The sequence below is a fragment of the Ranitomeya variabilis genome, chromosome 7 (genome assembly GCF_051348905.1).
Source record: "Ranitomeya variabilis isolate aRanVar5 chromosome 7, aRanVar5.hap1, whole genome shotgun sequence".
Taxonomy (NCBI): domain Eukaryota; kingdom Metazoa; phylum Chordata; class Amphibia; order Anura; family Dendrobatidae; genus Ranitomeya; species Ranitomeya variabilis.
Window position 1 is genome coordinate 114,088,774 of NC_135238.1, and position 72,089 is coordinate 114,160,862.

The window sequence follows — 72,089 nt, forward strand, 5'->3', positions numbered from 1 at the left end:
CCAAGACTTTGTAAATGACATCTTCCGGGATATGCTTTCCACTTTGGTTGTAGTTTATCTGGATGATATTCTCATCTACTCTCCAGATATAGACTCCCACCGGAGAGATGTTTGCAAGGTCTTCAACCTCCTACGGGCTAACTCCCTCTATGCCAAGTTGGAGAAGTGTGTGTTTGAGTAGGAGTCCTTGCCTTTCCATGGCTATATCATATCTGCCCAGGGATTGGCTATGGACCCTGCCAAGCTACAGGCTGTGATGGACTGGCAGGAATCCCATTCTCTCAAAGTGGTGCAGCGCTTTATGGGGTTCATTAATTACTATTGCCAGTTCATTCCCCACTTCTCAACATTGGTAGCTCCCTTGGTTGCCCTCACCAAGAAGGGGGCAAATCCCAAGTTGTGGTCGGAGGAGGTCTCCAAGGCCTTTCTCTCGATTTAGTCACACTTCGCTAGCGCTCCCATCCTACATCGCCCCGATGTAGAAAAGCCATTTATTATGGAGGTGGATGCCTCATCCGTTGGTGCTGGAGCATTCCTCTTCCAAAAGGATGCTCAAGGTCGGAAGCATCCTTGCTTCTTCTTCTCTAAGACCTTTTCACCAGCGGAGAGGAATTATTCCATCAGGGACAGGGAGTTGCTAGCTATGAAGTTGGCTTTCTCAGAGTGGAGACATCTTCTGGAGAGAGCTCGCTTTCCCTTCGAGGTGTTCACAGACCACAAGAACTTGGTGTATTTACAGACAGCCCAGCGGCTAAATTCTCATCAGGCTAGATGGTCACTAGGGTTGAGCGAAACGGATCGGACAAATTCAAAAATCGCCGACTTTCGGCAAAGTCGGGTTTCATGAAGCCCAACCCGATCCCAGTGTGGGATCGGCCACGCGGTGGGCAAACTTCGCGCCAAAGTCGCGTTTCGTATGACACTTTCACTGCCATTTTTCAGCCAATGAAGGAGGAAGCAGAGTGTGGGCAGCGTGATGACATAGGTCTCGGTCCCCACCATCTTAGAGAAGGGCATGACAGTGATTGGCTAGCTTTCTGCGGCGTCACAGGGGCTATAAAGGGGGATACACGCCGACCGCCATCTTACTTCTGCCGATCTCAGCATAGGGAGAGGTTGCTGCAGCTTCGTCAGAAGCAGGGATATAGTTGGGGAGGGAAGATTAACCCCCAAACCGCTTGTGCTGTAGCGATTTCCACTGTCCAATACCACCTTTGTTTTGCAGGGACAGTGGAGGCTATATCTTTGTGCATCAGCTCTGTAGCTTGTTAGGCTGCCTTATAAGGCTGCCTGATAGCTGCATTGCTGTTTGCACCACTGCTATGCAAACCAACTGCTTTTTTAAAAGCAAAAATCCTGTTGCTTCTTTCTGCAGTTATCTTGTTTATTTGTCCACACTTTTGTGTGCAGCAGTCCTTTTTGTTGCTGCCATACTTGTCCTGAGATCATTGTAGGGAGATAGAAATAGTCCTTGGATTTTTTCAGATATCTTCCAGCCACTTGCTGCCACTTCCATTGTGTTGTGTTACACACTGTGCCTGAGTTGTGGTGCTGTCTCCCCCCCAAAAAAAGGGAGATTCAAATTCTCACACACTGGATATACGTCAGTTCTGTTAGTTTGTCGTATATCAGCCAGCCACGTTCTGCCACTTACATTGTGTTGTAAAATACACTGGGCCTGAGTTTGGGTTCTGTGTCCAAAAAAAAAAGTGAGATTGAAATTCTCACAAAGTGGATATACCTCAGTCCTCTTAGTTAGTGGTTCATCAGCCAGCCACTTGCTGCCACTCACATTGTGATGTAAAATACACTGGGCCTGAGTTTGGGTTCTGTGTCCAAAAAAAAAGTGAGATTGAAATTCTCACAAAGTGGATATACCTCAGTCCTCTTAGTTAGTGGTGTATCAGCCAGCCACTTGCTGCCACTCACATTGCGTTGTAAAATACACTGGGCCTGAGTTGTGGTGCAGTCTCCCCAGAAGAAAAGGGATATTCAAATTGTCACACACTGGATATACGTCAGTTCTGTTAGTTTGCCGTGTATCAGCCAGCCACTTTCTGCCACTTACACTGTGTTGTTTTATACACTGGGCCTGAGTTTTGCTGCAGTCATCCCCCCAAAAAAGGGAGATTTAAATATTCAACAAGTTTAGATACACCTTCTACCTTATTTTACAGTACCATATAACGGTTGTTATTTTGGTTACATTTTCCCAAAAATGAGGAAGTCTGGTGGAAGAGGACGTGGGCGGTCGTTGCCAGCTGGTAATGGTGGTGGTAGTGGTGGAGCATCTGGTGGTAGTGGGAAAAGCAAAATAGCAGCTAAGGATTGAGTTGTTGAGCCAGCGTCATCTTCTGGCTACACAAGGCCTCGAAGGCTCCCTTATCTGGGAGTAGAAAACCGTTGTTAAAGCCGGAGCAACAGGAACAAGTTTTGGCTTTCCTTGTGGACTCAGCCTCTTGGTCTTTCGCCTCCTCTGCAGAAAGTTCCAAATTTAAAAGCAGCGAGTCGTCAGTGGATGCTCCCGGTCAAGAACAAGTCGCTTCCTTGTGTCCTTCACCCAAACCAAAAGTGAAGAATGCGTCAGGCGAAACTACAGGTTACTCCATGGAGCTCTTTACACATACCGTGCCTGGGTTAGAAAGGGAAATTGTTAACAATTACAAGATGAATCGGACATGGAGTGCACTGATGCACAGCCACAGCATGATTATTATGCTGTTCCATTGACTCAGATCACTACATTGCCCTCGCAGTGTACTGAGGAAGAATCTGACCCTGATGAGACTATGGTGCCCTTCTATCTCACCAGATATTCATAATGCCCAGCTCTGGTGTTAAAAGCCGTCTTCCATTCAACCACTTCACGGATGCGAATCAGGTTGTAAGCACCCCGCAGATCTAATTTTGTTAATACCCTTGCTCCTCGTAGCCTATCAAAAAGCTCAGATATCAGGGGTAGTGGGTACTTATTCTTAACGGTGATGGCGTTAAGACCTATGTAGTCTATGCATGGACACAATTCTCCACTCTTCTTCTGTGCGAAGAAGAACCCAGCCCCAGCAGGTGACACTGACTTCCTAATAAATCCTCTTGCCAGATTCTCTTGGATATACTGTGACATTGCCTCCATCTCCAGGAGAGACAGCGGATAGAATCGACCCTGGGGAGGCTCAGCACCAGGCAAGAGGTCAATAGGACAGTCATAGGGGCGGTGAGGTGGAAGGTTCTCCTCAGCCCTTTTGGAGAACACATCCGCATAGGGCCAATATTGCTTGGGGAGAGAGGATAAATCTGTGTGTACCTCAGTTGTAACAACCTGAACGCTTTCCCTCTGACATCTACCCCCACATCTGCCCTTCTTCTTCTGCGTTTCCACTTCCACACCACGACTACTATGGGTGAGGTCCAGTCTTTTACTCTTGCTTGTGATGGGCTCCCAGTGGGACATTTAGTACTGAATTACTTTATGGAGTGCTTATTCCATTGAACCTGTGACCTCAGGTCGTATTACCATTGGTGTGGATTGTGGTATTGTTACCTGTATCCATTGTTCACATAGTAACCCTATATTGATTGTATATTTTTTTGTACTATTAGTCTATTTGATGATCTTAATATATATTTTGATATCGAATAAATGTTACACCATTTATCTACTAAACTTGACAGGTTTTTTTACTCCATTTTAGGGTTGAGCGAAACGGGTCGATCATTTTCAAAAGTCGCCGACTTTTGGCTAAGTCGGCGTCTCATGAAACCCGATCTGACCCCTGTGCTTGTCGGCCATGCGGTACGCGACTTTCGCGCCAAAGTCGCGTTTCAATGACGCGAAAAGCGCCATTTCTCAGCCAATGAAGGTGAACGCAGAGTGTGGGCAGCGTGATGACATAGATCCTGGTCCCCACCATCTTAGAGAAGGGCATTGCAGTGATTGGCTTGCTGTCTGCGGCGTCACAGGGGCTATAAAGGGGCGTTCCCGCCGACCGCCATCTTACTGCTGCTGATCTGAGCTTAGGGAGAGGTTGCTGCCGCTTCGTCAGAAGCAGGGAGAGCGTTAGGCAGGGTCCACTAACCACCAAACCGCTTGTGCTGTAGCGATTTCCACTGTCCAACACCACCTTCGGTGTGCAGGAACAGTGGAAGCTATTTTTTTTTTTTTCCTCAGCGCTGTAGCTCATTGGGCTGCCCTAGAAGGCTCCGTGATAGCTGTATTGCTGTGTGTACGCCACTGTGGAAACCAACTGCTTTTTTCAAAGCACATATCCTCTTGTTCCTTTCTGCACAGCTATCTTTTTTGTTTGTCCACACTTTTTATTTAATTTGTGCATCAGTCCACTCCTATTGCTGCCTGCCATACCTGGCTTAGATTACTGCAGGGAGATAGTAATTGTAGGACAGTCCCTGGTTTTTTTTTTTTTCTTTTTGTGGGAGATTAAGATTGGCATTTCTGCTACAGTGCCATCCCTGTGTGTGCCATCTCTCACTGAGTGGGCCATAGAAAGCCTATTTATTTTTTCCGTGATTTGTGTTCTAAATTCTACCTCAACACAAAAACACTACATCAATCAGTGGGAGAAAAATATTGGCCTCAGTCAGGGCTTGTGTGCCACTGCTGTGTGTGCTATCTCTTATTCAGTGGGCTATAGAAAGCCTATTTATTTATTTATTTTTTTTCTTATTATTTGGTTTCTAAAGTCTCCCTGAAAAAAAAATAAAAAAATAAAAAAACAGTGGGAGAGTAATATTGCCCTTTCAGCTTGTGTGCCAGTCTTGACTCCTGGGTGTGCCACCTCTCTCTCTAATTGTGGGCCATAGAAAGCCTTTTTTTTTTTTTTTTTTTAAATATTATTGGGTTTCTAAAGTCTCCCTTAAAAAACAAAAAATACATAAAAAAACAGTGGGAGAGTAATATTGCCCTTTCAGCTTGTGTGCCAGTCTTGACTCCTGGGTGTGCCACCTCTCTCTCTCATTCAGTAGGCCATAGAAAGGCTATTTATTTTTTTGGTTTTTTTAATATTATTTGGTTTCTAAAGTCTCCCTTAAAAAACCAAAAATACATAAAAAAACAGTGGGAGAGTAATATTGCCCTTTCAGCTTGTGTGCCAGTCTTGACTCCTGGGTGTGCCACCTCTCTCTCATTCAGTGGGCCATAGAAAGGCTATTTATTTTTTTGGTTTTTTTAATATTATTTGGTTTCTAAAGTCTCCCTGAAAAAAAAAAAAACATAAAAAAACAGTGGGAGAGTAATATTGCCCTTTCAGCTTGTGTGCCAGTCTTGACTCCTGGGTGTGCCACCTCTCTCCCTCTCATTCAGTGGGCCATAGAAAGACTATTTTTTATTTTTTTTTAAATATTATTGGGTTTCTAAAGTCTCCCTTAAAAAACAAAAAATACATAAAAAAACAGTGGGAGAGTAATATTGCCCTTTCAGCTTGTGTGCCAGTCTTGACTCCTGGGTGTGCCACCTCTCTCTCTCATTCAGTGGGCCATAGAAAGGCTATTTATTTTTTTGTTTTTTTTAATATTATTTGGTTTCTAAAGTCTCCCTGAAAATAAAAAAAAAAAAACTTAAAAAAACAGTGGGAGAGTAATATTGCCCTTTCAGCTTGTGCGCCAGTCTTGACTCCTGGGTGTGCCACCTCTCTCTCTCTAATTGTGGGCCATAGAAAGCCTTTTTTTTTTTGTTTTTTTTTAAATATTATTTGGTTTCTAAAGTCTCCCTGAGAAAAAAAAAAAAAAAAATTAGGTGGGAGATTAATATTGACATTAGTGCTTGAGTGACAGTCCTGCGTGTGTGTCATCTCTGTGATTTTGTGCCACAGAAAACAGAGTGTGTAACATTGTGCCTGATTTTCCTTGTGGTCTCACCAACCTGTTAAGGGATATTGAAATCATACTGAAGTTATAGCTCACCGTGTAAGTTGTTTGACAGCAACAAATAAAGTTACTTTGGTTAAGATTTTAAAACAATGAGGAAGTCTGGTGCAAGAGGTCGTCGTGAGCGTTCATTGTCAGCTGGTAATGATGGTAGTGGTAGTGGAGCATCAGGTGGTCGTGGGGATAAAAATATTCCACCTAAGTCTGGAGCTGTGGAGCCAGTTTCGTCGTCAGGCTACACAAGGCCTCGAACGCTCTCTTTTCTGGGAGTAGGAAAACCGCTTTTAAAGGCGGAGCAGCAACAGCAAGTTTTGGCTTACATTGCAGACTCAGCCTCTAGCTCTTTTGCCTCCTCTTCAGAAACTGGTAAATGTAAAAGTGTAAATGTGTCGCTTGTGGATGTTCACGGTCAGGGACAAGTCGCTTCCTTGTCCTCCTCAGCAAAAACTACAACAAGAGAGAAGGATGCAGCAGGCGACACAATGGGTCACTCCATGGAGCTCTTTACACATACCGTCCCTGGCTTAGAAAGTGAAACATTTAACAGGCCATGCCCATTACAAGTAGATTCTGACATGGAGTGCACTGATGCACAGCCACAGCCAGAGTACTATGCTGCTCCTTTGACTCAGACCACCACATTGCCCTCTCAGGGTACAGATCCACAATCAGACCCTGATGAGACTATGTTGCCCCGCCACGAACGCTATACCACCGACCGACACAGTGACACAGACGAAGTTGCACACGAGCTCGAAGAGGAGGTAATAGATGACCCAGTTATTGACCCCGATTGGCAGCCATTGGGGGAACAGGGTGCAGGCGGCAGTAGTTCAGAAGCGGAGGTGGAGGAGGGGCCGCAGCAGGCATCAACATCGCAACAGGTTCCATCTGCCGGGCCCGTATCTGGCCCAAAACGCGTGTCAAAGCCAAAACCTGTTGGAGGACAGCGTGGCCATCCGGTTAAAGCTCAGTCTGCAATCCCTGAAAAGGGATCCGAGTCTAGGAAGAGTGCAGTCTGGCATTTTTTTAAACAACATCCAACTGATCAGCGCAAAGTCATCTGTCAAAAATGTTCAACTAGCTTAAGCAGAGGTCAGAATCTGAAAAGTCTAAATACTAGTTGCATGCATAGACACTTAACCACCATGCATTTTCAAGCCTGGACTAACTACCAAACGTCCCTTAAGGTTGTAGCACCCTCGGCCAATGAAGCTAGTCAGCAACGCAACATCCCTTCCGTCACTGTAAGGCCACCATTTTCCGCACCACCGGCAGTATCTGTGCAGGTTTCTTTGCCAGCCAAAAGCAGTCAGGGTCAGGGAATCACCAGTTTTGTAGGAGGAAATATTGCATCTAGGGCACCGGCGGAAACAATACCGTCTCCAACCGTCTCTCAGTCTGCCATGTACACCGGCACACCCGAAAGTTCCACGATCTCCAGCTCTCCAGTCCAGCTCACCCTACATGAGACTCTGGTTAGAAAAAGGAAGTACTTATCCTCGCATCCGCGTACACAGGGTTTTAACGCCCACATAGCTAGACTAATCTCGTTAGAGATGATGCCCTACCGGTTAGTTGAAAGCGAAGCTTTCAAAGCCCTGATGGAGTACGCTGAACCACGATACGAGCTACCCAGTCGACACTTTTTTTCCAGAAAAGCCATCCCAGCCCTGCACCAGCATGTTAAACAGCGCATCGTCCATGCACTCAGGCAATCTGTGAGTACAAAGGTGCACCTGACTACAGATGCATGGACCAGTAGGCATGGCCAGGGACGTTATGTGTCCATCACGGCACACTGGGTGAATGTGGTGGATGCAGGGTCCACAGGCGACATCAATTTAGGGACAGTTGTGCCTAGCCCACGGTCTAGGAAACAGTTGGCTGTAGGCGTTCGCACCCCCTCCTCCTCCTCCTCCTCGTCCTCCTGCAGAAGCTACAGCTCTTCCACAGAACGCAGTCTGCCAACCACTCCATCGGCAGATGACACAGTTGCACACCAGTTGTCCCATTATGGGCCAGCTACTGCCAAGCGTCAGCAGGCTGTATTGGCTATGAAGTGTTTGGGCGACAACAGACACACCGCGGAAGTTCTGTCCGAGTTCTTGCAACAAGAAACGCAGTCGTGGCTGGGCACAGTAGATCTTGAGGCAGGCAAGGTAGTGAGTGATAACGGAAGGAATTTCATGGCTGCCATCTCCCTTTCCCAACTGAAACACATTCCTTGCCTGGCTCACACCTTAAACCTGGTGGTGCAGTGCTTATTGAAAACTTATCCTGGGTTCTCCGACCTGCTCCTCAAAGTGCGTGCACTTTGCTCACATATCCGACGTTCGCCTGTACACGCCAGCCGTATGCAGACCTATCAGCGGTCTTTGAACCTTCCCCAGCATCGCCTAATCATAGACGTTGCAACAAGGTGGAACTCAACACTGCACATGCTTCAGAGACTGTGCGAACAGAGGCGTGCTGTTATTTATTTGTGGGAGGATACACGGGCAGGCAGTAGGATGGCAGACATGGAGTTGTCAGGTGTGCAGTGGTCTAAGATACAAGACATGTGTCAAGTCCTTCAGTGTTTTGAGGAATGCACACGGCTGGTAAGTGCAGACAACGCCGTAATAAGCATGAGCATCCCCCTAATGCGTCTGCTGATGCAAAGTTTGACGCACATAAAGGAGCAGGCGTCTGCACCAGAGGAAGAGGAAAGCCTTGATGACAGTCAGCCATTGTCTGGTCAGGGCAGTGTACAGGACGAGGTAGCGGGCGAAGAGGAGGTGGAGGATGAGGAGGATGATGGGGATGAGTATATTTTTAATGCCGAACCTTTCCCGGGGGCACAGGAAATTGGTTGCGTGTCACGGCCGGGTTCTGGTTTTTTGAGGGACACAAGTGACGTAGATTTGCCTGCAACTGCCCCTCAACCAATCACAACCGGAGATTTGACAACTGGAACTTTGGCCCACATGGTGGATTATGCCTTACGTATCCTAAAAAGGGACACACGCATTACGAAAATGATGAACGATGACGATTACTGGTTGGCCTGCCTCCTTGATCCACGCTATAAAGGCAAATTGCAAAATATTATGCCACATGAGAACTTGGAACTAATATTAGCAACCAAACAATCAACTCTTGTTGACCGTTTGCTTCAGGCATTCCCAGCACACAGCGCACGTGATCGTTCTCACACGAGCTCCAGGGGGCAGCAGACTAGGAGTGTTAGGGGTGCACACATCAGAAGTGGCGTTGGACAGAGGGGTTTTCTGACCAGGTTGTGGAGTGATTTTGCTATGACCGCAGACAGGACAGGTACTGCTGCATCAATTGAAAGTGACAGGAGACAACATTTGTCCAGTATGGTTACTAACTATTTTTCATCCCTTATCGATGTTCTCCCTCAACCGTCATTCCCATTTGATTACTGGGCCTCCAAATTAGACACCTGGCCAGAATTGGCAGAATATGCATTGCAGGAGCTTGCTTGCCCGGCAGCAAGTGTCCTATCAGAAAGAGTATTCAGTGCTGCAGGGTCAATATTAACCGAAAAAAGGACTCGTCTGGCTACCCAAAATGTTGATGATCTAACATTCATTAAAATGAACCACAACTGGATTTCGAAATCTTTTGCCCCACCTTGCCCGGCCGACACCTAGCTTTCCTATGAAAAGCTCTTGCCTGTGAATTACTTTTCTAATGTCTAATTTGCTGCAGCTGATTGTACAGCATACGACATGTTTACACCTCCCTAAATGGCCAAACTCCCCACACGGGGCCGTGGTATCGCGACTTGGCGCAAGCACCCGTGAGACTGCTGTTTGTCTGAAGAGGTGGGTGTGCTCGCTTTTGGTTGACGGCATTGCTACTGGGTCCCTCATAGTACAATGTAGTGTCTCTGGCGGTGGTGGTGCGCACCCAACGTCAGACACACCGTTGTAACATGAGGGGCCCTGGGGCGGTCCCGCCGGCCTCAAGAGAGTTCCCCCCTACCCCAGCTCAAAATGTGCTCTACCACGTGCAAAATTATGTCGCACAGCTCCACCAATCTTTAGTCTATTCGCTGACATCATTCAATGTCTGGCACTGACAATACAAATTTGTAGACATCTATGATGCAACTTAAAGTAGTCTGTGTCTGTGTCCTATATTGGCACCATTAAATAGTTACTGCCAAATTACTATGTCAGAAACTCAGTAGATGAGCCCACCCCTGTACCTAAGTATGCCACCTTTTTTTTTGTTTTGGTTGTTTTGCGAGACATTAACATCTATTTATATTTTGGGAGTACTGGGACAGACACTCCTTGCACTACTCCTCCACTCACCACCAAGCTGCCTGTGTATCCATGTAACTGCTGTAAAACTGCCATGAGCCTATTGTTTGTTATTTTAGGCCTTTGATAGTCTGTCTGCGGTCCCTACTTTAAATACTCCTCCACTCACCACCAAGCTGCCTGCCCATGTATCCATGTAACCGCTGTAAAACTGCCATGAGCCTATTGTTTGTTATTTTAGGCCTTTGATAGCCTGTCTGCGGTCCCTACTTTAAATACTCCTCCACTCACCACCAAGCTGCCTGCCCGTGTATCCATGTAACTGCTGTAAAACTGCCATGAGCCTATTGTTTGTTATTTTAGGCCTTTGATAGCCTGTCTGCGGTCCCTACTTTAAATACTCCTCCACTCACCACCAAGCTGCCTGCCCGTGTATCCATGTAACCGCTGTAAAACTGCCATGAGCCTATTGTTTGTTATTTTAGGCCTTTGATAGCCTGTCTGCGGTCCCTACTTTAAATACTCCTCCACTCACCACCAAGCTGCCTGTGTATCCATGTAACCGCTGTAAAACTGCCATGAGCCTATTGTTTGTTATTTTAGGCCTTTGATAGCCTGTCTGCGGTCCCTACTTTAAATACTCCTCCACTCACCACCAAGCTGCCTGCCCGTGTATCCATGTAACCGCTGTAAAACTGCCATGAGCCTATTGTTTGTTATTTTAGGCCTTTGATAGTTTGTCTGCGGTCCCTACTTTAAATACTCCTCCACTCACCACCAAGCTGCCTGTGTATCCATGTAACCGCTGTAAAACTGCCATGAGCCTATTGTTTGTTATTTTAGGCCTTTGATAGCCTGCCTGCGGTCCCTACTTTAAATACTCCTCCACTCACCACCAAGCTGCCTGCCCGTGTATCCATGTAACCGCTGTAAAACTGCCATGAGCCTATTGTTTGTTATTTTAGGCCTTCGAAGCCTGTCTGCGGTCCCTCCTTCCACTAGGCCTCCACTGACCAGACCACTGCTGCCCGTGTACCCCTGGAACCAATTTTAAAGTGCCTACAGCCAGCCCATTTTATTGTGTTAGGCCTTCGAAGCCTGTCTGCGGTCCCTCCTTCCACTAGGCCTCCACTGACCAGACCACTGCTGCCCGTGTACCCCTGGAACCAATTTTAAAGTGCCTACAGCCAGCCCATTTTATTGTGTTAGGCCTTCGAAGCCTGTCTGCGGTCCCTCCTTCCAATAGGCCTACACTGACAAAGGTACACCTGACAACAGACACATGGACCTGTAGGCATGGCCACGGAAGGTTACGTGTCCTTTGTGGCTCAATGGGTTAATGTATTGGATGCATGGTCCACACAGGGGACAGCCTGCTAAGTCTGTATGCAGTCCCTAATTCAAGTTGTCCTCAACTGAATAAAGCTGAGCTTCTACCTTCCGGCTCTGATTAACTGCTGTTTTTAAACACATTGGTGGTTCCGGCCTACTAACGGTGTCTGCCCCTGCCTGGTGTTGCCCTCAACTGAATAAAGCTGAGCTTCTACCTTCCGGCTCTGATTAACTGCTGTTTTTAAACACATTGGTGGTTCCGGCCTACTAACGGTGTCTGCCCCTGCCTGGTGTTGCCCTCAACTGAATAAAGCTGAGCTTCAACCTTCTGGCTCTCATTAAGTGTTTTTTAAAAAACAAAATGGTGGTTAGGGCCTACTAACGGCTTCTGCCCCTCCCTGGTGTTGCCCTCAACTGAATAAAGCTGAGCTTCTACCTTCCGGCTCTGATTAACTGCTGTTTTTAAACACATTGGTGGTTCCGGCCTACTAACGGTGTCTGCCCCTGCCTGGTGTTGCCCTCAACTGAATAAAGCTGAGCTTCAACCTTCTGGCTCTCATTAAGTGTTTTTTAAAAAACAAAATGGTGGTTAGGGCCTACTAACGGCTTCTGCCCCTCCCTGGTGTTGCCCTCAACTCACTAAAGCTGAGCTTCTACCTTCCGGCTCTGATTAACTGCTGTTTTTAAACACATTGTTGGTTCCGGCCTACTAACGGTGTCTGCCCCTGCCTGGTGTTGCCCTCAACTGAATAAAGCTGAGCTTCAACCTTCTGGCTCTCATTAAGTGTTTTTTAAAAAACAAAATGGTGGTTAGGGCCTACTAACGGCTTCTTCCCCTCCCTGGTGTTGCCCTCAACTCACTAAAGCTGAGCTTCTACCTTCCGGCTCTGATTAACTGCTGTTTTTAAACACATTGGTGGTTCCGGCCTACTAACGGTGTCTGCCCCTGCCTGGTGTTGCCCTCAACTGAATAAAGCTGAGCTTCAACCTTCTGGCTCTCATGAAGTGTTTTTTAAAAAACAAAATGGTGTTTAGGGCCTACTAACGGTGTCTGCCCCTCCCTGGTGTTGCCCTCAACTGAATAAAGCTGAGCTTCAACCTTCTGGCTCTCATTAAGTGTTTTTTAAAAAACAAAATGGTGGTTAGGGCCTACTAACGGCTTCTGCCCCTCCCTGGTGTTGCCCTCAACTCACTAAAGCTGAGCTTCTACCTTCCGGCTCTGATTAACTGCTGTTTTTAAACACATTGGTGGTTCCGGCCTACTAACGGTGTCTGCCCCTGCCTGGTGTTGCCCTCAACTGAATAAAGCTGAGCTTCAACCTTCTGGCTCTCATTAAGTGTTTTTTAAAAAACAAAATGGTGGTTAGGGCCTACTAACGGCTTCTTCCCCTCCCTGGTATTGCCCTCAACTCACTAAAGCTGAGCTTCTACCTTCCGGCTCTGATTAACTGCTGTTTTTAAACACATTGGTGGTTCCGGCCTACTAACGGTGTCTGCCCCTGCCTGGTGTTGCCCTCAACTGAATAAAGCTGAGCTTCAACCTTCTGGCTCTCATTAAGTGTTTTTTAAAAAACAAAATGGTGGTTAGGGCCTACTAACGGCTTCTGCCCCTCCCTGGTGTTGCCCTCAACTCACTAAAGCTGAGCTTCTACCTTCCGGCTCTGATTAACTGCTGTTTTTAAACACATTGGTGGTTCCGGCCTACTAACGGTGTCTGCCCCTGCCTGGTGTTGCCCTCAACTGAATAAAGCTGAGCTTCAACCTTCTGGCTCTCATTAAGTGTTTTTTAAAAAACAAAATGGTGGTTAGGGCCTACTAACGGCTTCTGCCCCTCCCTGGTGTTGCCCTCAACTCACTAAAGCTGAGCTTCTACCTTCCGGCTCTGATTAACTGCTGTTTTTAAACACATTGGTGGTTCCGGCCTACTAACGGTGTCTGCTCCTGCCTGGTGTTGCCCTCAACTGAATAAAGCTGAGCTTCAACCTTCTGGCTCTCATTAAGTGTTTTTTAAAAAACAAAATGTTGGTTAGGGCCTACTAACGGCTTCTGCCCCTCCCTGGTGTTGCCCTCAACTGAATAAAGCTGAGCTTCTACCTTCCGGCTCTGATTAACTGCTGTTTTTAAACACATTGGTGGTTCCGGCCTACTAACGGTGTCTGCCCCTGCCTGGTGTTGCCCTCAACTGAATAAAGCTGAGCTTCAACCTTCTGGCTCTCATTAAGTGTTTTTTAAAAAACAAAATGGTGGTTAGGGCCTACTAACGGCTTCTGCCCCTCCCTGGTGTTGCCCTCAACTGAATAAAGCTGAGCTTCAACCTTCTGGCTCTCATGAAGTGTTTTTTAAAAAACAAAATGGTGTTTAGGGCCTACTAACGGTGTCTGCCCCTCCCTGGTGTTGCCCTCAACTGAATAAAGCTGAGCTTCAACCTTCTGGCTCTCATTAAGTGTGTTTTAAAAAACAAAATGGTGGTTAGGGCCTACTAACGGCTTCTGCCCCTCCCTGGTGTTGCCCTCAACTCACTAAAGCTGAGCTTCTACCTTCCGGCTCTGATTAACTGCTGTTTTTAAACACATTGGTGGTTCCGGCCTACTAACGGTGTCTGCCCCTGCCTGGTGTTGCCCTCAACTGAATAAAGCTGAGCTTCAACCTTCTGGCTCTCATTAAGTGTTTTTTAAAAAACAAAATGGTGGTTAGGGCCTACTAACGGCTTCTGCCCCTCCCTGGTGTTGCCCTCAACTGAATAAAGCTGAGCTTCTACCTTCCGGCTCTGATTAACTGCTGTTTTTAAACACATTGGTGGTTCCGGCCTACTAACGGTGTCTGCCCCTGCCTGGTGTTGCCCTCAACTGAATAAAGCTGAGCTTCAACCTTCTGGCTCTCATTAAGTGTTTTTTAAAAAACAAAATGGTGGTTAGGGCCTACTAACGGCTTCTGCCCCTCCCTGGTGTTGCCCTCAACTCACTAAAGCTGAGCTTCTACCTTCCGGCTCTGATTAACTGCTGTTTTTAAACACATTGGTGGTTCCGGCCTACTAACGGTGTCTGCCCCTGCCTGGTGTTGCCCTCAACTGAATAAAGCTGAGCTTCTACCTTCCGGCTCTGATTAACTGCTGTTTTTAAACACATTGGTGGTTCCGGCCTACTAACGGTGTCTGCCCCTGCCTGGTGTTGCCCTCAACTGAATAAAGCTGAGCTTCAACCTTCTGGCTCTCATTAAGTGTTTTTTAAAAAACAAAATGTTGGTTAGGGCCTACTAACGGCTTCTGCCCCTCCCTGGTGTTGCCCTCAACTGAATAAAGCTGAGCTTCTACCTTCCGGCTCTGATTAACTGCTGTTTTTAAACACATTGGTGGTTCCGGCCTACTAACGGTGTCTGCCCCTGCCTGGTGTTGCCCTCAACTGAATAAAGCTGAGCTTCAACCTTCTGGCTCTCATTAAGTGTTTTTTAAAAAACAAAATGGTGGTTAGGGCCTACTAACGGCTTCTGCCCCTCCCTGGTGTTGCCCTCAACTGAATAAAGCTGAGCTTCAACCTTCTGGCTCTCATGAAGTGTTTTTTAAAAAACAAAATGGTGTTTAGGGCCTACTAACGGTGTCTGCCCCTCCCTGGTGTTGCCCTCAACTGAATAAAGCTGAGCTTCAACCTTCTGGCTCTCATTAAGTGTTTTTTAAAAAACAAAATGGTGGTTAGGGCCTACTAACGGCTTCTGCCCCTCCCTGGTGTTGCCCTCAACTCACTAAAGCTGAGCTTCTACCTTCCGGCTCTGATTAACTGCTGTTTTTAAACACATTGGTGGTTCCGGCCTACTAACAGTGTCTGCCCCTGCCTGGTGTTGCCCTCAACTGAATAAAGCTGAGCTTCAACCTTCTGGCTCTCATTAAGTGTTTTTTAAAAAACAAAATGGTGGTTAGGGCCTACTAACGGCTTCTGCCCCTCCCTGGTGTTGCCCTCAACTGAATAAAGCTGAGCTTCTACCTTCCGGCTCTGATTAACTGCTGTTTTTAAACACATTGGTGGTTCCGGCCTACTAACGGCTTCTGCCCCTCCCTGGTGTTGCCCTCAACTGAATAAAGCTGAGCTTCAACCTTCTGGCTCTCATGAAGTGTTTTTTAAAAAACAAAATGGTGTTTAGGGCCTACTAACGGTGTCTGCCCCTCCCTGGTGTTGCCCTCAACTGAATAAAGCTGAGCTTCAACCTTCTGGCTCTCATTAAAGGGAACCTGTCACCACGTTTTTGGAAGATGGGATAAAAATAGCGTTAAATAGGGGCAGAGGTGGGCGTTACATTAGTGTGTGTGTTATGCGTTTATTACCCACCTAAGTTGCCGAAATAACTTTGCAAAGACTCCGTTTTCGCCTGTCAATCAGGCTGGTCAGGTCGCATGGGCGTGGTGTCTTCACCCAGATTTGGCGTAGTTTTCCGTTGGTGGCGTAGTGGTGTGCGCATGCCCAAGGTCCCGAATCCTCTTCCAGGGGATTTAAAATAGCGCGGTGTTCGTTATTGCATTGGTGATCGGTGGGCGCGGCCATCTTCCTTTGGCCGCGCGTGCGCAGAAGCGGCGCTCTGCTGGCCGCGGCTTCAGGAAAATGGCCGCCGCGATGCCGCGCGTGCGCAGATGGATATCGCGGCGGCCATTTTCCTGAAGCCGCGGCCAGCAGAGCGCCGCTTCTGCGCACGCGCGGCCAAAGGAAGATGGCCGCGCCCACCGATCACCAATGCAATAACGAACACCGCGCTATTTTAAATCCCCTGGAAGAGGATTCGGGACCTTGGGCATGCGCACACCACTACGCCACCAACGGAAAACTACGCCAAATCTGGGTGAAGACAACGCCCATCTGACCAGACTAGCCTGATTGACAGGCGAAAACGGAGACTTTGCAAAGTTATTTCGGCAACTTAGGTGGGTAATAAACGCATAACACACACACTAATGTAACGCCCACCTCTGCCCCTATTTAACGCTATTTTTATCCCATCTTCCAAAAACGTGGTGACAGGTTCCCTTTAAGTGTTTTTTAAAAAACAAAATGGTGGTTAGGGCCTACTAACGGTGTCTGCCCCTCCCTGGTGTTGTCCTCAACTGAACAAAGCTGAGCTTCCACATTCTGGCTTTCGGCCTATACTATCAGATATTAAACTGCATTTGGCCTACTAGTGTGGTTAGGCCCTTGAAACAGTGTCTGCTGCTCTTGGGTTTGCTACTCCACTGAACAAAGCAATGCCGCCTGTTTAGTCCTGTTACCAATTTTGATCTGCATTTAGCCTACTTTATTCTTTGGCCCTATATCTGTGTTTCCTCCTCATCCTGCCCATTGCCCAGCCACTGCTAGATGAGTCTGCTGGTACATTGACCTAGACCACTACATTCCCCTTGTACTCTACACAGCCAGAATCTGACCCTGCTGAAAGTAAGGTTCCCCTTCCCGCATATTATACCACCTTACACAGGGACAAAGAGGAAGGTGCAGATGAAAGTGCGGGTTCCTTCATCAGGTGGGGGGGGCATACTCGTTGGCGACGTCACTGGCACAGGGCCACTCAGAGTACGCAAAAGTGTCGCTGCTGGTGGGAGGCGCCCCCGCCATGCAAACACACCGCCGTACTTTGAGGGGCCCTGTGCCAGTGCCAATGCGAACGAGTGGGCCCCCCCTGCTTGCTCAGGATCACAGCACTTGCAACGTTGAAATACTTACCTCTCCCTGCTCCACCGCCATGACGTAGTCCATGTTTCCTGGGCCCACTAAAACCTTGAACCAGCCCTACCCCCACAACTTTTGCCAAATGACCCCCAATTTCCAGTGCCCAACTATTATTATAAAGTTAATTAAGATTGACAAGCTTCAGAAAACAAGAATGGATGTTTTTGGCAGTAAAATGTGCACTGTAGGTGTTTTCCTGGCCTCCACTCACTGCCGGCTATGCTTCCCCATTGACTTGCATTGGGTTTCGTGTTTCGGTCGATCCCCGACTTTTAGCGATAATCGGCCGACTTCACTCGACTCGACTCTGGACTAAATCGGGTTTCACAAAACCAGACTCGATCTTAAAAAAATGAAAGTCGCTCAACCCTACTCCATTTATCTAATTTTATATATATATTGATGGGAGTTTTTCTGTTTTGAGTTAAGAGAAGTTATATGTGGCTCTGATCTATTTAACTACTTGTTCCACCATATGCAGCTCTCCAGTCCAGCTTACCCTACAAGAGACTCTCGTTAGGAAAAGAAAGTACTCATCCTCTCATCCGCGTACCCAGGGTTTGAACGCCCACATTGCAAGACTAATCTCGTTAGAGATGATGCCCTACCGGTTGGTTGAAAGCGAAACTTTCAAAGCCCTGATGGCCTACGCAGTACCACGCTGTGAACTACCCAGTCGACACTTCTTTGCGAGAAAAGCCATCCCAGCCCTCCACCAGCATGTCAAAGACTGCATTGTCCATGCACTGAGGCAATCAGTAAGTAGAAAGGTGCACCTCACAACAGATGCATGGACCAGTAGACATGGCCAGGGACGTTACGTGTCCATCACAGCACACTGGGTTAATTTGGTGGATGCAGGGTCCACAGGGGACTGCCATTTTGGGACAGTTCTTCCTAGCCCACGGTCTAGGAAACAGTTGGCTGTAGGCGTTCGCCACCCCTCCTCCTCCTCCTCCTCCAGAAGCGAAAGCTCGTCCACAGAGTGCAGTCGCATGACCACTTCATCCGCAGCTGCCAGTGTTGCACACGAGGTGTCCCATTATGGAACAGCTAGTGGTAAGCGTCAGCAGGCTGTGTTGGAAATGAAGTGTTTGGGCGACAACAGACACACCGCGGAAGTACTGGCCGAGTACTTGCAGCTAGAAACTCAGTCAATGCTGGGCAGTGTACATCTTGAGGCAGGCAAGGTAGTCAGTGATAACGGAAGGAATTTTATGGCTGCCATAGCCCTTTCAGAACTGAAACACATACCTTGCCTGGCTCACACCTTGAAACTGAAATTATCCGGGGTTACCAGCCCTGCTCTTGAAGGTGCGAAGACTTTGCTCGCACATCCGCCGGTTGCCCGTACACTCCAGCCGTATGCTGAACCATCAGCGATCGCTGAAGCTTCCCCATCACCACCCAATAATCGACATTGCAACAAGGTGGAACTCCACACTGCACATGCTTCAGAGGCTGTGCGATCAGAGGCGTGCTGTAATGTATTTGTGGGAGGATACACATACACGGGCAGGCAGTTGGATGGCAGACATGGAGTTGTCAGGTGTGCAGTGGTCGAAGCTACAAGACCTCTGTCAAGTCCTTCAGTGTTTTGAGGAATGCACACGGCTGGTAAGTGCAGACGACGCCATCATAAGCATGAGCATCCCACTAATGCGTCTGCTGATGCAAAGTTTGACGCACATTAAGGAGCAGGCATCTGCAGCCGAGGAGGAGGGAAGCCTTGATGACAGTCAGCCATTGTCTGGTCAGGGAACTCTCCTGGACGAGGTGGCGGAAGAAGAGGAGGAGGAGGATGGGGATGAATATTTATGGGAGGAGGATGCTTCTCAGGGGGCAATAGAAACTGGTGGTGTTGCAAGGTCAGGTACAGGGTTTTTGCAGGACACCAGTGATGTTGATTTGCAAGAAAGGGCTCCTCAACCCAGCACAAGTAGTGAATTGACACCTGGAACATTGGCCCACATGGCTGAGTATGCCTTGCGTATCCTGCACCGATTTAAAGTGACAGGAGACTGCATTTGTCCAGTATGGTTAAGAACTATTTTTCCTCCCTTATCGATGTTCTCCCTCACAGGTCATTCCCCTTTGATTACTGGGCATCTAGAATAGACACCTGGCCTGAATTGGCAGAATATGAATTACAGGAGCTCTCTTTCCCTGCTGCTAGTGTGCTATCAGAAAGAGTCTTCAGTGCTTCTGGTTCAATACTGACCGAAAAAAGGACTCGTCTGGCTACCCAAAATGTTGATGATCTAACCTTCATTAAAATGAGCCAATCATGGATTTCAAATTATTTTACCCCACCTTCCCCTGCTGACAGGTAGCTTGCCTGGAAAATGTCTTGCTTTTGGCCTCCTCTGACTGACTGACCCAATTCCTCCATTTGCAGCTGCTGAATGTCCACCATAAGCCATTTTTTTACCTCCCTAAATGGGCTGACTCCCCCCACAGGGCCGTGGTCTCCACTTGGCGCAAGCACCCGTGCGAGTGCCATTTGTCTGGACAAGTGGGTGTGCCCACTCTTGGGTGACGGCACTGGCACAGGGTCCCTCATAGTACAATGAAGTGTCTCTGACGGTGGTGGTGCACAACCAACGTCAGACACACCATCGTAATATGAGGGGCCCTGTGCCAGTACCGCCGCCCACGAGAGAGTGTTCCCCCCAGGTCAAACAGTGCTCTACACAACTTACCTCTCCCTGCTCCACCACTGTGTAGTCTGTGCTGTTAAATCCTTCAATGGCACTGCCAATACAAGTTTGTTGAAATGATAGATGATAGCAAAAATATACAATTGCCCTGGCCTCCATTTAGCAGAGGAGCCCACCCCTGTACCTAGCTAACCACCTTTTTATTTATGAACATTTTTTGGGCAGACATTTACCTCACTTTATTATTTTGGCCTACTAACTGTGTCAGCCACTCCTTACAGTTATCCTCCACTGAACAAAGCTCTGCCGCCTGTGTACTCCAGTTACCAATTTTGAACTGCATTTAGCCTACTTTTTTATTTTAGGCCTACTAACTGTGTCTGTCTGCGCCACTCAATACAGCTGTCCTCCAGTGAACAAAGCTCTGCCGTCTGTGTACTCCAGTTACCAATTTTGAACTGCATTTAGCCTACTTTTTTATTTTAGGCCTACTAAATGTGTCTGTCTGCGCCACTCAATACAGCTGTCCTCCACTGAAAAAAGCTATGCCGCCTGTTTACTCCTGTTACCATTTTTGAACAGCTTGAAGCCTACTTTTCTAATGTGGGCCTACAAACTGTGTCTGCGCCACTACTTACAATTGTCCTCCACTGAACAAAACTATGCCACCTGTGTACTCCTGTAACCAATTATGAACTGCATCGAGCCTACTTTTTTATTTTAGGCCTACTAAGTCTGTCTGCGTCACTCCTTACAATTGTCCTCCGCTGAACAAAGCTGAGCCACCAGTTTCATCCTGTGTCGAATATTAAACTGCATTTGGCCTACTTGTTTGGTTGGGTCTACTAACTGTGTCTGCTGCTCCTTGCTTTTCTCCTCCACTGAACAAAGCTGAGCCTCAATTTTCATCCTGTGTCGAATATTAAACTGCATTTGGCCTACTTGTTTGGTTGGGCCTATTAACGGTGTCTGACGCTCCTTGCTTTTCTCCTCTACTGAACAAAGCTGAGCCTCAATTTTCTTCCTGTGTTGAATATTAAACTGCATTTGGCCTACTTGTTTGTTTGGGCCTACTAACGGTGTATGACGCTCCTTGCTTTTCTCCTCCACTGAACAAAGCTGAGCCTCAATTTTCATTCTGTGTCGAATATTAAACTGCATTTGGCCTACTTGTTTGGTTGGGCCTACTAACGGTGTCTGACGCTCCTTGCTTTTCTCCTCCACTGAGCAAAGCTGAGCCTCAATTTTCATTCTGTGTCGAATATTAAACTGCATTTGGACTACTTGTTTGGTTGGGCCTACTAACGGTGTCTGACGCTCCTTGCTTTTCTCCTCCACTGAACAAAGCTGAGCCGCAATTTTCATCCTGTTTCGAATATTAAACTGCATTTGGCCTACTTGTATGGTTGAGCCTACTAATGGTGTCTGCCGCTGCTTGTTGTTCTCCACTGAACAAAGCAGTGCCGCCTGTTTACTCCTGTTACCAATTTTGAACTGCATTTGGCCCACTTTATTACTTGGGCCTACTAACTGTGTCTGCCACTCATTACAGTTTTCCTCCACTGAACAAAGCAATGCCGCCTGTTTAGTCCTGTTAACAATTTTGAACTGCATTTAGCCTATTTTATTATTTGGGCCTATATCTGTGTTTCCTCCTCATCCTGCCCATTGCCCAGCCACTGCTAGGTGAGTCTGCTGGTACATTGACCCAGACCACTACATTCCCCTTGCACTCTACACAGCCAGAATCTGACCCTGCTGAAAGTTACGTTCCCCTTCCCACATACTATACCACGTTACACGGGGACAAAGAGGAAGGTGCAGATGAAAGTGCAAGTTCCTTCATCAGGTGGGGAGGGCATTCTCGTTGGCGACATCACTGGCACAGGGCCCCTAATAGTATGCAAAAGTGTCTCTGCCGGTGGGAGCCGCCACCGCCTTTAAACACGCCGCCGTACTTTGAGGGGCCCTGTGCCAGTGCAAATGCCAACGAGTGGGCCCCCCCCTGCTTGCTCAGGATCACAGCACTTGCAAAGTTGAAATACTTACCTCTCCCTGCTCCACCGCCGTGACGTAGTCCGCGTTTCCTGGGCCCACGACAAACTTGAACCAGCCCTACCCCTCCGCAACTTTAGCCAAATGACCCCCAATTTTCAATGCCTAACAATTATTATATGGTAAATTAAGATTGACAAGCTTAAGTAACAAGAATTGATGTTTTTGGCATTAAAATGGGCACCGTAGGTGTTTTCCTGTCCTCCACTCACTGCCGACTTTGATTCCCCATTCACTTGCATTGGGTTTTGTGTTTCGGATGGCCCCCGACTTTTCGCAATAATCTGCCGATTTCACCCGACCCGACTTTTGAGAAGGTCGGTTTTCGCGAAACCTGACTTGATCCTAAAAAAGTAAAAGTCGCTCAACTCTAATGGTCACTGTTCTTCTCCCGATTCCATTTCACCCTCCATTTTCTTTCTGGGGAGAAGAAAGTTTGTGCCGCCGATCTCTCTCGCTCTGTAGTGTCATCAGAGGAGGAGGAGCCTCAGCATATTGTCCCTTCAGAGAGCCTGAGAACTGTGGCTCCGGTTTCACTAGAGTCTGTGCCCCCAGGCTAGTCTTTCATTCCATCTAATTTGCGACCTGAGGTTCTCTCTTGGGCTCACTCGTCCAGGGTGGGTGGACATTTTGGGATCAAGAGGACATCTGAGCTCTTGGCGAAGATGTACTGGTGGCTGCATATGGCTCATGACGTCGCAGACTATGTTCGGGCGTGTGTCACCTGCGCCAAGAACAAGTCTCCTCGGTAATGGCCAGCTTTACCCCCTGCCAGTGGTGGATAGGCCCTGGGAGATGGTCGGGATGGACTTTGTGGTGGGCTTACTCAAGTATCGTAGCTGCACCATTATATGGGCGATCACCGACCATTTTTCCAAAATGGTGCACTTGGTGCCTCCTCCACGGCTACCTTCTGCACGGGCTCTGGCTGCGTTGTTCATCAAACATATCTTTCACCTACACGGTATGCCGAACAAAATTGTCATTGACCGGGGTCCCCAGTTTGTGTCTCGATTCTGGAGAGAGCTTTGTCGTCTACTCAGTATTGAGTTGAATCTCTCTTCGGCATATCATCCCAAGATGAATGGGTTGGTAGAGAGGGTCAAGCAGACTCTGGTCACATATCTACATCATTTTGTTTCTGCCATGCAGGAAGACTGGGCATCCTTGCTACCGTGGGCAGAGTTTGCGCTTAACAACGCCGTAGCCGACTCCACCAGTCAGACTCCATTCCTCCTTAATTACGGCCAGCATCCGCATGTCGCTGTGCCCATGCCCGTGTCTTCCGCCGACTCCAGGATGGAAGACTGGGCTGTGGAGGCACGGGACATTTGGGACCGCATTTAGGATGCCATTTGGGCCTCCAAGGAGAGAATGAGGTCCTCCGCCGATGCTCATCTGCGCCCCGCTCCAACCTTTGCTCCTGGCGACTTAGTGTGGCTCTCCGCCCGTAACATCAGGCTGCATGTTGAGTCCACTAAGTTCGCTCCTCGCTACTTGGGACCCTTCAAGGTCCTCAAACAGGTTAACCCTGTGGTCTACTGTCTGGCCCTTCCTCCACGCCTAGGTATTACCGACACCTTTCATGTGTCCCTCTTGAAGCCCGTATACATGTCCCGGTTTTCTGAGTTATCTGCCGGGACATCGGGTTTGTCTACGGACGATTACGAGGTGAATGCTATTTTGGATTGCAAGGTGGTATGTGGCAAAAAATTCTATTTGGTGGATTGGCAGGGTGATGGCCCTGAGGACAGGTCCTGGGAGCCTGCTGAGCACATTCGAGCTCCGCAGCTCATTGCGGCCTTCAAGAGTAGCGAGGTCCAAGGAGGGGGGCCCTAGGAGGGGGTATAGTGTTAGGTGTCGAGTTCCCGCCTCTGCACAGGGGGAATCTCGAACCATCTCCACTGCGGTCTCTTATTCTCCTCCTTCCACAGTGGAGTCTGCTCAGCAGAGACGTCGGTCCCAGTGTCTAGTTCAGGTGGATACTGGACGACTGGTTACTACTGCCCTTCCAGGCTCTGTCCTTGTAGCCAGCAATGTTCAGCAGCGAGCAGGTCTTTCTAGGACTAAGTCCTGCTTTTCCCATACTGAGCATGCCCACGGGACGACCTCCCATTGGAGGTCGGGGGTCACATGCTCAGGTCCTGTTGCGGCTCCTATTGGTTCGTCTGGAAGGTCTTGTACCACTTCCGCTATAAAAGGATCACATGGCCACTTGGCCATGCTCTAGTGTACATTTGAAAACGTTTGTGTGTTGATGAGTGCAAGTCATTCTTTAAACATCCCCTCCCTTGTGTATGACAGCTTGCGTAAGGTGGATGTTTGCTATCTAGCACCCGGCTGAGCTATCAGTATTAAACACACGAAACAGCGTCTTATTGCTGTGACTGCCAGGGCGGCGCCGTGCGCTATTAGAGCGCTTTCTTATCTCAAGTATGGGTGGTTAGTGGCGTCCGCCACAGTGGCACAGCACGCACTCTTGTGCATATAAGTTATATTTTTAGTTACCCTGCCCCCCAGTTGCGGTGTCGAGCGCAAGTGCTCTGAACGTACTCTAATCCTGTGTCTTGAGATAGAGTCCTGAGACTCCTTGCTTGCGCTCTTGGTGTGGTACTGCGGCCCTGTGACACAACAGGGTTTGTTTCCTTCACACTGGGTGAAGTTAACCCGTGTGTGTATCCACATTGTACCACCATATAGTCCGTCATTACTCAGCAGCAGGTTCTATCTCTGCATGGTGGAACCCGGGCTGCAAACGCACCTATACCATCTCTTATAATTTGGTGCGTACCACTAGCCCTAACACTTAGGATACATGAAATCAAATTTGTTCCTGGATATCTGACCATCCCCCAATGCTTCAGTTAATATGTCCATCAATTCAGTTTGGTATGGCAATGTGGGGTCCTTTCTAAGAACCTCAAAGTCGATGAGTCTGAAAGAATGGTTTGACACATATTTAGATATTGCGATGTGTCCAGCACAACCACATTGCCCCCCTTATCTGACAGTTTTACTATGATATTTGAATTTTTCTCTAGGGAGTATAATGCCTCCCTTTCAGAGTTATTGAGATTAGACCTAAATGGGATATCTCCTTAATCCTATCTCTATTAAACTTTTTTAACAAACATTTTACTTCAGAACCATTTTTTTTCATTTTCACAAGTGTAAAAAGAGAAAATTAGCCACAGTAGTTGTTGTGCAATTTCTTCTGAATATGCTGATACCTTATATGTGGGGTGTAGCATGGCTAAAGGGTGTCTAATCGACGGGAGGTATGTATCACAGAGAAGGCTTGTCGCTGTGATGTGACCCGGAGTGTTTTCTGTAATGCTCATAAAGTAATAAGGAATTGTGTAGTATATCTGGGTCCGGGTTATGGGTAGCTATGAGAGATGGGAGGGTCTGGCTACCCATATACCTCACCCCTGGGTAAGGGGCATAACCATGCCTGTCTATGTTTGTGTAAGGACCTGTGGTGATGTCAGAACCACATGTCTAATCATGTGATGGGTTCTGGGTGTGGTTTCAGGCTACTTAATGGAGATATGTTTGGCACAGGTGAGTGAGTGTTTGGAAGTCTGTCAGAGTGGACACACTTCCATGTGTCTTGGCTGGACACTGCAGAGTGGCCTGTGTGTTGGACGGTTCCAAGTGGGGACAGACGTCCTGGAAGCACACAGAGACCATATTTAGGCTGGAGTGCCTACGTGCTGGACATGGCACAGCCTGTATGCCTACAGGTCTGAGGGAGAGCGGAGCTCTACTATGGACACTGAGGACTTATCCGTCTGATGTAAGACTGTTTACCTTTGTTTTGCTGACTTAAATGGTTTATGGAGTGAATAAACCTACATGAACGCTGAAGAGAATGTGCCTCCTGTTTCCTCCTATGCACCTGAGTGAGTGAATCCCTACAGGGGGTACACCACTGTTTGGGCGCATGGCAAAGCTCGGAAGGGAAGGAGTGCTGTTTGGCTTTTTCAATGCAGGTTTAGCTGGATTTGAGATCGGACACCAATGGCGTGTTAGGAGAGCCCCTGATATGCCTAAACAGTGGAAAACCCCCACAAGTGACACCATTTTGGAAGCTAGACCCCCAAAGGAACTTATCTAGATTTGGGGTGAGCACTTTGAACTCCCAAGTGCTTCACAGAAGTTCATAACGTAGAGCCGTTAAAATAAAACATCATTTTTTTTCCATAAAAATAATCTTTTAGCCCTCAAATCTTAATTTTCCCAAGTGTAGCAGGAGAAATTAGACCCAAAACGTTGTCGTACAATTTCTTCTGAGTATGCTGATACCCCATATGTGGGAGTAAATCACTGTCTGGGTGCATGGCAGGGCTCAGAAGGGAAGGAGCACCATTTGACTTTTTGAACGCAAAATTGGCTGGAATCAATGGTGCCATGTTGTATTTGGAGACCCCATGATGTAACCAAACAGAGGAAATCCCCCAATTCTAACTTCAACACTAACCTCAACACACCCGTAATCCTAATCCCAACCCTAACCATAACCCTAATCACAATCCTAGCCCCAACAGACCCTTAACCCTAATCCCAATCCTAACCACAACCGTAATCCCAACACACCCCTAACCCTAATCTCAACCGTAACCATTATCCTAACCACAACCCTAACCCCAACACACCCCTAATCCTAACCACAAACCTAATCCTAACATGCTGCTAACCCTAATCCCAACCCTAATCTCAACTCTAACGCTAGCCCGAACGCTAACCCTAACCTTAACGCTAACCCTAAGCCTAATGCTAACCTTAACGCTAACACTAACCCTAACGCTAATGCTAACACTAACACTAACCCTAACTCTAACCATAACCCTAATGCTAATGCTACCCCTAACCCTTATGCTAACCCTAACCTTACCCTAACTTTAGCCCAAATCACTTTAGCCTAACTCTAACCCTAACGAAAAAATAGAAATAAATACTGTATATTTTATTTATTTTATTATTTTTCCCTAAGGGGGTGATACAAGGGGGTTTTATATACTATTTTTTTTATTTTGATCACTCTGATAGACCCTATCAGGTACCGAGGGGGTGATCCGGGTACTGGGAGAGAGAAATTAAATGGAAAATCGGATTTTTATTTTTGCAGTCACCGTTATCTATATATATAAGGTCCACTTCCGTCTGTGTGTCTGTGACTGTCACGGAAATCCAGCGTCGCTGATTGGTTGCAGCCAGCTGGGCGCGACCAATCAGCGACAGGCACAGTCCGTCCATGAATTGGCCCCTCCCTACTCCCCTCCAGTCAGCGTGCACATAGCATTTTAGCAGTCCGTTAAACGGACTGCGTTACACCGCGGCATAACGCGGTGTAATGCAGTTCGGTTATGCTGCCATAAACCCTGTAAGTGTGACCAACTTTTTACTATTGATGCTGCCTATGCAGCATCATTAGTAAAAACATATAATGTTAAAAATAATAATAAAAAAATCAATATATTCTCACCTTCCAGCATCTGCGGCAGCCTTTCCCACTCCTCGCGACGCTCCGGTAACCCAGAATGCATTGCAGCAATGACCCCAGATGATGTAACGGTCTCGCGAGACCACTACATCATCACAGGTTATTGCCGCAAGGCATTACTGGGAACGGAGCGTCACGAGGAGCATCGCTAAATGCCTGGACTGGATCCGGGGGCCGCCGGAAGGTGAGTATATAACTATTTTTTATTTTAATTATTTTTTTAACAGGGATATTGTGCCCACATTGCTCTATACTATGTGGGCTGTGTTATATACTATGTGGGCTGTGTTATATACTGCGTGGCCTGTGTTATATACTATGTCGCCGTGCTATATACTACATGAGCTGTGCAATATACTACGTGGTCTGTGCTATATACTACCTGGCTGTGCTATGTACTACATGGCTTCACTGATTCACTGTGTATTCATTGCATTATTCTGAAATCTTCATAAATAAACTACATAGATATTCTAGAATACCGGATGCGTTAGAATCGGGCCACCATCTAGTACCGTAAATAAGCGCGATCACAATACGGAAGTCGGTAAAAACCGACCTGAATTATGTTCCCTTGGCAGCCGAGACCTGGGAGATATTCCAACTCTGGAGGGTGCTATAACATTAAACCTCAGCGCCGTTAAAAAGCAACGCTGTGGTTTAAGTACTCTTAACTGCCGCCGTTAAAAGGCGTATCGGTGGCTGTTAAGAGGTTAATATTGCTTGTGATTCAGCATTCGAGAAGGTATAATTTCTACTGATATAACTATTATTTGGAATTTTTTAATGTGCTTTAATAACATATGCCACGACAAGCTATGTGGCAGGAAACCGATTTTTGTATTGTGTCCATTCATTCTTGTTCTGACTGTTTGTGTTGTGCGGCCAACATATTGGAGACCGCAACAACACGTGATTACATAAACATCATAGTCACTGTCACAAGACAGATATTGCTTAATCTCAAACACCTCACTAGTACTATATGAAATGATCGCGCATGCCCCATGTTGTAAGATGTTGCATGTGTAGCAATTCCTCGATCCATATTTGTAGATGCCTGGAGATGAATTTTTGGAGACAACTTTTGAAAACCCAAAAGTAAAATCTGTGTTTTTTTTTTAGGTTACTGGGCGCTATGTAATTTCTTATGGTGCAACCTCTCTTAAAGGTTATACCAGGTTTTTTCGATAACAAATTCTTTAAGATGGGGTCTTTAATTAAAAGGTACCAACACTTTTCAAGGAGGTCTCTTATTTTATGGTTACCATTATTAAACTGAGTCACAAAATTAAAATGCCAGGGATTTTTTTTTAGGAAAAAAAAAAAAAACAGGCTGATTGCCGACCATAGAATAACCAGAGAAAAAGGTTTTTTCCCTAGAAAAAGGGATTATGACGTAACCTTAACAATGGAAGGATTGAATCTTGTGGTCCTTCAAGAAAGAACCAAACAATAAAAACAAATCCCTGGCGTTTTAATTTTGTGACTCAGTTTAATAATTGTAATCATAAAGTAAGAGACATCCTTGAAAAATGTTGGTACCTTTAATTAAACACCCCGTCTTAACCCCTTTCTGACATTGGACGTACTATCCCATCGAGGTGGGGTGGGCCCGTATGACCACCGACGGGATAGTACGTCCAGCGCGATCGGCCGCGCTCATGGGGGGGAGCGCGGCCGATCGCGGCCTGGTGTCAGCTGACTATCGCAGCTGACATCCGGCACTATGTGCCAGGAGCGGTCACGGACCGCCCCTGGCACGTTAACCCCCGGCACACCGCGATCAAACATGATCGCGGTGTGCCGGCGGTAGAGGGAAGCATCGCACAGGGAGGGGGCTCCCTGCGTGCTTCCCTGAGACCCTAGGAGCAACGCGATGTGATCGCGTTGCTCCGAGGGTCTCTTACCTCCTCTCCCTGCAGTCCCCAGATCCAAAATGGCCGCGGGGCTGCATCCGGGTCCTGCAGCACTGTAAGTCAGATCGCCGATCTGACAGAGTGCTGTGCAAACTGTCAGATCAGCGATCTGTGATGTCCCCCCCTGGGACAAAGTAAAAATGTAAAAAAAAAAATTTCCACGTGTGTAAAAATAAAAAAAAAAGAAAAAAAAAAAAAGAAAAAGAAATTAAAAATATTATTCCCATAAATACATTTCTTTATCTAAATAAAAAAAAACAATAAAAGTACACATATTTAGTATCGCCACGTCCGTAACGACCCAACCTATAAAACTGTCCCACTAGTTAACCCCTTCAGTGAACACCGTAGGAAAAAAAAAAACGAGGCAAAAAACGCTTTATTATCATACCGCCGAACAAAAAGTGGAATAACACGCGAACAAAAAGACGGATATAAATAACCATGGTACCGCTGAAAACGTCATCTTGTCTCGCAAAAAACGAGCCACGATACAGCATCATCAAAGAAAAAAGTTATAGTCCTCAAAATAAAGCGATGCCAAAATAATTATTTATTCTATAAAATAGTTTTTATCGTATAAAAGCGCCAAAACATAAGAAAAATGATATAAATGAGGTATTGCTGTAATCGTACTGACCCGAAGAACAAAAATGCTTTATCAATTTTACCAAACGTGGAACGGTATAAACACCCCCCAAAAGAAATTCATGAATAGCTGTTTTTTTGTCATTCTCTCTCACAAAAATCGGAATAAAAAGCGATCAAAAACTGTCACGTGTCCGAAAATGTTACCAATAAAAACATCAACTCGTCCCGCAAAAAACAAGACCTCACATGATTCTTTGGACCAAAATATGGAAAAATTATAGGTCTCAAAATGTGGAGACACAAAAACTTTTTTGCTATAAAAAGCGTCTTTTAGTGTGTGACAGCTGCCAATCATAAAAATCCGCTATAAAAAATGCTATAAAAGTAAATCAAACCCCACTTCATCACCCCCTTAGTTAGGGAAAAATAATAACATTAAAAAAATGTATTTATTTCCATTTTCCCACTAGGGCTAGGGCTAGGGTTAGGGCTAGGGTTAGGGCTAGGGCTAGGGTTAGGGCTAGGGTTAGGGTTAGGGTTAGGTCTAGGGTAAGGGCTAGGGTTAGGGCTAGGGTTAGGGTTAGGGCTAGGGTTACGGTTTGGGCTAGGGTTAGGGTTAGTGTTTGGCTAGGGTTGGAGCTAAAGTTAGGGTTAGGGTTGGGGCTAAAGTTAGGGTTAGGGTTGGGGCTAAAGTTAGGGGTAGGGTTTGGATTACATTTACAGTAGGGATTGGGGTTGGGATTAGAGTTAGGGGTGTGTCAGGGTTAGGGGTGTGGTTAGGGTTACCGTTGGGATTAGGGTTAGGGGTGTGATTGGATTAGGGTTTCAGTTAGAATTAGGGAGTTTCCACTGTTTAGGCACATCAGGGGCTCTCCAAACGCGACATGGCGTCCGATCTCAATTCCAGCCAATTCTGCATTGAAAAAGTAAAACAGTGCTCCTTACCTTCCGAGTTTTCCCGTGCGCCCAAACAGGGGTTTACCCCAACATATGTGGCATCAGCGTACTCGGGACAAATTGGACAACTTTTGGGGTCCAAGTTCTCTTGTTACCCTTGGGAAAATATAAATTTGGGGGGCTAAAAATCATTTTTGTGGGAAAAAATATTTTTTATTTTCACGGCTCTGCGTTATAAACTGTAGTGAAACACTTGGGGGTTTAAAGTTCTCACAACACATCTAGATAAGTTCCTTGGGAGGTCTAGTTTCCAATATGTGGTCACTTGTGGGGGGTTTCTACTGTTTGAGTACATCAAGGGCTCTGCAATTGCAACGTGATGCCTGCAGACCAATCCATCTAAGTCTGCATTCCAAGTGGCGCTCCTTCCCTTCCGAGCTCTGCCATGCGCCCAAACAGTGGTTCCCTCCCACATATGAGGTATCAGCATACTCAGGACAGATTGGACAATAACTTTTGGGGTCCAATTTTGTCCTGTTACCCTTGTGAAAATACAAAACTGGGGGCTAAAAAAATCATTTTTGTGAGAAAAAAAAAAGAATTTTTATTTTCACAGCTCTGTATTACAAACTGTAGTGAAACACTTGGGGGTTCAAAGCTCTCAAAACACATATAGATAAGTTCCTTAGGGATCTACTTTCCAAAATGGTGTCACTTGTGGGGGGTTTAATGTTTAGGCACATCAGGGGCTCTCCAAACGCGACATGGTGTCCCATCTCAATTCCAGTCAATTTTGCATTGAAAAGTCAAACTGCGCTCCTTCCCTTCCGAGCTCTGCTATGCGCCCAAACAGTGGTTTACCCCCACATTTGGGGTATTGTCGTACTCAGGACAAATTGCACAACATTTTTTAGCGTCCAATTTCTTCTCCTACCCTTGGGAAAATAAAAAATTGGGGGCGAAAAGATCATTTTTGTGAAAAAATATGATTTTTTATTTTTACGGCTCTGCATCATAAACTTCTGTGAAGCACTTGGAGGGTCAAAGTGCTCACCACACATCTAGATAAGTTCCTTAGGGGGTCTACTTTCCAAAATGGTGTCACTTGTGGGGGGTTTCAATGTTTAGGCACATCAGGGGCTCTCCAAACGCAACATGGCGTCCCATCTCAATTCCAGTCAATTTTGCATTGAAAATTCAAATGGCGCTCCTTTGCTTCTGAGCTCTGCCATGCGCCCAAACAGTGGTTTACCCCAACATATGGGGTATCAGCGTACTCAGGACAAATTGCACAACAACTTTTGGGGTCCATTTTCTCCTGTTACCCTTGGTAAAATAAAACAAATTGGAGCTGAAACAAATTTTGTGTGAAAAAAAGTTAAATGTTAATTTTTATTTAAACATTCCAAAAATTCCTGTGAAACACCTGAAGGGTTAATAAACTTCTTGAATGTGGTTTTGAGCACCTTGAGGGGTGCAGTTTTTAGAATGGTGTCACACTTGGGTATTTTCTGTCATATAGACCCCTCAAAATGACTTCAAATGAGATGTGGTCCCTAAAAAAAAAATGGTGTTGTAAAAATGAGAAATTGCTGGTCAACTTTTAACCCTTATAACTCCCTAAGAAAAAAAAAATTTGGTTCCTAATTTGTGCTGATGTAAAGTAGACATGTGGGAAATGTTACCTTTTAAGTATTTTGTGTGACATATCTCTGTGATTTAAGGGCATAAAAATTCAAAGTTGGAAAATTTCAAAATTTTCAAAATTTTCGCCAAATTTCCGTTTTTTTCACAAATAAATGCAAGTTATATCGAATAAATTTTACCACTATCATGAAGTACAATATGACTTGAGAAAATATTGTCAGAATTGCCAAGATCCGTTGAAGCGTTCCAGAGTTATAACCTCATAAATGGACAGTGGTCAGAATTGTAAAAATTAGCTCCATAAAGGTTGATGCCCCATAAGATACTCCATAGAATAATATGCCGCGTATGCTGTTGCTGCTGCTATTAAAAAAAAGGCATACTCACCTGGCCAGGTGCCGGTGTCCTGAGCAGGCGGGGACACCAGCGTGCTATGGTGGCCAGGTGCTAGAGTCACCGCTGGCTCAGGCCCCTGACACTTGCGATATTCACCTGTCCCCATTCCACCACCGCACGCCACTGTGTCTTCCGGGTCTCTGCAGTGACTATTCAGGCAGAGGGCGTGCACTAAACACGTCATTGCACCCTCTGACCTGAATGACACAGCCAGAAGACGCAGAAGACACAGCTCGGAGGTGGAACTAAGACAGGTGAATATCGCATGGCTCACCCTCCGCCGTCATACTCACCCCCTCCTGGCTCAGTCTCTGCACTTCCCTGCTTTGTCCCAGGGCCTGCAGCTCCTTCCAGTGCTCAGCGGTCACATGGTACCGCTCATTAAAGTAATGAATATGCGCTCCACGCCTATGGGAGTGGAGTCACGTCCATATTCATTACTTTAATGAGCGGTACCAAGTGACCGCTGAACACAGGAAGAGCTGCCAGTGCCGACACCATCTGAGAAGCAGAGACTGTGCCAGGAGGGGGTTAGTATGATGTGACAGCCACCATTCCTGCCGCTCCCCCCCGCGACACCCTGAGATAATGACTCAGGTATAAGCCGAGAGGGGCACTTCCAGCCTAAATGATTTGGCTGAAAAACTTGGCTTATACTTGAGTATATACGGTATTTTTTATTTTTCCTGCTATCATAATTGTTCATACCAAGAATCCGTTGTCAGATCTTCTGCGATTGCTGTTTTTTTGTGGTGGTTTTTTTTTTGGCTTTATAATGTATGATTGCTTTTCAGTAGAGTATAACTTTTTAAGATATGTGGTTCACATTTACATATAAATTCCTTTTTCCTCAAAGTGAATTATATCGTTTATCCACCTGTGCTAAAGAGTTAAACTAATTAAGAGGAGTAAGCAAATTAAGTGGAGTATTGGTGCTAGTAACAAACACCCCTCCCTTTCCCTTTGTAAAAAGGGTTCATAAAGACATAGTTATTGTTCCAGTATGGATGTATATTTACCTGACGAAGGATCTTTTTAAGCCAAAACGCGTTGTTTTTACTTGGTACATTTAGAATATTTTTTTTTTTAAATAAGCTGATCTATCACGTTACAATTTTCAAGAGCGCACGACCCAGACTGGATTTCTGCTTCTTTTCACAGGTCCAAATCTTTGTTACATAATTCTCTGGCCATGTCAGCTAATGGGCCTCCTGCCAGTAGAAGAACTGAGTCCAAAATGAGGAGCTGCCTATTATCCCCTAGACTGCTCCCTCTCACATGCTGCACAAACCCCTGGGGCTGTGCAGCCTCTCTCCTCACATATCTAAGAGCATGGTTTTCTGGCTAGAACCATGGATGCTCATAATTCTGCCTAAAGCTCTAAATGAAACGACAGTGGCTCCACTGGGTTCTGCTGGATTTTAACTGTGCGGGGAGACCAAATGCAGCTACTGTATTTAATTCCTGGCAGCTATGTGTTAGGAGTCGAGTTCCCGCCGCTGCACAGGGGGAATCTCGAACCATGCCTCCTGCAGTCTCCCATTCTGCATCAGCCACAGTAGAGCCTGCTCAGCGGAGACGTCGGTCCCAGCATCTCACTGAATCTGATACTGTGCAAAGGGTTACTGCTGCCTCTTCAGGCTATGCTATTTGTACCCTGCACTGGTCTGCGGCAAGCAGGCTTTTCTGGGACTTAGTCCTGCTTTGCACACACTGAGCATGCCCAGGGTAAGATCTCTCAATGGAGATCAAGGGTCACATGCTCAGGTACTGCAGCAACTTCCATTGGTCCTCCAGGAAAGTCTTGTACCTGATCAAGTTCTGTGGCAGCCTTCCATTGGTCCTTCTGGGAAGGTCCTCAAGTTGCTGCAGCTATAAAAGGTTCTCATGACTGCACGGCCATGTGCTAGTATCAAATATGTACGAGCTCAGAGCCAGTGTGGTCATGTGTGTGGTCAGGGACCCAGCTGAAATAAGCCCTTAGAATGCTGGCACCTCCGGCGAGGAGTTTTGTGTGTATGCAGTCAGGGACCCGGCTGAAATAAGCCCCTAGAATGCTGGCACCTCCGGTGAGGAGTTTCTTATGAGTGAATTCAGGGGTGGCTAATAGCCATTAGAATTTTGGCTCCACTGGAGAGGAGCTGCGTGTTTGGTTTGGACTGCATGATTACTGTCGGCTCTACTCAGTAGCTGTGTCCACTGTGAGCTAAACAGGGCGCAGTGTTCTCTTTACTACAGGCTCTGTGAAGTAACAGAGTTCGTTTATACTAATTTACTTCACCGCCTTACTTAGCAGCAGGTTCTTTCCTGCACGGTGGATCCCGGGTTGCGAACGCACCTATCTCACCTAATAAATATATCCGGTGCGTTCCGCCAACCCTAACACTATGCTTTATAACTCAATAACTCAGAGTTCTAGAGGTGGCTGCATCATATGTGCTTGTGGGGAAAAGAAATATTCCGATTATGTGCTCCACTAGGTTCAGAGATATTGCATTCTTTTATTATAGGTCATTTTCTAGATTTATATATCTCTGAGCCTGGTACTTTTGAGCTGAGGGTCTGCAGTGCCAATATGTCTGAGTCCAAAAAAGGAAGCCAGCTGACTGGTAACTGCATAAGAGTTCACACACCTGTGATAATTCCTGAAGGGATACAAGGTCTATGCCTTTTGCCCCCCGGAGAGAGTTTCAAAGGCATATTTGCTTGAGTTAACTACAAAAAAAGCCTTGGTCTGACTTTTTCAAGGAAGTGCCTTCGCTGGATAATGAGGTCCCATTGTTTGTTGTGTATTTGACTTCCCTTTTGGTCTGAGGGAAATGATAACGGTGGGGGGCTGAGTTTGGAGCAAGTATTTTGGGCAAAACTATCTGATAGAGAATTTCATCAGATATCAAAATTATATCAACTAGATATCATTTTCCCATATCTCACACCTCCCCCTTTAGAGGGCGCTAGGGGGCATCACAATCTCTCCTTGCCAGGATAGCCCATCAGCATTACCATTGTCACGGCCCCTTTTGTGGCAAATGGAGAAGTGGTACTGCTGGAGCGACAGGCTCCAAAGCAGGAACCTCTCATTCATCCTGGAGACCATGTGTAAGCAGCTCAGGGGGTTATGGTCCATCTCCACGATGAAGGGATGACCATACAAATATGGCTGCAGATGCTGCAGCCCCCACACAATTGCCTGGCACTCCTTTTCCATCATGGAGTAGGCCACCTCTCTTGGCAACAGCTTCCTGCTCAGGTACAGGACTAGATGCTCCTGGCCCGCTATGTTGACCTGGCTGAGCACGACACCGAGGCCAAAGTCACTGGCATATGTCTACTACAAACGGCCATGCAAAGTCAGTAGCTTGTAGTACTGGTGAGCCTGAGAGAGCAGTCTTGAGCACCTTAAAAGCAGTCTCGCAGGCGACTGACCAGTCTACCGCGAGAGGCAGCTTTCTCTTGGTGAGGTCCTTCAGGGGCTTGGCCAGGGTACTATAGTGTGGAAGAAACCTCTTATAGTATCCAACGGTCCCCAGGCAAGACATCACCTGCTTCTTGGTCCTGTCGGTGGGCCAGAATGCGATGGCACCCACTTTCACAGGTTCTGGCTTTAGAACCCCTTGTCTACCCGGTGACCCAGGTCAAGGACTTCGCTCATGCCCAGCTGGAACTTTTCCAGCTTGATGGTCAAACCTGCTCGGTGGATTCACCTAAGCACCTGAATCAGATGCTCTAGGTGATCCTCACATGTGGGACTGAAGATGGCAATTTCATCCAGGTATGCAGCTGCTTACCCTTCAAGTCCCTGGAGCAGCGTGTTGACCTTCCACTGAAAAGTGACAGGGGCATTCTTCATGCCGAATGGCATCATGGTGGACACATACAGTCCAAACGGGGTGAAAAAGACAGAGCGCTCCCGAGCCTCGTGGGTGAGAGGGATCTGCCAATATCCCTGGTTCAGATCCATGATGATCAGGTACTTAGTCCTGCCAACTGATCGAACAGGTCATCAATGCATGGTATAGGGAACGTATCATTGACCGTGACAGCGTTGAGTCTCTGCAGAACCGGGTTGTTCAGTCCTTTTTGGGGATGAGGACTATGGGCGCCACCTATGCGCTGTTGGTCACTTGGATCTCCCTCAGCTTCAGCATCTCATCAATCTACTGGCACATCTGCTGACGCACCTCGAGAGAGACCCCATATGCTGACCGCTGGATCGGGGGGTGATCCCCGGTGCCAACGTGATGGACAGCAGACTCGGTCCTTCCAGGATGGCTGCTGAACAGCTCCTGGAAGGGGCATACAGTAATTGCCAGCTGGGAACGTTGGTCCTCGGACAACTGGTGGCCAACCTCTACATCCTCAATATATCTGCCTGCCTTGGCCTGGGTGAGCAGATCCAGGAGGGTTTTCACCTCCCCCTCATTGGGAAGGTTGCACATGGGATGAGCACTAGGGTTGAGCGAAACGGATCGTTCATTTTCATAAGTCGCCGACTTTTGGCAAAGTCGGCGTCTCATGAAACCGACCCGATCCCTGTGTGGGGTCGGCCATGTGGTACGCGACTTTCGCGCCAAAGTCACGTTTCAATGACGCTAAAAGCGCCACTTCTCAGCCAATGAAGGTGGACGCAGAGTGTGGGCAGCGTGATGACATAGATCTCAGTCCCCACCATCTTAGAGAAGGGCATTGCAGTGATTGGCTTGCTTTCTGCCATGTCACAGGGGCTATAAAGGGGCGTTCCCGCCGACCGCCATCTTAAAGCTGCTGATCTGACTGAGCGTAGGGAGAGGTTGCTGCCACTTCTTCAGAAGCAGGGACAGTGATAGGCAGGGTACATAAAGCCACAAACCGCTTGTGCTGTAGCGATTTCCACTGTCCAACACCACCTTTTGTTGGCAGGGACAGTGGAAGCTACATTTTTTTTTCCTCAGTGCTGTAGCTCATTGGGCTGCCCTAGAAGGCTCCCTGATAGCTGCGATGCTGTGTGTGTACGCCGCTGTGCAAACCAACTGCTTTTTTCAAAGCACAAATCCTGTTGTTCCTTCCTTTCTGCACAGCTATCTTGTGTGTTTGTCCCCACTTTTGTGTTCAGCAGTCCTTTTTGTAGCTGCCTGCCATACTTTCCTGAGATTACTGAAGGGAGATAAAGATTGGCAAGTCTGCCTCTGTGCCAGTCCTGTGTGTGGCATCTGTCTCTCATTGTGTGCCACCGAAAACCACTGTGTAATACTGGGCCTTTTTTTTTTTTTTTTCTAAATTCTCCCTTTAAAAAAAAAAAAAAAATAGTGGGAGATAAAGATTGGCAAGTCTGCCTCTGTGCCAGTCCTGTGTGTGGCATCTGTCTCTCATTGTGTGCCACCGAAAACCACTGTGAAATACTTGGCCATTTATTTTTTTGGGGTAAATTCTCCCTGTAAAAAAAAAAAATTAGTGGGAGATAAAGATTGGCAAGTCTGCCTCTGTGCCAGTCCTGTGTGTGGCATCTGTCTCTCATTCTGTGCCACCGAAAACCACTGTGTAATACTTGGCCATTTATTTTTTGGGGGTAAATTCTCCCTGTAAAAAAAAAAATAATTAGTGGGAGATAAAGATTGGCAAGTCTGCCTCTGTGCCAGTCCTGTGTGTGGCATCTGTCTCTCATTGTGTGCCACCGAAAACCACTGTGTAATACTTGGCCATTTATTTTTTTGGGGTAAATTCTCCCTGTAAAAAAAAAAATAATTAGTGGGAGATAAAGATTGGCAAGTCTGCCTCTGTGCCAGTCCTGTGTGTGGCATCTGTCTCTCATTGTGTGCCACCGAAAACCACTGTGTAATACTTGGCCATTTATTTTTTTGGGGTAAATTCTCCCTGTAAAAAAAAAAATAATTAGTGGGAGATAAAGATTGGCAAGTCTGCCTCTGTGCCAGTCCTGTGTGTGGCCTCTGTCTCTCATTGTGTGCCACCGAAAACAACTGTGTAATACTTGGCCATTTATTTTTTTTGGGTAAATTCTCCCTGTAAAAAAAAAATAATTAGTGGGAGATAAAGATTGGCAAGTCTGCCTCTGTGCCATTGCTGTGTGTGGCATCTGTCTCTCATTGTGTGCCACCGAAAACCACTGTGTAATACTTGGCCATTTTTTTGGGGGGGGTAAATTCTCCCTGTAAAAAAACCCTGTAAAAAACAAAATAATTAGTGGGAGATAAAGATTGGCAAGTCTGCTTCTGTGCCAGTCCTGTGTGTGGCATCTGTCTCTCATTGTGTGCCACCGAAAACCACTGTGTAATACTGGGCCTTTTTTTTTTTTTTCTAAATTCTCCCTTTAAAAAAAAAAAAAAAATAGTGGGAGATAAAGATTGGCAAGTCTGCCTCTGTGCCAGTCCTGTGTGTGGCATCTGTCTCTCATTGTGTGCCACCGAAAACCACTGTGTAATACTTGGCCATTTATTTTTTGGGGGTAAATTCTCCCTGTAAAAAAAAATAATAATTAGTGGGAGATAAAGATTGGCAAGTCTGCCTCTGTGCCAGTCCTGTGTGTGGCATCTGTCTATCATTGTGTGCCACCGAAAACCACTGTGTAATACTTGGCCATTTATTTTTTGGGGGTAAATTCTCCCTGTAAAAAAAAAAATAATTAGTGGGAGATAAAGATTGGCAAGTCTGCCTCTGTGCCAGTCCTGTGTGTGCATCTGTCTCTCATTGTGTGCCACCGAAAACCACTGTGTAATACTTGGCCATTTTTTTTGGGGGGGGTAAATTCTCCCTGTAAAAAAACCCTGTAAAAAACAAAATAATTAGTGGGAGATAAAGATTGGCAAGTCTGCTTCTGTGCCAGTCCTGTGTGTGGCATCTGTCTCTCATTGTGTGCCACCGAAAACCACTGTGTAATACTGGGCCTTTTTTTTTTTTTTTCTAAATTCTCCCTTTTAAAAAAAAAAAAATAGTGGGAGATAAAGATTGGCAAGTCTGCCTCTGTGCCAGTCCTGTGTGTGGCATCTGTCTCTCATTGTGTGCCACCGAAAACCACTGTGTAATACTTGGCCATTTATTTTTTGGGGGTAAATTCTCCCTGTAAAAAAAAAAAATAATTAGTGGGAGATAAAGATTGGCAAGTCTGCCTCTGTCATGATTCCCAATGGCAGGGAATTTGTCAACATAACACGGGCAAAAACAGGACCAGCTCTAGGGTGATGGAACCTGAGCTGACCGCGATCCTGAACCTCAACACTCAACTAACAGTAGCCGGGGGACGTTCCTGGGGGGCCCCTAGACGTCTCGTGCCAGCCGGAGATCTAGCTTCCCCTATCAGAAGAATAACAGACCTCACTTGCCTCCAGAGAAATATTCCCACAGAGATAGCAGCCTCCCACATATAATGACGGTGAAATGAGAGGAAGGCACAAACGTAGTTATGAAAACAGATTCAGCAAAATGAGGCCCGCTTAAGCTAGATAGCAGAGGATACAAAAGGTGAACTGCGCGGTCAGCTGAAAAACCCTTCAAAATACCATCCTGAAATTACTTGAACTCATGTGCCAACTCATGGTACATGAATGGTAATTTCAGCCCACTAGAGCAACCAGCAGCAGAGAATTACATATCTGCAAGCTGGACTAAAAAACATGAAAGCAATCATGAAACAGGGAAATACAGACTTAGCTTGTATTGAAGGCCTAGGAGCAGGTAACAGAGACACACACTGATACATTGATAGCCGGCAAGGGAATGACAGGAAAGCCAGGTTAAATAGGAAACACCCAGCCACTGATGGACAGGTGGAAACCAGAGACCGCAACCCACCAAAGTCACCCAGTACCAGTTGTAACCACCAGAGGGAGCCCAAAAACAGAATCCACAACAGCCTCTGTGCCAGTCCTGTGTGTGGCATCTGTCTCTCATTGTGTGCCACCGAAAACCACTGTGTAATACTTGGCCATTTATTTTTTGGGGGTAAATTCTCCCTGTAAAAAAAAAAATAATTAGTGGGAGATAAAGATTGGCAAGTCTGCCTCTGTGCCAGTCCTGTGTGTGGCATCTGTCACTCATTGTGTGCCACCGAAAACCACTGTGTAATACTTGGCCATTTTTTTTTTTTCTAAATTCTCCCTTTAAAAAAAAAATAATTAGTGGGAGATATAGATTGGCAAGTCTGCCTCTGTGCCAGTCCTGTGTGTGGCATCTGTCACTCATTGTGTGCCACCGAAAACCACTGTGTAATACTTGGCCATTTATTTTTTGGGGGTAAATTCTCCCTGTAAAAAAAAAAATAATTAGTGGGAGATAAAGATTGGCAAGTCTGCCTCTGTGCCAGTCCTGTGTGTGGCATCTGTCTCTCATTGTGTGCCACCGAAAACCACTGTGTAATACTTGGCCATTTTTTGGGGGGGTAAATTCTCCCTGTAAAAAAAAAAAAAATAGTGGGAGATAAAGATTGCCATGTCTGCCTCTGTGCCAGTCCTGTGTGTGGCATCTGTCTCTCATTGTGTGCCACCGAAAACCACTGTGTAATACTTGGCCATTTATTTTTTTGGGGTAAATTCTCCCTGGAAAAAAAAAAAATAATTAGTGGGAGATAAAGATTGGCAAGTCTGCCTCTGTGCCAGTCCTGTGTGTGGCATCTGTCTCTCATTGTGTGCCACCGAAAACCACTGTGTAATACTGGGCCTTTTTTTTTTTTCTAAATTCTCCCTTTAAAAAAAAAATAATAATTAGTGGGAGATAAAGATTGGCAAGTCTGCCTCTGTGCCAGTCCTGTGTGGCATCTGTCTCTCATTGTGTGCCACCGAAAACCACTGTGTAATACTTGCCCATTTATTTTTTGGGGGTAAATTCTCCCTGTAAAAAAAAAATAATTAGTGGGAGATAAAGATTGGCAAGTCTGCCTCTGTGCCAGTCCTGTGTGTGGCATCTGTCTCTCATTGTGTGCCACCGAAAACAACTGTGTAATACTTGGCCATTTATTTTTTGGGGGTAAATTCTCCCTGTAAAAAAAAAATAATTAGTGGGAGATAAAGATTGGCAAGTATGCCTCTGTGCCATTGCTGTGTGTGGCATCTGTCTCTCATTGTGTGCCACCGAAAACCACTGTGTAATACTTGGCCTTTTTTTTGGGGGGGGTAAATTCTCCCTGTAAAAAAACCCTGTAAAAAACAAAATAATTAGTGGGAGATAAAGATTGGCAAGTCTGCTTCTGTGCCAGTCCTGTGTGTGGCATCTGTCTCTCATTGTGTGCCACCGAAAACCACTGTGTAATACTGGGCCTTTTTTTTTGTTTTCTAAATTCTCCCTTTAAAAAAAAAAAATAGTGGGAGATAAAAATTGGCAAGTCTGCCTCTGTGCCAGTCCTGTGTGTGGCATCTGTCTCTCATTGTGTGCCACCGAAAACCACTGTGTAATACTTGGCCATTTATTTTTTTGGGGTAAATTCTCCCTGTAAAAAAAAATAATTAGTGGGAGATAAAGATTGGCAAGTCTGCCTCTGTGCCAGTCCTGTGTGTGGCATCTGTCTCTCATTGTGTGCCACCGAAAACCACTGTGTAATACTTGGCCATTTATTTTTTTGGGGTAAATTCTCCCTGTAAAAAAAAATAATTAGTGGGAGATAAAGATTGGCAAGTCTGCCTCTGTGCCAGTCCTGTGTGTGGCATCTGTCTCTCATTGTGTGCCACCGAAAACCACTGTGTAATACTTGGCCATTTATTTTTTTGGGGTAAATTCTCCCTGTAAAAAAAAATAATTAGTGGGAGATAAAGATTGGCAAGTCTGCCTCTGTGCCAGTCCTGTGTGTGGCATCTGTCTCTCATTGTGTGCCACCGAAAACCACTGTGTAATACTTGGCCATTTATTTTTTTGGGGTAAATTCTCCCTGTAAAAAAAAAATAATTAGTGGGAGATAAAGATTGGCAAGTCGGCCTCTGTGCCAGTCCTGTGTGGCATCTGTCTCTCATTGTGTACCACCGAAAACCACTGTGTAATACTGGGCCTTTTTTTTTTTTTCTAAATTCTCCCTTTAAAAAAAAAAAAAAATTAGTGGGAGATAAAGATTGGCAAGTCTGCCTCTGTGCTAGTCCTGTGTGTGGCATCTGTCTCTCATTGTGTGCCACCGAAAACCACTGTGTAGTACTTGGCCATTTATTTTTTGGGAGTAAATTCTCCCTGTAAAAAAAAAATAATTAGTGGGAGATAAAGATTGGCAAGTCTGCCTCTGTGCCAGTCCTGTGTGTGGCATCTGTCTCTCATTGTGTGCCACAGAAAACCTAGTGTGTAATATTGTTTTTTTTTTTTTTTTAAATCCTCCCTGAAAAAAAAAATAAAATAGTGGGAGATTAAGATTGGCATTTCTGCTTGAGTGCTGGTCCTGTGTGTGCCATCTGTCTCAAATTATTGGGGCACAGAAAACCTAGTGTGTAACATTGGGCCTGATTTTCCTTTCAGTGTCAGGCACCTATAAAGGTATATATAAATCCTACAGAAGTTTGAGTTCACCTTATAAGTTGTTTTACAGTAACAAATACCGTTACTTTGGTTACGTTTTGCAAACAATGAGGAAGTCTAGTGGAAGAGGTCGTGGCCGTGGGCGTTCATTGTCAGCTGGTAATGATGGTAGTGGTGGTGGAGCATCAGGTGGTCGTGGTAAAAGCAGTACAGCACCTAAGTCTCGAGTTGTTGAGCCAGGTTCGTTGTCTGGCTACACAAGGCCTCGAACGCTCTCTTTTCTGGGAGTAGGAAAACCACTTTTGAAGCCGGAGCAGGAGGAACAAGTATTGGCTTTCATTGCTGACTCTGCCTCTAGCTCTTTCGCCTCCTCCTCGGAAAGTGCCAAATGTCAGAGCAGTGCATCGTCAGTGGATGCACCCGGTCAGGAACAAGTCGCTTCCTTGTGTCCTTCACCCAGAACAACAGTGAAGGATGCATCAGTCGACAGAACAGGTTACTCCATGGAGCTCTTTACACATACCGTTCCTGGGTTAGACAGTGAAACAGTTAACAGGCCATGCCCATTCGAAGTTGAATCGGACATGGAGTGCACAGATGCACAGCCACAGCCAGATTACTATGCTGTTCCTTTGACTCAGACCAGAACATTGCCCTCGCAGTGTACTGAGGCAGAATCAAACCCAGCGGAGACTATGGTGCCCCGTCACGAACGCAATACCACCGGCTTACACGGTGACACAGACGAAGTTGCACACGACATAGAAGAGGAGGTCATAGATGACCCAGTTGTTGACCCTGATTGGCAGCCATTGGGGGAACAGGGTGCAGGCGGCAGTAGTTCTGAAGCGGAGGAGGAGAAGCCGCAGCAGTCATCAAGATCACAACAGGTTCCATCTGCCAGGCCCGTATCTGGCCAAAAACGCATGGCAAAACCAAAACCAGCGTGGCCATCCGGTTAAAGAAGCTCAGTCTGCAATGCCTGAAAAGGTATCCAATAGTAGAAAGAGTGCAGTCTGGCATTTTTTTAAACAACATCCAAATGATCAGCGCAAAGTCATCTGTCAAAAATGTTCAACTACCTTAAGCAGAGGTCAGAATCTTAAAAGTCTAAATACAAGTTGCATGCATAGACATTTATTGACCATGTATTTGCAAGCCTGGACTAACTACCAAACGTCCCTAAAGGTTGCAGCACCCTCGGCCAATGAAGCTAGTCAGCAACGCTACATCCCTTCCCTCCCTGTAAGCCCACCATTTCCCGCGCCACCTGCAGTATCTGTGCAGCTTTCGTCGCCAGGCCAAAGCAGTCAGGGAATCATCAGGTTAGTAGTAGGAAACACTGCATGTAGGGCACCGGCAAGAATACCATCTCCAACCCTCTCTCAGTCACCCATGTCCACCGGCACCACCGCTAGTTCCACGATCTCCAGCTCTCCAGTCCAGCTCACCCTACATGAGACTCTTGTTAGGAAAAGGAAGTACTCATCCTCGCATCCGCGTACACAGGGTTTGAACGCCCACATTTCTAGACTAATCTCATTAGAGATGATGCCCTACCGGTTAGTTGAAAGCGGAGCTTTCAAAGCGCTGATGGACTACGCTGTACCACGCTACGAGCTACCCAGTCGGCACTTCTTTTCTAGAAAAGCCATCCCAGCCCTCCAACAGCATGTTAAAGACCGCATCGTCCATGCACTCAGGCAGTCTGTGACTACAAAGGTGCACCTGACAACAGATGCATGGACCAGTAGGCATGGCCAGGGACGTTACGTGTCCATCACGGCACACTGGGTGAATGTGGTGGATGCAGGGTCCACAGGGGACAGCAATATTGGGACAGTTCTGCCTAGCCCACGGTCAAGGAAAGAGTTGGCTGTAGGCGTTCGCCCCCCCTCCTCCTCTTCCTCCTCCTCCTACAGAAGCGAGAGCTCGTCCACAGACCACAGTCGCACATCCACTCCATCCGCAGCTGCCACTGTTGCACACCAAGTGTGCCATTATGGGACAGCTAGTGGCAAGCGTCAGCAGGCTGTGTTGGCAATGAAGTGTTTGGGCGACAACAGACACACCGCGGAAGTTCTGTCCGAGGTCTTGCAGAAAGAAACTCAGTCATGGCTGGGCACTGTACATCTTGAGGCAGGCAAGGTAGTGAGTGATAACGGAAGGAATTTCATGGCTGCCATAGCCCTTTCCCAACTGAAACACATTCCTTGCCTATCTCACACCTTAAACCTGGTGGTGCAGTGCTTCCTGAAAAGTTATCCGGGGTTACCCGACCTGCTCCTCAAAGTGCGCAGACTTTGCTCGCATATCCGCCATTCGCCCGTACACTCCAGCCGTATGCAGAACTATCAGCGTTCTTTGAACCTTCCTCAGCATCGCCTAATCATCGACGTTGCAACAAGGTGGAACTCCACACTGCACATGCTTCAGAGAGTGTGCGAACAGAGGCGTGCTGTTATGTATTTGTGGGAGGATACACGGGCAGGCCATTGGATGGCAGACATGGAGTTGTCAGGTGTGCAGTGGTCGAAGCTACAAGACCTGTGTCAAGTCCTTCAGTGTTTTGAGGAATGCACACGGCTGGTTAGTGCAGACAACGCCATAATAAGCATGAGCATCCCCCTAATGCATCTGCTGATGCAAAGTTTGACGCACATAAAGGAGCAGGCGTCTGCAGCCGAGGAAGAGGAAAGCCTTGATGACAGTCAGCCATTGTCTGGTCAGGGCTGTGTAGAGGACGCGGTAGCGGGCGAAGAGGAGGAGGAGGACGAGGAGGATGATGGGGATGAGTACTTTTTTAATGAGGAAGCTTCTCCTGGGCCAACAGAAATTAGTGGCGTTGCAAGGCCGGGTTCTGTTTTTTTAAAGGAGACAAGTGACGTAGATTTGCCTGTAACTGCCCCTCAAACCAGCACAACCGCAGATTTGACAACTGGAACTTTGGCCCACATGGCGGATTATGCCTTACGTATACTCAAAAGGGACCCACGCATTATTAAAATGATGAGCGATGACGATTACTGGTTGGCCTGCATCCTTGACCCTCGCTATAAGGGCAAATTGCAAAATATTATGCCACATGAGAACCTCGAACAAATATTAGCAACCAAACAAGCTACTCTTGTAGACCGTTTGATTCAGGCATTCCCAGCACACAGCGCCGGTGATGGTTCTCACACAAGCTGCAGGGGGCTACAGGGCAGAGGTGATAGAGGTGCACAGATCAGAAGTGGCGTTGGACAGAGGGGTTTTCTGACCAGGTTGTGGAGTGATTTTGCAATGACCGCAGACAGGACAGGTACTGCAGCATCTATTCAAAGTGACAGGAGACAACATTTGTCCAGTATGGTTACTAACTATTTTTCATCCCTTATCGATGTTCTCCCTCAACCGTCATTCTCATTTGATTACTGGGCATCCAAATTAGACACCTGGCCTGAATTGGCAGAATATGCATTGGAGGAGCTTGCTTTCCCAGCAGCTAGTGTGCTATCAGAAAGAGTATTCAGTGCTGCTGGTTCAATATTAACCGAAAAAAGGACTCGTCTGGCTACCCAAAATGTGGATGATCTCACCTTCATTAAAATGAACCACTCCTGGATTTCAAATTATTTTGCCCCACCTTTCCCGGCTGACACCTAGCTTTCCTATAAAAAGGTCTTGCTTGTGGACTGGTCTTACTGAGTGTTCCAATCTCTTAATTTGCAGCAGCTGTTTGTCCAGCATACGACATGTTTACACCTCCCTCAATGGGAAAATTCCCCCCACGGGGCCGTGGTCTCGCCACTTGGCGCAAGCACCCGTTACAGTGCTGTTTGTCTGAAGAAGTGGGTGTGCCCGCTTTTGGTCGACGGCACTGCCACTGGGTCCCTCATAGTACAATGAAGTGTCTCTGGCGGTGGTGGTGCGCACCCAACGTCAGACACACTGTTGTAACATGAGGGGCCCTGGGACGGTACCGCCTGCCACAAGAGAGTTCCCCCCCCAGCTCAAACTGTGCTCTACCACGTGCAAAATTATCTCGCACAGCTCCACCAATGTTTAGTCTATGCACTGACATCATTCAATGCCTGGCACTGACAATACCAATTTGTTGACATCTATGATGCTAGTTAAAGTAGTCTGGGTCAGTGTCCTATATTGACACCAGTAAATACTTACTGCCAAATTACTTTGTCAGAAACTCAGCAGATGAGCCCACCCCTGTACCTAAGTATGCCACACTTTTTTTTTGTTGTTTTGCGAGACATTAACATCTATTTATTTTTTGTGAGTACTAACTGTGTCAGACACTCCTTGCAATCCTCCTCCGCTGACCACAATGCTGCCTGTGTATCCATGTAACCGATTTAAAACTGCCTTGAGCCTATTTTTTGTTATTTTAGGCCTTCGTTAGCCTGTCTGCGGTCCCTCCTTGCAATACTCCTCCACTGACCACAATGCTGCCTGTGTATCCATGTAACCGATTTAAAACTGCCTTGAGCCTATTTTTTTGTTATTTTAGGCCTTCATTAGCCTGTCTGCGGGCCTTCATTAGCCTGTCTGCGGTCCTTCCTTGCAATACTCCTCCACTGACCACAATGCTGCCTGTGTATCCATGTAACCTATTTAAAACTGCCATGAGCCTATTTTTTGTTATTTTAGGCCTTCATTAGCCTGTCTGCGGTCCCTCCTTGCAATACTCCTCCACTGACCACAATGCTGCCTGTGTATCCATGTAACCGATTTAAAACTGCCTTGAGCCTATTTTTTGTTATTTTAGGCCTTCGTTAGCCTGTCTGCGGTCCCTCCTTGCAATACTCCTCCACTGACCACAATGCTGCCTGTGTATCCATGTAACCGATTTAAAACTGCCTTGAGCCTATTTTTTGTTATTTTAGGCCTTCGTTAGCCTGTCTGCGGTCCCTCCTTGCAAAACTCCTCCACTGACCACAATGCTGTCTGTGTAACCATGTACCCTATTTAAAACTGCCATGAGCCTATTTTTTGTTATTTTAGGCCTTCATTAGCCTGTCTGCTGGCCTTCATTAGCCTGTCTGCGGTCCCTCCTTGCAATACTCTTCCACTGACCACAATGCTGCCTGTGTATCCATGTAACCGATTTAAAACTGCCTTGAGCCTATTTTTTGTTATTTTAGGCCTTCGTTAGCCTGTCTGCGGTCCCTCCTTGCAATACTCCTCCACTGACCACAATGCTGCCTGTGTATCCATGTAACCAATTTAAAACTGCCTTGAGCCTATTTTTTGTTATTTTAGGCCTTCGTTAGCCTGTCTGCGGTCCCTGTTATGATCCTAGTGGCTGAGGATCACAAAACGGACTAGCTAAGTTTATGAACATAGACACGAGCTCTAGGGAGGTGGTAACTGGACTGACCACAAACCTGATCCTAACCAACACACTAATGGTAGCCGGTGAACGTGCCTAAAATCCTGGACGTCTCGACGCAGCCTGAGAAACTATCTACTCCTGGAGGGAAAGTAAGACCTCACTTGCCTCAAGAGAAATACCCCAAAGATATAGGAAGCCCCCAACAAATAATAACGGTGAGGTAAGGGGAAAACACAAACGTAGAAATGAAAACAGATTCAGCAAATGAGGCCCGCTAACACTAGATAGCAGAAGACAGATAGGGAACTGTGCGGTCAGTAAAAAACCCTATCTAAAATATCCACGCTGAGAATACAAGAACCACCACACCAACCAACGGTGTGAGGGGAGAAACTCAGCCCCCTAGAGCTACCAGCAAGCAAGGAAATCACATATTAGCAAGCTGGACAAGAAACAGAAATAAACCAAGAAACATATGACCACTGATGGTCAAAAAATGAACCAAGCAAAACTTAGCTTCTCTTGAAGAGACAGATAACGAAGGACTGCAGGAGAGCTCCAAAATAGCACTGAAGACATTGACAGCAGGCAACAACGGAGAGTCCAGGTGAACTAAATAGGAAACTAGCTAACAGATAACGAGACAGCTGATCCAGTCTGAGACCTGCAGAATGACACAAAGAACCACTAGAGGGAGCCCAAAGACAGCACTCACACAGTACCAGTTGTGACCACAAGAGGGAGCCCAAAAACAGAGTTCACAACAGTAGCCCCCCCTTGAGGAGGGGTCACCGAACCCTCTTCAAAACCCCCAGGGCGATCAGGATAAGCCACATGGAAGGCATGAACCAAACCGGCTGCATGAACATCAGAGGCGACAACCCAGGAATTATCCTCCTGACCATAGCCCTTCCACTTAACCAAATACTGAAGCCTCCGTCTAGAAATACGAGAATCCAAGATCTTCTCCACCACGTACTCCAATTCGCCCTCAACCAGCACCGGAGCAGGGGGTTCAACAGAAGGAAACACAGGCACCACATACCTCCGCAACAAAGACCTATGGAACACGTTATGAATGGCAAACGACGCTGGGAGGTCCAAACGAAATGACACCGGGTTAAGGATTTCCAAAATCTTATAAGGACCGATGAAGCGAGGCTTGAATTTAGGAGAGGAAACCTTCATAGGAACATACTGAGAAGACAGCCATACCAAATCCCCAACAAGAAGTCGGGGACCCACACCGCGACGGCGGTTGGCAAAGCGCTGAGCCTTCTCCTGTGACAACTTCAAATTGTCCACAACATGGTTCCAAATCTGTTGCAACCTATCCACCACAGAATCCACCCCAGGACAGTCAGAAGGCTCAACCTGACCCGAGGAAAAACGAGGATGAAAACCAGAATTGCAGAAAAAAGGCGAAACTAAAGTAGCAGAACTAGCCCGATTATTAAGGGCAAACTCGGCCAATGGCAAAAAAGTCACCCAATCATCCTGATCAGCAGAAACAAAACATCTTAAATAAGTTTCCAAGGTCTGATTAGTTCGCTCGGTTTGGCCATTCGTCTGAGGATGGAAGGCCGACGAAAAAGACAAATCAATGCCCATCTTAGCACAAAAGATCCGCCAAAATTTGGACACAAACTGGGATCCTCTGTCAGACACAATATTTTCAGGGATGCCGTGCAAGCGAACCACATTCTGAAAACATAGAGGAACCAAATCGGAGGAGGAAGGCAACTTAGGCAAGGACACCAAATGGACCATTTTGGAAAAACGATCACGCACCACCCAGATGACAGACATTCTCTGAGAGACTGGAAGATCCGAAATAAAATCCATGGAAATGTGCGTCCAAGGCCTCTTCGGGACAGGCAAAGGCAAAAGCAAACCGCTGGCACGAGAACAGCAAGGCTTAGCCCGAGCACAAATCCCACAGGACTGCACAAAGGAACGCACATCCCGCCGCGACAAGGAAGGCCACCAGAAGGACCTAGCCACCAAATCTCTGGTACCAAAAATCCCAGGATGGCCTGCCAACACCGAAGAATGAACCTCAGAAATAACTCTGCTGGTCCATCTATCTGGGACAAACAGTCTCTCTGGTGGGCAACGGTCAGGTCTATCCGCCTGAAATTTCTGCAGCACTCGTCGCAAAACTGGGGAAATGGCAGACAAAATCACTCCCTCTCTGAGGATACCAGCCGGCTCTGAAACTCCCGGAGAGTCAGGCACAAAACTCCTAGAAAGAGCATCAGCCTTCACGTTCTTCGAACCAGGCAGGTACGAGACCACGAAATCGAAACGGGAGAAAAACAACGACCAACGAGCCTGTCTAGGATTCAGCCGCTTGGCAGACTCCAGATAAATCAGATTCTTGTGATCAGTTAAGACCACTACACGATGCTTAGCTCCCTCGAGCCAATGTCGCCACTCCTCAAATGCCCACTTCATAGCCAACAACTCCCGATTACCAACATCATAATTCCGCTCGGCAGGCGAAAACTTTCTTGAAAAGAAAGCACAAGGCTTCATCACAGAGCAATCAGAACTTCTCTGCGACAAAACAGCCCCTGCTCCAATCTCAGAAGCATCAACCTCGACCTGAAAAGGAAGAGAGACATCAGGCTGACACAAAACTGGAGCCGAAGAAAACCGGCGCTTCAGCTCCTGAAAGGCTTCCACGGCCGCAGGAGACCAATTAGTCACATCAGAACCCTTCTTGGTCAAATCCGTCAAGGGTTTAACCACGCCAGAAAAATTAGCAATGAAGCGACGGTAAAAATTAGCAAAACCCAAGAACTTCTGAAGACTCTTAACAGATGTAGGCTGAGTCCAGTAATGAATAGCCTGGACCTTGACTGGGTCCATCTCAATAGTAGAAGGAGAAAAAATAAAACCCAAAAAGGAAACCTTCTGTACTCCGAAGAGACATTTTGAGCCCTTCACAAATAAGGCATTAGCACGCAGGACCTGAAATACCATCCTGACCTGCTTCACATGGGACTCCCAGTCCTCAGAAAAGACCAAAATGTCATCCAGATACACAATCATAAATTTATCCAGGTATTCTCGGAAGATGTCATGCATGAAGGACTGGAACACAGAAGGAGCATTAGAGAGTCCAAAAGGCATCACCAAATACTCAAAATGGCCTTCGGGCGTATTAAATGCTGTTTTCCATTCATCCCCCTGCTTAATACGCACAAGGTTATACGCACCACGAAGATCTATCTTGGTGAACCAACTGGACCCCTTAATCCGAGCAAACAGATCAGACAACAATGGCAAAGGATACTGAAATTTGACCGTGATTTTATTTAGAAGACGATAATCTATACAAGGTCTCAGAGAACCATCCTTCTTGGCCACAAAAAAGAATCCTGCACCAAGAGGGGAGGAGGACGGGCGAATATGTCCCTTCTCTAAAGACTCCTTTATATAGCTCCACATTGCGGCATGTTCTGGTACAGACAAATTAAAAAGTCGTCCCTTAGGGAACTTACTACCAGGAATCAAATTTATAGCACAATCACAATCCCTGTGAGGAGGCAGGGCACCGGATCTGGGCTCATCAAATACATCCTGGTAGTCCGACAAAAACTCAGGGACCTCAGAAGGAGTGGAAGAAGCAATTGATACCAAAGGAGCATTGCCATGAATCCCCTGGCAACCCCAATTTGACACAGACATAGCTTTCCAATCCAGAACTGGATTATGGGCCTGCAGCCATGGCAGACCTAACACGACAACATCGTGCAAATTATGCAGCACAAGAAAGCGAATCACCTCCTGATGCACAGGAGTCATGCACATGGTCACTTGAGTCCAATATTGAGGCTTATTCTCAGCCAATGGTGTAGCATCAATTCCCCTCAGTGGAATAGGGAATTCCAACGGCTCCAGGACAAAACCACAGCACCTGGCAAACGACAAATCCATCAGATTCAGGGCAGCACCTGAATCCACAAAAGCCATAACCGAGTAGGATGACAAAGAACAAATTAAAGTAACAGACAAAATGAATTTAGGCTGTATAGTACCAATGGTGACAGGTTTAGCGATTTTTTTAACGCGCTTAGAGCATGCTGAGATAACATGAGTTGAATCACCACAGTAAAAGCACAACCCATTTTGACGTCTATGATTTTGCCGCTCAATTCTGGTCAGAACTCGGTCACATTGCATAGACTCAGGTCTCTGTTCAGAAAACACCGCCAGATGGTGTGCAGATTTGCGCTCCCTCAAACGCCGATCAATCTGAATGGCCAAAGCCATTGAGTCATTCAGACTTGCAGGCGTGGGGAACCCCACCATAACATTCTTAATGGCTTCAGAAAGACCTTCTCTGAAATTTGCAGCCAGGGCACACTCATTCCATTGAGTACGCACCGACCATTTCCGAAATTTTTGACAATACACCTCAGCTTCATCCTGGCCCTGAGAAAGAGCCAGCAAGGCCTTTTCTGCCTTGTTCTCAAGATTAGGTTCCTCATAAAGCAGTCCAAGCGCCAGAAAAAACGCATCCACATTCAGCAATGCAGGATCTCCTGGCACCAGGGAGAAAGCCCAATCTTGAGGGTCGCCACGTAACAAGGAGATAACAATTTTAACTTGCTGAGCGGAATCACCAGAGGAACGAGGTCTCAAAGATAGAAATAATTTACAATTATTCTTAAAATTCAGAAACCTAGATCTATCTCCAGAAAACAACTCAGGAATAGGTATTTTTGGCTCTGACATAGGGCTATGAACAACAAAATCCTGAATGCTTTGCACCCTTGCAGCAAGATGATCCACACTAGAAGTCAGACTCTGAATATCCATGTCTGCAGCTGAACACAAAACCACCCAGAGATTAAGGGGATGAGAGAAGCTGGACAGACTGCAGCAAAGATAGAGAGGAAAAAAAAAATTGTACTCAGGGCTTCTCTTATCCCACTTCTGCGATGCATTAAACACTTTAAGGCCTGCTGTACTGTTATGATCCTAGTGGCTGAGGATCACAAAACGGACTAGCTAAGTTTATGAACATAGACACGAGCTCTAGGGAGGAGGTAACTGGACTGACCGCAAACCTGATCCTAACCAACACACTAATGGTAGCCGGTGAACGTGCCTAAAATCCTGGACGTCTCGACGCAGCCTGAGAAACTATCTACTCCTGGAGGGAAAGTAAGACCTCACTTGCCTCAGGAGAAATACCCCAAAGATATAGGAAGCCCCCAAGAAATAATAACGGTGAGGTAAGGGGAAAACACAAACGTAGAAATAAAAACAGATTCAGCAAATGAGGCCCGCTAACACTAGATAGCAGAAGACAGATAGGGAACTTTGCGGTCAGTAAAAAACCCTATGCAAAATATCCACGCTGAGAATACAAGAACCCCCACACCAACTAACGGTGTGAGGGGAGAAACTCAGCCCCCTAGAGCTACCAGCAAGCAAGGAAATCACATATTAGCAAGCTGGACAAGAAACAGAAATAAACCAAGAAACATATGACCACTGATGGTCAAAAAATGAACCAAGCAAAACTTAGCTTCTCTTGAAGAGACAGATAACGAAGGACTGCAGGAGAGCTCCAAAATAGCACTGAAGACATTGACAGCAGGCAACAACGGAGAGTCCAGGTGAACTAAATAGGAAACCAGCTAACAGATAACGAGACAGCTGATCCAGCCTGAGACCTGCAGAATGACACAAAGAACGATCAGAGGGAGCCCAAAGACAGCACTCACACAGTACCAGTTGTGACCACAAGAGGGAGCCCAAAAACAGAGTTCACAACAGGTCCCTCCTTGTAATACTCCTCCACTGACCACAATGCTGCCTGTGTATCCATGTAACCGATTTAAAACAGCCTTGAGCCTATTTTTTGTTATTTTAGGTGTTGTGAATTTGGTTTCTGGGCTCCCCCGGTGGTCACTGGTGGTACTGAACTTGTGTGCTTCATCGCCTCTGTTCACCTGTTTCCATCAGGATGTGGGAGTTGTCTATTTAGCCTTGCTCCTCAGTCATTTCTATGCCGGCCAACAATGTTACCAGAAGCCTTTCTGTTGCATGTTCCTGCTCCTAGACTACTATCAGCTAAGTTGGACTTGTAGTCCTAAGTTTGTTTTGCATTTTTGTTCCAGTTCTCTGTGATTGTTAATTTCTGAGGCTGGAAGCTCTTGTGAACTGAAATTGCCACTCTGGTGTCATGAGTTGATATTAGAGTCTTAAAGTAATTTCAGGATGGTGTTTTGAAAGGGTTTTCAGCTGACTGTGAAGTTCCCTTTTCTGTCTTCCTACTATCTAGTAAGCGGACCTCAATTTGCTAAACCTATCTTCATACTTCGTATGTCAATTTCCTCTGAAATCACCGACAATATTTGTGGGGGCTACTGTCTGCCTTTTGGGGAAAATTTCTCTAGAGGTAAGCCAGGTCTGTATTTTCCTCTGCTAGGGTCAGTCAGTTCTCCGGCTGGCGCTGGGCGTCTAGGGATAAAACGTAGGCACGCTACCCGGCCACTGTTATTTGTGCGGTAGGTTTAGCTCACAGTCAGCTCGAGTTCCCATCTTCCAAGAGCTAGTCCTTTTTGTATGCTTTACTACGTTCTCTTGCCATTGAGAACCATGACAGTTTGGCCGGCCAAGGGTTAAAATTATTGGCAGAAGAAAGGAGAGAAAAGAAGTCTGCAGAGAATTTTTTTTTTTTTTTTTCCTGAGTTTGCTCATTAGTTTATTCACTAGCATCTCTGCTTACTGCAGCCTTCGTCTCTCTCTCCTTCTAATCCTTGAATGGTTCTGATTTCACCTGATGAAAATGGATCCTCAGAGTTTAGCTACAGGTCTGAACAATCTCGCTATGAAGGTTCAAAGTTTACAGGATTTTGTAATTCATGCTCCTATATCTGAACCTAGAGTACCTTTGCCTGAATTTTTCTCCGGGGATAGATCTCGCTTCCAGAATTTCAAACATAATTGTAAATTATTTTTGTCTCTGAGATCTCGCTCCGCTGGAGATCCTGCACAGCAGGTCAGGATTGTAATATCCTTGCTCCGGGGCGACCCTCAGGATTGGGCATTTGCTTTGGCACCAGGGGATCCTGCGTTGCTCAATGTGGATGCGTTTTTCCTGGCTTTGGGGTTGCTTTATGAGGAACCTCATTTAGAGATTCAGGCTGAAAAAGCCTTGATGGCCCTGTCTCAAGGGCAAGATGAGGCTGAAATATACTGCCAAAAATTTCGTAAGTGGTCTGTGCTTACTCAGTGGAATGAGTGCGCCCTGGCGGCGAATTTCAGAGAGGGTCTCTCTGATGCCATTAAAGATGTTATGGTGGGGTTCCCTGTGCCTGCAGGTCTGAATGAGTCCATGACAATGGCTATTCAGATTGATCGGCGTTTGCGGGAGCGCAAACCTGTGCACCATTTGGCGGTGTCTACTGAGAAGGCGCCAGAGATTATGCAATGTGATAGAATTCTGTCCAGAAGCGAACGACAGAATTTTAGGCGAAAAAATGGGTTATGCTTCTATTGTGGTGATTCAACTCATGTTATATCAGCATGCTCTAAACGTACTAAGAAGGTTGATAAGTCTGTTTCAATTGGTACTTTACAGTCCAAGTTTATTCTATCTGTGACCCTGATTTGCTCTTTATCGTCTATTTCCGCGGACGCCTATGTCGACTCTGGCGCCGCTTTGAGTCTTATGGATTGGTCCTTTGCCAAACGCTGTGGGTTTAATTTAGAGCCTCTGGAAGTTCCTATACCTCTGAAGGGTATTGACTCCACGCCATTGGCTAGTAATAAACCACAATACTGGACACAAGTAACTATGCGTATTAATCCGGATCACCAGGAGATTATTCACTTCCTTGTGTTGTATAATCTACATGATGTGTTGGTGCTTGGATTGCCATGGCTGCAATCTCATAACCCAGTCCTCGACTGGAAAGCAATGTCTGTGTTAAGCTGGGGATGTCAGGGGACTCATGGGGACGTACCTTTGGTTTCCATTTCGTCATCTATTCCCTCTGAGATTCCGGAATTTTTATCTGATTATCGTGACGTTTTTGAGGAGCCTAAACTTGGTTCACTACCTCCGCACAGAGATTGCGATTGTACAATAGATCTGATTCCGGGCAGTAAGTTTCCAAAGGGTCGTTTATTTAATCTATCTGTGCCTGAACACGCTGCTATGCGGGAATATATTAAGGAGTCCTTGGAAAAGGGACATATTCGTCCTTCGTCATCTCCCTTAGGAGCCGGTTTTTTCTTTGTATCTAAAAAAGATGGCTCTTTGAGGCCGTGTATTGATTATCGGCTTTTGAATAAAATCACGGTTAAATATCAGTATCCTTTGCCACTGCTTACTGATTTGTTTGCTCGAATAAAGGGGGCCAAGTGGTTCTCTAAGATTGATCTTCCTGGGGCGTATAATTTAGTGCGAATTAAGCAGGGGGATGAGTGGAAAACCGCATTTAATACGCCTGAGGGCCATTTTGAGTATTTAGTAATGCCTTGTGGTCTTTCAAATGCCCCTTCAGTCTTTCAGTCTTTTATGCATGACATTTTCCGTGAATATTTGGATAAATTTATGATTGTGTATCTGGATGATATTTTGATTTTTTCGGACGACTGGGACTCTCATGTCCAACAGGTCAGGAGGGTTTTTCAGGTTTTGCGCTCTAATTCCTTGTGTGTAAAGGGTTCTAAGTGCGTTTTTGGGGTTCAAAAGATTTCGTTTTTGGGGTACATTTTTTCCCCCTCTTCCATTGAGATGGACCCTGTCAAGGTTCGGGCTATTTGTGATTGGACGCAGCCCTCTTCTCTTAAGAGCCTTCAGAAGTTTTTGGGCTTTGCTAATTTTTATCGTCGATTTATAACTGGTTTTTCTGATGTTGCTAAACCGTTGACTGATTTGACTAAGAAGGGTGCTGATGTTGCTGATTGGTCCCCTGCTGCTGTGGAGGCCTTTCGGGAGCTTAAGCGCCGCTTTTCTTCCGCCCCTGTGTTGCGTCAGCCTGATGTTACTCTTCCTTTTCAGGTTGAGGTCGACGCTTCAGAAATCGGAGCTGGGGCGGTTTTGTCGTAGAAAAGTTCCGACTGCTCCGTGATGAGACCTTGCGCGTTCTTTTCTCGTAAATTTTCGCCCGCTGAGCGAAATTATGATATTGGTAATCGGGAGCTCTTGGCTATGAAGTGGGCTTTTGAGGAGTGGCGTCATTGGCTTGAGGGGGCTAGACATCAGGTGGTGGTATTGACTGACCACAAGAATTTGATTTATCTTGAGTCTGCCAGGCGCCTGAATCCTAGACAGGCGCGCTGGTCGTTATTTTTCTCTCGGTTTAATTTTGTGGTTTCTTACCTACCGGGTTCTAAAAATGTGAAGGCGGATGCCCTTTCTAGGAGTTTTGAGCCTGACTCCCCTGGTAATTCTGAACCTACAGGTATCCTTAAGGATGGAGTGATATTATCTGCTGTTTCCCCAGACTTGCGACGGGTCTTGCAGGAGTTTCAGGCGGATAGACCTGATTGTTGCCCGCCTGGTAGAATGTTTGTTCCTGATGATTGGACCAGTAGAGTCATCTCGGAGGTCCATTCTTCTGCGTTAGCTGGTCATCCTGGAATCTTTGGTACCAGGGATTTGGTGGCTAGGTCCTTCTGGTGGCCTTCCCTGTCGCGAGATGTGCGAGGTTTTGTGCAGTCTTGTGATGTTTGTGCTCGGGCCAAGCCTTGTTGTTCTCGGGCTAGTGGATTGTTGTTATCTTTGCCTATTCCGAAGAGGCCTTGGACTCACATCTCCATGGATTTTATTTCTGATCTCCCTGTTTCTCAGAAGATGTCTGTCATCTGGGTGGTGTGTGACCGTTTCTCTAAGATGGTCCATTTGGTCCCCTTGCCTAAATTGCCTTCCTCATCCGAGCTGGTTCCTCTGTTTTTTCAAAATGTGGTTCGCTTGCATGGTATTCCGGAGAATATCGTGTCTGACAGGGGAACCCAATTCGTGTCTAGATTTTGGCGAGCGTTCTGTGCTAGGATGGGCATTGATTTGTCTTTTTCGTCTGCTTTCCATCCTCAGACTAATGGCCAGACCGAGCGAACTAATCAGACCTTGGAGACTTATTTGAGGTGTTTTGTGTCTGCGGATCAGGATGATTGGGTTGCCTTTTTGCCCTTGGCGGAGTTTGCCCTCAATAATCGGGCTAGTTCTGCCACCTTGGTTTCTCCTTTCTTCTGTAATTCGGGGTTTCATCCTCGTTTCTCTTCCGGTCAGGTGGAGTCTTCGGATTGTCCTGGAGTGGATGCTGTGGTGGAGAGGTTGCATCAGATTTGGGGGCATGTGGTGGACAATTTGAAGTTGTCCCAGGAGAAGACTCAGCATTTTGCCAACCGCCGTCATCGTGTTGGTCCTCGTCTTTGTGTTGGGGACTTGGTGTGGTTGTCTTCTCGTTTTGTCCCTATGAAGGTTTCTTCTCCTAAGTTTAAGCCTCGGTTCATCGGCCCGTACAAGATATTGGAGATTCTTAACCCTGTGTCCTTTCGTTTGGACCTCCCTGCATCTTTTTCTATTCATAATGTCTTCCATCGGTCATTGTTGCGCAGGTATGAGGTACCGGTTGTGCCTTCCGTTGAGCCTCCTGCTCCGGTGTTGGTTGAGGGTGAGTTGGAGTACGTTGTCGAGAAGATCTTGGACTCCCGTGTTTCCAGACGGAGACTTCAGTATCTGGTCAAGTGGAAGGGCTACGGTCAGGAGGATAATTCTTGGGTGACTGCCTCTGATGTTCATGCCTCCGATTTGGTCCGTGCCTTTCATAGGGCTCATCCTGATCGCCCTGGTGGTTCTGGTGAGGGTTCGGTGCCCCCTCCTTGAGGGGGGGGTACTGTTGTGAATTTGGTTTCTGGGCTCCCCCGGTGGTCACTGGTGGTACTGAACTTGTGTGCTTCATCGCCTCTGTTCACCTGTTTCCATCAGGATGTGGGAGTTGTCTATTTAGCCTTGCTCCTCAGTCATTTCTATGCCGGCCAACAATGTTACCAGAAGCCTTTCTGTTGCATGTTCCTGCTCCTAGACTACTATCAGCTAAGTTGGACTTGTAGTCCTAAGTTTGTTTTGCATTTTTGTTCCAGTTCTCTGTGATTGTTAATTTCTGAGGCTGGAAGCTCTTGTGAACTGAAATTGCCACTCTGGTGTCATGAGTTGATATTAGAGTCTTAAAGTAATTTCAGGATGGTGTTTTGAAAGGGTTTTCAGCTGACTGTGAAGTTCCCTTTTCTGTCTTCCTACTATCTAGTAAGCGGACCTCAATTTGCTAAACCTATCTTCATACTTCGTATGTCAATTTCCTCTGAAATCACCGACAATATTTGTGGGGGCTACTGTCTGCCTTTTGGGGAAAATTTCTCTAGAGGTAAGCCAGGTCTGTATTTTCCTCTGCTAGGGTCAGTCAGTTCTCCGGCTGGCGCTGGGCGTCTAGGGATAAAACGTAGGCACGCTACCCGGCCACTGTTATTTGTGCGGTAGGTTTAGCTCACAGTCAGCTCGAGTTCCCATCTTCCAAGAGCTAGTCCTTTTTGTATGCTTTACTACGTTCTCTTGCCATTGAGAACCATGACATTTAGGCCTTCGTTAGCCTGTCTGCGGTCCCTCCTTGCAATACTCCTCCACTGACCACAATGCTGTCTGTGTATCCATGTAACCTAATTAAAACTGCCATGAGCTTATTTTTTGTTATTTTAGGCCTTCATTACCCTGTCTGCGGGCCTTCATTAGTCTGTCTGCGGTCCCTCCTTGCAATACTCCTCCACTGACCACAATGCTGCCTGTGTATCCGTGTAACCGATTTAAAACTGCCTTGAGCCTATTTTTTGTTATTTTAGGCCTTCATTAGCCTGTTTGCGGTCCCTCCTTGCAATCCTCCTCCGCTGACCACACCAATGCTGCCCGTGTACCCCTGGAACCTATTTAAAAGTTCATAGAGCCTATTTATATATTTTATTTAATATTAATAAAGCCATGATGGACTACGCTGTACCACGCTACAAGCTAACCAGTCGACACTTCTTTTGCGAGAAAAGCCATCCCAACCCTCCACCAGCATGTAAAAGACCGCATTGTCCATGCACTCTGGCAATCTGTGAGTACAAAGGTGCACCTGACAACAGACGCATGGACCTGTAGGCATGGCCACGGAAGGTTACGTGTCCATTACGGCGCAATGGGTTAATGTGGTGGATGCATGGTCCACAGGGGACAGCCTACTAAGTCTGTCTGCGGTCCCTAAATCAAATTGTCCTCCACTGTCTAAATCTGAGCTTTAACCTTCTGGCTCTCATTAAGTGCTTTTTTTAAAAAAAAATTGGTGTTTGGGGCCTAATACCTCTGTTTGCCGCTCACTGTTGTTTGTCCTCAACTGTATAAAGCTGAGCTTCAACCTTCTGGCTCTCATTAAGTGCTGTTTTTTAAAAAATTGGTGGTTAGGGCCTACTAACGGTGTCTGCCGCTCCCTGGTGTTTGTCCTCAACTGAATAAATCTGAGCTTCAACCTTCTGGCTCTCATTAAGTGCTTTTTTAAAAAAAATTGGTGTTTGGGGCCTAATACCTCTGTTTGCCGCTCACTGTTGTTTGTCCTCAACTGTATAAAGCTGAGCTTCAACCTTCTGGCTCTCATTAAGTGCTTTTTAAAATAAAAATTGGTGTTTGGGGCCTAATACCTCTGTTTGCCGCTCCCTGGTGTTCTCCTCAGCTGAATAAATCTGAGCTTCAACCTTCTGGCTCTCATTAAGTGCTTTTTTTTAAAAAAAATTGGTGTTTGGGGCCTAATACCTCTGTTTGCCGCTCACTGTTGTTTGTCCTCAACTGTATAAAGCTGAGCTTCAACCTTCTGGCTTTCGGCCTATAGAATCAGATATTAAACTGCATTTGGCCTTCAACGTTGGTTACGGCCTACTAACGGTGTCTGCCGCTCCCTGGTGTTTGTCCTCAACTGTATAAAGCTGAGCTTCAACCTTCTGGCTCTCATTAAGTGCTGTTTTTTAAAAAATTGGTGGTTAGGGCCTACTAACGGTGTCTGCCGCTCCCTGGTGTTTGTCCTCAACTGTATAAAGATGAGCTTCAACCTTCTGGCTCTCATTAAGTGTTTTTTTTTTTTTTAAATTGGTGTTTGGGGCCTAATACCTCTGTTTGCCGCTCCCTGGTGTTCTCCTCAACTGAATAAATCTGAGCTTTAACCTTCTGGCTCTCATTAAGTGCTTTTTTTTAAAAAAATTGGTGTTTGGGGCCTAATACCTCTGTTTGCCGCTCACTGGTGTTCTCCTCAACTGAATAAATCTGAGCTTCAACCTTCTGGCTCTCATTTTTTTTTTCTTTAAATTGGTGTTTGGGGCCTAATACCTCTGTTTGCCGCTCCCTGTTGTTTGTCCTCAACTGTATAAAGCTGAGCTTCAACCTTCTGGCTTTCGGCCTATAGTATCAGATATTAAACAGCATTTGGCCTTCAACTTTTGTTGCGGCCTACTAACGGTGTCTGCCGCTCCCTGGTGTTTGTCCTCAACTGTATAAAGCTGAGCTTCAACCTTCTGGCTCTCCTTAAGTGCTTTTTTTAAAAAAAATTGTTGGTTGGGGCCTATTGACTCTGTCTGCCGCTCCCTGGTGTTTGTCCTCCACTGTATAAAGCTGAGCTTCAACCTTCTGGCTTTCGGCCTATAGTATCAGATATTAAACTGCATTTGGCCTTCAACTTTGGTTACGGCCTACTAACGGTGTCTGCCGCTCCCTGGTGTTTGTCCTCAACTGTATAAAGCTGAGCTTCAACCTTCTGGCTCTCATTAAGTGCTGTTTTTTAAAAAATTGGTGGTTAGGGCCTACTAACGGTGTCTGCCGCTCCCTGGTGTTTGTCCTCAACTGTATAAATCTGAGCTTTAACCTTCTGGCTCTCATTAAGTGCTTTTTTTAAAAAAAAATTGGTGTTTGGGGCCTAATACCTCTGTTTGCCACTCACTGGTGTTCTCCTCAACTGAATAAATCTGAGCTTCAACCTTCTGGCTCTCATTTTTTTTTTTTTTAAATTGGTGTTTGGGGCCTAATACCTTTGTTTGCCGCTCCCTGTTGTTTGTCCTCAACTGTATAAAGCTGAGCTTCAACCTTCTGGCTTTCGGCCTATAGTATCAGATATTAAACAGCATTTGGCCTTCAACTTTGGTTGCGGCCTACTAACGGTGTCTGCCGCTCCCTGGTGTTTGTCCTTAACTGTATAAAGCTGAGCTTCAACCTTCTGGCTCTCATTAAGTGCTGTTTTTTAAAAAATTGGTGGTTAGGGCCTACTAACGGTGTCTGCCGCTCCCTGGTGTTGTCCTCCTCCTGAGTGTTCTCCTCCTCCTTGGTGTTCTCCTCCAGGTTGCCTTGTCAGAGCTTCAACCTTCTGGCTCTCATTAAGTGCTTTTTTAACAAAAAATTGGTGGTTAGGGCCTACTAACGGTGTCTGCCGCTCCATGGTGTTGTCCTCCACTGTATAAAGCTGAGCTTCAGTCTTTAGGCTTTTGGCCTATAGTAGCAGATATTAAACTGCATTTGGCCTACTAGTGTGGTTGGGCCCTTAAAACAGTGTCTGCTGCTCCTGGGTTTGCTACTCCACTGAACAAAGCAATGCCGCCTGTTTAGTCCTGTTACCAATTTTGAACTGCATTTAGCCTACTTTATTCTTTGGCCCTATATCTGTGTTTCCTCCTCATCCTGCCCATTGCCCAGCCACTGCTAGATGAGTCTGCTGGTACATTGACCTAGACCACTACATTCCCCTTGCACTCTAAACAGCCAGAATCTGACCCTGCTGAAAGTAAGGTTCCCCTTCCCGCATGTTATACCACCTTACACAGGGACAAAGAGGAAAGTGCAGATGAAAGTGCAGGTTCCTTCATCAGGTGGGGGGCATACTCGTTGGCGACGTCACTGGCACAGGGCCCCTCAGAGTACGCAAAAGTGTCGCTGCTGGTGGGAGGCGCCCCCGCCGTGCAAACACACCGCTGTACTTTGAGGGGCCCTGTGCCAGTGCCAATGCCAACGAGTGGGCCCCCCCTGCTTGCTTAGGATCACAGCACTTGCAAACTTGACATACTTACCTCTCACTGCTCCACCGCCGTGACGTAGTCCACTTTTCCTGGGCCCACTAAAACCTTGAACCAGCCCTACCCCCCACAACTTTTGCCAAATGACCCCCAAGTTCCATTGAACAACTATTATTATAAAGTTAATTAAGTTTGACAAGCTTCAGAAACAAGAATGGATGTTTTTGGCATTAAAATGGGCACTGTAGGTGTTTTCCTGGCCTCCACTCACTGTCGGCTATGCTTCCCCATTGACTTGCATTGGGTTTCGTGTTTCGGTCGATCCCCGACTTTTAGCGATAATCGGCCGACTGCACTCGACTCGACTCTGGACAAAGTCGGGTTTCGCAAAACCCAACTCGATCTTAAAAAAATGAAAGTCGCTCAACCCTAATGAGCACAAGCCTCCTGCCCATGATGCGCCTTCATCATGTTCACGTGGAAGGCTTTCCTCCTTCCATGGGCATGGTCTAGGGTGACCAGGTACGTGACGTCATTGAGCTTCTGGTGCACAAGATATGGGCCCTCCCAGGCTTCCTGAAGCTTGTCCTGTGGTACGGGGACCAGTGCCGATACTTTCTGACCCACGTGGTAGGTCCTTTCAATGGCATTCTGGCAGTACCAGTGCTTCTGGTCAGCCTGGGCTATATTGTCCTGCACCAGCCACATCAAGGCATGGTGGTTGGCTCATGTGTCCTTGGGGCCTTTTTGCAGGCTCTGGAACTTCCTGCGGTAATACTCCAGAGTGAGTTGAACTGCTGATCAGGGCGTGTTTGATGCTCTCATAGTCCTGCTCCACCCCGTGCAGGTAAGTCTCCCAGGATGTCCAGGGACTTACCCCTCAAATGGGGGTCAGATACTTGGCTCCCTAATCTGAAGCCAGATGGTGCTGTCAGCAGGTCCGCTCAAAGGCCTGCAGAAAGGAGTCCAGGTGTCTGTCCTTCTCCTGCAAGGGGAAGTCCTCAGCTCGGACCTTGGCAGTCTTGGGCTCCAGAGGTGCTGGGGTGCGCAGTAGGAAACCTTGCCAAACTAACTCCAGCTGATGCTGTCTCTTTGCAGCTTCACGGCATTCCATCGTTTCACGCTCCCGCTCTGCTTGCGCCACCTCTTTCTCTGCCCGTGCCTCCTCCCTGTCTGCCTGGTACTCTGCCACTTTCAGAAGGGCTGCGGAGGCTTCCTCGTGCCCCGCCTTGAGACTGGCCAGGGCAGCTTGATGGAGGGAATCTGACCTGAGCTGTCTGGGGAGAAAGGCAGTAGAAGGATGTTCTCCCAACATGTTAGGGCACTGGCGGTGAGTCGTTTGGGGAGCCCGGGCGGGAACCCCGAGACCCACAGTCGGAACCACTACAGTCATCCTCGGCATTATGAGATACCTCCTTGGCCATCAATCTTGTCTGACTTAGAGTGCCTGCAGCCAGTCTTTTCAGCCCTTGGTCATGGATACAGCAGCAACTCGAGCACCCGCACACCAACAGTACTTGCACTCAGACTGTCTAGTGCTGAGCTGACCTTAGTACCCCAGCAGCAAAAGCTACTGCTGTTAATCCTTAGTGTATGGGAGTAAGGATCCCACACACACTCTATCTCAATCCCACCGCTGCCACCAATCTGTGGTGGATCATACACGGGAAGGGGTGTGTCGACTTCACTCACCTCTGGGGAGGAAAGAGAATGACCCAGCAGGGATCAACTTTCTGGCACCACCACTTACCCAAGGTCAGTCAGGGAACTGCACCGAGGGCAAATAGTTGCCAGAAAGGCTTCCCTTATAGGTATGAGTCATTGACTTGCTCCTAGTGAGGCTTCCCTTATAGGTACGAGTTTTTGAGATGCTCCTAGTGAGGGGGGATATATATCACCCAGTCCAGGCTGGATGGATAATATATTTTATATATATATATACATACATACACACACACACACACACACACACATACATGCATGTTATGGACCTGGTGGTTAGGAGCACCCGGAATGACCTGATGGTGAAACTAAAAATATGGACAAGCTCTGGGAAGTGGGAACTCTGCTGACCGCAAACCCTACTCCTATCACAAACACTAGAACTAGCCGTGGAGCGTACCTAACTCTCCCTAGACGCCTCTTCACAGCCTAAGAGCTAACTACCCCTAAAGATAGAAATATAAGCCTTACCTTGTCTCAGAGAAATTCCCCAAAGGAAAAGGCAGCCCCCAAATATATATTAACTGTGAGTTTAGAGGAAAGTCACAAACACAGGAATGAAACAGGTTTTAGCAAAGGAGGCCAGTCTTCACTAAATAGTCAGAGGATAGAAAAGGTAACTATGCGGTCAGCACAAAAAAACTACAAAAACCACGCAGAGTGTGCAAAAAGACCTCCGCACCGACTCACGGTGTGGAGGTGCAACTCTGCACCCCCAGAGCTTCCAGCTAGCAAGGAAATATCATGATAGCAAGCTGGACTAGAATTTAGCAGTACTAAGAAACATATTCAGGAAACAGCAACAACAAATGAACTAATAGGAACTTAGCTTCTGCTGAAGTAGACAGGTCACCAGAGAAGTCCAAGAGAGATCTGAACCAATACTGAGACATTGACAGCTGGCAAGAAGTAACGATCTGAGTGGAGTTAAATAGGGAAGCCAGCATGACAATAAACGAAGGCAGCTGAGCCAACAACCTCAGTGACCAGCAGTTCCGCTCAAAGCCACCAGAGGGAGTCCAAGAACGGAATTTACAACAGTACCCCCCCTTGAGGAGGGGTCACCAAACCCTCAACAGGGCCCCCAGGCCGATCAGGACGAGCCAAATAAAAGGCACGAACCAAATCGGCAGCATGGACATCGGAGGCAACAACCCAGGAATTATCCTCCTGACCATAGCCCTTCCATTTAACCAGGTACTGAAGCTTCCGTCTTGAAATACGAGAATCCAAAATTTTTTCCACCACATACTCCAACTCCCCCTCAACCAACACCGGAGCAGGAGGATCAACGGATGGAACTATAGGTGCCACGTACCTCCGCAACAACGACATATGGAACACATTATGGATGGCAAAAGAAGCTGGAAGGACCAAACGAAATGACACAGGGTTGAGAATTTCAGAAATCTTATAAGGACCAATGAAACGAGGCTTAAACTTAGGAGAATAAACCTTCATAGGAACATAACGAGAAGACAACCAAACCCAATCCCCAACACGAAGTCTGGGACCAACACAATGACGGCGGTTAGCGAAACGTTGAGCCTTCTCCTGGGACAACGTCAGATTGTCCACTACGTGAGTCCAAATTTGCTGCAACCTGTCCACCACAGAATCCACACCAGGACAGTCAGAAGGCTCAACCTGCCCTGAAGAAAAACGAGGATGAAAACCAGAATTGAAAAAAAAAGGCGAAACCAAAGTAGTCGAACTAGCCCGATTATTAAGGGCGAACTCAGCCAATGGCAAGAAGGTCACCCAATCATCCTGATCAGCAGAAACAAAGTATCTCAGATAGGTTTCCAAAGTCTGGTTGGTTCGTTCGGTTTGGCCATTTGTCTGAGGATGGAAAGCCGAAGAAAAAGACAAATCAATGCCCATCTTAGCACAAATAGACCGCCAAAACCTAGAGACAAACTGGGAACCTCTGTCCGACACAATGTTCTCCGGAATGCCATGCAAACGAACCACATGCTGAAAAAAATATGGCACCAAATCAGAGGAGGAAGGTAATTTAGGCAAGGGTACCAAATGGACCATCTTAGAAAAGCGATCACAAACCACCCAGATGACAGACATCCTTTGAGAGACAGGAAGATCTGAAATAAAATTCATGGAAATATGCGTCCAAGGCCTTTTTGGGACAGGCAAGGGCAACAGCAACCCACTGGCACGAGAACAGCAGGGCTTAGCCCGAGCACAAGTCCCACAGGACTGCACAAAAGAACGCACATCCCGCGACAAGGAAGGCCACCAAAAGGACCTAGCCACCAAATCTCTGGTACCAAAAATCCCAGGATGACCAGCCAACACCGAGCAATGAACCTCAGAAATAACTCTGCTAGTCCATCTATCAGGGACAAACAGTTTCTCCGCTGGACAACGGTCAGGTCTATCAGCCTGAAACTCCTGCAGCACCCGCCGCAAATCAGGGGAGATGGCAGACAGAATTACCCCCTCTTTGAGAATACCAGCCGGCTCAGGGACACCAAGAGAATCAGGCACAAAACTCCTAGAAAGGGCATCCGCCTTCACATTCTTAGAACCTGGAAGGTATGAGACCACAAAATCAAAACGGGAGAAAAACAGCGACCATCGAGCCTGTCTAGGATTCAACCGCTTGGCAGACTCGAGATAAGTCAGATTCTTGTGATCCGTCAAGACCACCACGCGGTGCTTGGCTCCCTCAAGCCAATGTCGCCACTCCTCGAATGCCCACTTCATAGCCAGCAGCTCCCGATTGCCAACATCATAATTACGCTCAGCAAGCGAAAATTTTCTAGAAAAGAAGGCACAAGGTTTCATCGCAGAGCCATCAGAACTTCTTTGTGATAAAGCAGCCCCTGCTCCAATCTCAGAAGCATCAACCTCGACCTGAAAAGGGAGCGAAACATCTGGCTGACGCAACACAGGGGCCGAAGAAAAACGATGTTTCAGCTCCTGAAAAGCCTCAACGGCCGCAGAGGACCAATTCACCACATCAGCACCTTTCTTTGTCAAATCAGTCAAAGGTTTAGCCACACTAGAAAAATTAGCGATGAAGCGACGGTAAAAATTAGCAAAGCCCAGGAATTTCTGAAGACTCTTCACAGATGTAGGTTGAGTCCAATCATAAATGGCCTGAACTTTAACAGGATCCATCTCGATAGTAGAAGGGGAAAAAATGAAGCCCAAAAAGGAAACCTTCTGAACTCCGAAGAGACATTTAGACCCCTTCACAAACAAGGAATTAGCACGAAGGACCTGGAATACCATTCTGACCTGCTTCACATGAGACTCCCAATCATCCGAAAAGACCAAAATATCATCCAAATATACAATCATGAATCTATCCAGATACTTTCGGAAGATGTCATGCATAAAGGACTGAAATAAAGATGGAGCATTAGAAAGCCCGAATGGCATCACCAGGTACTCAAAATGGCCCTCGGGCGTATTAAATGCTGTTTTCCATTCATCGCCCTGTTTAATACGCACAAGGTTATACGCCCCTCGAAGATCTATCTTGGTGAACCAACTAGCCCCCTTAATCCGAGAAAACAAATCAGACAGCAGAGGCAAAGGATACTGAAATTTGACCTTGATTTTATTGAGAAGGCGGTAATCTATACAGGGTCTCAGAGAACCATCCTTCTTGGCCACAAAAAAGAACCCTGCTCCCAACGGTGATGAAGACGGGCGAATATGCCCTTTCTCCAAGGACTCCTTTATATAACTCCGCATCGCGGCGTGTTCTGGCACAGATAAATTGAAAAGTCGGCCCTTAGGAAACTTACTACCAGGAATCAAATTTATAGCACAATCACAATCCCTATGAGGAGGTAGGACACTGGATTTGGGCTCATCAAATACATCCTGGTAATCCGACAGAAACTCAGGGACTTCAGAAGGAGTGGACAAAGAAATTGATACCAACGGAACATCGCCATGTACCCCTTGACAACCCCAACTAGACACTGACATTGATTTCCAATCCAATACTGGATTATGAACCTGTAGCCATGGCAAACCCAACACGACCACATCATGCAAATTATGCAACACCAAAAAGCGAATATCCTCCTGATGTGCAGGAGCCAAGCACATGGTCAACTGAGTCCAGTACTGAGGTTTATTCTTGGCCAAAGGCGTAGCATCAATTCCCCTTAGTGGAATAGGATACTGCAAAGGCTCCAAGAAAAAACCACAGCGCCTGGCAAACTCCAAGTCCTTCAAATTCAGGGCAGCGCCTGAGTCCACAAATGCCATAACAGAGTAGGATGACAAAGAGCAAATCAGAGTAACAGACAAAAGAAATTTAGGCTGTACAGTACCAATGGTGACAGACCTAGCGAACCGCTTAGTGCGTTTAGGACAATCAGAGATAGCATGAGTGGAGTCACCACAGTAAAAACACAGCCCATTCTGACGTCTGTGTTCTTGCCGTTCAGTTCTGGTCAAAGTCCTATCTCATTGCATAAGCTCAGGCCTCTGCTCAGAGGATACCGCCAAATGGTGCACAACTTTGCGCTCGCGCAAACGTCGATCAATTTGAATGGCCAAGGACATTGATTCATTCAGACCAGCAGGCGTAGGAAACCCCACCATGACATCCTTAAGGGCTTCAGAAAGACCCTTTCTAAAAATAGCTGCCAGGGCACACTCATTCCATTGAGTAAGCACAGACCATTTTCTGAACTTCTGGCAATATACCTCCGCTTCATCCTGACCCTGACACAAAGCCTGCAAGATTTTCTCTGCCTGATCCACTGAATTCGGTTCGTCATAAAGCAATCCCAGCACCAGAAAAAACGCATCTACATTAAGCAATGCTTGATCTCCTGGCGCAAGGGAGAATGCCCAGTCTTGAGGGTCGCCACATAACAAAGAAATAATTATTTTTACTTGCTGAATGGGGTCACCAGAGGAGCGGGGTTTCAAAGCAAGAAACAGTCTACAATTATTTTTGAAATTCAGAAACTTAGATCTATCTCCAGAAAACAAATCAGGAATTGGGATTCTAGGTTCTAACATAGGATTCTGAACCACATAATCTTGAATGCTTTGCACCCTTGCAGCGAGTTGATCCACACAAGAGGACAGACCTTGGAATGTCCATATCTACACCTGAGTCCTGAACCACCCAGAGGTTAAGGGGAAAAGAGAAACAAAACACACTGCACAGAAAAAAAAATTGGTTCAGAAATTCTCTTATCCCTCTTTTGAGATGCATTAACACTTTGTGGGCCAGCTGTACTGTTATGGACCTGGTGGTTAGGAGCACCCGGAATGACCTGATGGTTAAACTAAATATGGACAAGCTCTGGGAAGTGGGAACTCTGCTGACCGCAAACCCTACTCCTATCAAAAACACTAGAACTAGCCGTGGAGCATACCTAACTCTCCCTAGATGCCTCTTCACAGCCAAAGAGCTAACTACCCCTAAAGATAGAAATATAAGCCTTACCTTGCCTCAGAGAAATTCCCCAAAGGAAAAGGCAGCCCCCACATATATTAACTGTGAGTTTAGAGGAAAGTCACAAACACAGGAATGAAACAGGTTTTAGCAAAGGAGGCCAGTCTTCACTAAATAGTCAGAGGATAGAAAAGGTAACTATGCGGTTAGCACAAAAAAACTACAAAAACCACGCAGAGTGTGCAAAAAGACCTCCGCACCGACTCACGGTGTGGAGGTGCAACTCTGCACCCCCAGAGCTTCCAGCTAGCAAGGAAATATCATGATAGCAAGCTGGACTAGAATTTAGCAGTACTAAGAAACATATTCAGGAAACAGCAACAACAAATGAACTAATAGGAACTTAGCTTCTGCTGAAGTAGACAGGTCATCAGAGAAGTCCAAGAGAGATCTGAACCAATACTGAGACATTGACAGCTGGCAAGAAGTAACGATCTGAGTGGAGTTAAATAGGGAAGCCAGCATGACAATAAACGAGGGCAGCTGAGCCAGCAACCTCAGTGACCAGCAGTTCCGCTCAAAGCCACCAGAGGGAGTCCAAGAACGGAATTCACAACACATACATATATATATATATATATATATATATATATATATATATATATATACATATACATACACCTCCCTTACATCACTATAGGAGTTCCTCCCTAACACAGCATGATATGCTTCCACCAGTTCCTCATCTGACAACAGGCTTATTTTGGGTCAGAAACAAACCCCAGGTAGCATATATTAACCAACCAAGCATGCGGACATGATAATTTGTGAATCGAGATAAAAGAGCAGTCCAAGATTAATTTTATATTTAGTCGCCAAAAGGTGTAGTAGAAGATACAAGTGTGTATATATATATATATATATATATATATATATATATATATATATATATATATATATATATATATATATGTACAAGTATACAATCAGTAATGTAGTACAAGGGTAGGATACAGAAAGATTACAATTACTGTGCTATGTAGCATGTGACCATAGGGAGGTGCTGATGAATCACAGATCCAAATCTTTGTTACGTAATTCTCTGGCTGCGTCAGAGCTAACGAGCCTCCTGCCAGTAGAAGTACTGAGTCCAAAATGAGAAGCTGCCTATTATCCCTAGGCTGCTCCCTCTCACACGCTGCACCAACCAATGGGGCTATGCAGGCTCTCTCCTCCCATATCTGAAAGCATGGTTTTCCTGCTAGAACCATGGATACTCATAACTTTCCATCTGAGTCTCTA